Here is a 54,602-nt window from a genome sequence, read left to right as displayed (position 1 = left end):
TTATTTATTTTTTCTGTCAACCTGTCATGTTCTGTTTCTGTTGTCTTTGTTCACATGTTCTGTAATTATTATGTTTGTATGTCTGTATTATAAATGCCAATAAAAATACAAGGGAAAAAAAAAAAAAAAGCAGCGCAGCTGCTTGGCTGCAGCACGACCCTAAGCTGTGATGATGAGCCCACATTAGAGGGTGAATTTTATTTAATTTTCGTAATCGCGGTGCAGAACAGTGAGTTTGGAGCTGACGAAAGGAGAGAAAAAGAGAGTCGTGCCGCGGCGAGACCGATGAAATGGTGATTAGAGAGGGAGCGATCAGTGGTGACCGCCGCGCTGACGGACCCGGTGGAAATTGGGGTGATACAACGACTGCTGAGGAGGAACTATAAAGAACTCAGCTGTGATTTAAACTAGGACCTAAACCGAGTCGAGTAGAGCCGAGCTGTAACTGTGTAGTGGAGAAGCGGCAACACACGCGCGTCCCCTCAGATGCGCTGCATCTCTAGGTCACTGGTGTGTGAGTGTGAGAGAAATAAAAGCTCTGACTTGCTTGGGCAGACGTTGTTTGGTGTCACCCGCTGATTTGCACATGTAGGCTACAATATCTAGACCCCCAATAGGCCTATAAGACGACCCGTCCTTTACAACTTTTTTCGACGGAAAAAATAGGTTCTTATCAGTCAGTGTATAAACTATAGCCTATGTAGATATTGCGTGCATCGTTTAGGGATAAACATTTACCGTTTCATTCAGTGTGAACGTTAACACGTGTTCACGTTCACCCTCTTATTCATTTATTTTGACATTCATTCATTCATTTTTACACCATCGGTCATGAGCGGTGTCCCTAGCAACGGTCTGTGCCTATAGCCTAACAACAGTCTGACTAATACAGAAATAACAGACATGGATCCGTTAAATAAACTGTAATATACAGTCATACAAGTAGGCAACAGTTTGCTGTCATACCGTAGTTGATGGACTTGTTGATGATCGCCCACGCAGCGTTTTGTGTCCCTAGGCAGTAGCCTACGTCGGTCCGTAACACACAACACACTCCGTTGATAATCGTTAACTTAGCCTACTCAGGTATGACAACCTGTCTGTTGACAAAACATTAAAATAATCAGAGAAGGCCTCTGTATGATCCATCTTCCTCTGATTTGATCGCTCTTGATGCCGCTTTCCACTGTTGACACCAGATCAGCTGTCACGTCTGCCACCAGTGAAGCCCGCCCACAACATACGTCATCAATGTTTATAAACATAGAAATGGTCTATTGTTTTGCCTCGTGCTGACGGACCACTTGTTTACATAGAGGCTTGTTGAAGCCGTTACCTGCAGCGGCCGTCGTCCGTCTGCCGTCTAACCGATTTCACGTGAATGCAGCATGAAAAATACGACTGAGATGCTTGAGATATACAACCACAACGCTAGATGGGAGGAATTCTTACACAATGTACCACGGTGGCACAGTGGTTAGCACTGTTGCCTCACAGCAAGAAGGTCCTGGGTTCGAATCCCCGGCCCCCTTTCTGTGTGGAGTTTGCATGTTCTCCCCGTGTCTGCGTGGGTTTCCTCCGGGTGCTCCGGTTTCCCCCCACTAAAAACATGCCAGCTAGCCTGATCCTCCAGTCAGTGCCCCTGACCAAAGGCACTGGCTCATAATCTGAGTTGGTCCCGGGAGCTGCACCGTGGCTGCCCACTGCTCTCAGGGATGGGTTAAATGCAGAGAAAGAATTTCACTGTACTAGCTGTATATGTGACAAATAAGTACCTTTACCTTACCTTTACCTTTAAAGGAGACATATTTTATTATTCTTTTATTATTATTATAATATCTTATATCTTATTTATTATTATTATATTTATTATTATTTGCCCCTTTCCACAAATTAAAATAGTTCCCAGGTGTCTTAAAGACATGTCTGTTACATGCTTTGGTCAAAATCCCCCAAGGATCAAACATCACAGTCTTTTATCCTCTCTAAACAGCCCTGTTCACAACGGCTGCTTTCAGTGTCTGTCCCTTTAAATGCAAATGAACCACTGCTTGCCCGCCCTTCTCCTGGTACCAGGTAGGAAGATATTATGCAATTTTGAATCATAGTTACATCACTAGAAGACAACTACAGCTCATAAAACCACATGGATTTCAACCTAGTGAGTCTGAACATTACAGATTTATTTGTCATTCTCACATTTTGGGGCCAGAAGGCAAAACAAACACCTAAATATATGTTAAAGAGCCTTCAAATAGTGATATTTCCATAATGTGGCCCCTTTAATGTCTGCCAGAAGTATCACAGGAAGTCAGGGGAGAAACAATGAATTATAATGATAAATATACCAACTCAGATATAACCTCCCATACCTTCATCAGTCTCATGAACTCATCAATGGCCGGCCTGCTCCTCTCCTGGAAAACGGTTTCTTTAGACTTGCTGCCATCTTAGTCTTCCCTGAATGGATATGGTACTCCCTGAGAATGACAGAGAAGATAATGTAGGATCGGTACTCTCATGGTGTAAATATATATTATGTATGTAGATGGATAATAGGATAACACAGACGCCTGAGATTGATATGAGGAAGTCACACAAAGCTCAAGGCCTAAGCTTTGGTCCTTCATTTATTATGTTTTTGGTAATCACCTGGAAAGGTTAGATCAGTATGCTGGAAGATGATATGGACAGAAGAAAGAGGGCAGAAAGAATAGTAATAGAAAATAATATAAAAAATAAATAGAAATCGCAAGAGTTGAAAATCTTTAAAATACTATTACAACGAATGCATTTTCCTACATGCGCCTGGTCAGACTGACCAGGGTCAGGATGTCTAAACTGCTCCCCCTGACGTGTGAACTGCAGCTGTCCCGTCTGTGATCTGGTCTCAGAGCCACCTTCAGCAGACTGTTGTCATGGAGGCTGGCCCAGGTAGTGGATACCTTGGTCACAGCAGAGAGAGTCATCACGTTTCAGTCCACAATCCTATAAGTTTTTTCTAATGTGTTTGGACACAGAATAGAAACCAAGTTTGTGACCTATTAGAACAGGTCTGGATTTAGACTTTTCTCACTCATACCTGCTCCTGTCCTGATATTAATTTGATTGAATGATTAATCATAGATGACATTACAACTACAAATCATTGATTACTGATGCCAGGATCAGGGCATGAAAAACAAACCTGTCATAAAGTGCAAGTGGCAAAAGACCAGATTGTCGGTTAATTATTATATCCACAAGGCCCTGCTTCATAACTTTAACTATGGAGGGATAAAAACGACACATTATTCTTGTCAGATTACTGCAGAATATTTGAATATGTTTCTATTTAGTTACAGTTCTTCTGCTCTTCTAGACCAGCTCCTTAAAATAATAGTAATAATGAATTGGCTTTGTATTTCAAAAACAAATAAACTTTCACTCCCTCTCATGCTGGGTGTGCCTACCCTTCTTCAACACTCTGACCTTAAAGGGATAGTTCACCCAAAATTGAAATTTCACTCACTATCTAGTCACCCTCATGTGGACTAAGGGCTGGGAGAAGTTTCAGTGTCCTCCGTGGCTTCTCTGAGTTACAGAGTATTGAAATTGTCCCGAAAAAAATTAAATAAGTTTATATTTCAAGCTTGTTTGTAGCGGAAGCTCCTCTTCCCGGTTCGTCAAATTTGGACGAACCAGGGTCTGTCCTCTTTCCCAGTTCGTCCAAATTTGACGAACCGGGAAGAGGAGCTCCCAGAAGCTTCCGCTACAAAATAAACTTGAAATAGACTTATTTAATTTTTTTCGGGACATTTTGCATTTCTGGGCTTCAATACAAGACGTATTGGAGGTATTTGGATGTTTTTTGGTGTGTCTTTTTGTTACGAAGACAGTTGGTATACATTTGCAACCGTTATATGGACATGCACTGCTACGCCGAGACCCCCTGTAACTCAGAGAAGCCACGGAGGACTCTGAAACTTCTCCAGCCCTTAGTCCACATGAGGGTGATTAGATAATGAGTGAAATTTCAATTTTGGGTGAAACTATCCCTTTAAAACTCATAAAGTCTTCCAAAAATGTTTGAAATTATCAATTCTTCTGAAAATAATATCTCAGGAACACCAAGAGAGAGTGTCACCTGGCACACACACTATTCCCACTATGACCCACTGCACTGTATAATTGACCTATGGCTAAGCCCCGCCCCCTCCACTCACTGGGACAAACAGTCAACATTCGGTGACAGTTGCTATGGCAACAGCTGTCACAGTAGAGACATTTCACAGGAGGCAATTGATGATTTTTGGAGACAGAAAGATTAAATATCATCTGGAAGTCACCAAACTTCACTTACATAGCTTTACTGCTATGGCTGTCGGTTGCCGCGAAACGCCGATAGCGACGGGCTAATTTCTGTTAGCCTGTCTATGGAGTTTTACATTATACGTTAGCATTAAGCTAGCGGACTTTATGCTTAGTTGTGATACTGGCTAACATCTAAACATCTCTGACAATATGTTGCCTCAAATACGTTGTTGACTTAAAGCAGAAGTAAGTGGTCCGGTCGTTTTCGCCAATGCTGCGTTCCAGGCAGGCTTTTGAAATCGTAAATTACAGCTTCAAGTCACAACTTACGACTTTGTAGCGTTCCAGGCAACCCACTCGTGTTTTTCCGACCTGTTTTACCGGTGAAAGTCACTATAACGGCCACTCGTAACTTCCGACCGGTGAACTCGTACCAGATCGAACTGGTACCACTTCACGGTCGGAAAATACGAGTTTCCTTGAACGCACCATAACAGTCCTCGTCCCTACGTCACCACATTCACGGCGTTCCTTGGCTGCACACACAGCCCTGCATGCCGTTCTCTCTCCTCATTGGATAAAAACTGTAGGATACGATAAATGTTTTCTCTTCGGCGCAGAGCAGAGCAGAGTGACTGACAGACCCGTGTTTCAGTCCAAACACTCTATGTAAGTGATTGCTGTCGGAAGATAGAACTATTTAAGACTTATATTAACACAAATATATCACTTACTTCTGCTTTAACTTAGAACAGACGTAGACATCCTTGTTAAGTTTATCCACATTTAGTTGGTGTTGTGGTCTACCGCATAACTTTATCCAGAGCAGACACTTCTCTCGGTTGAGATGTGGCTTGGGAAAAGGTTAAAAAATCCACCCCGTGGCCCAGCCTCTCAGGATACCTAGTGTTGGAGTTGTATGTACCCCATGCACACCGTTTGACCATTTTAAACTTAAAATGTCAAGAAAAAACATATAAAAACGACTGAAAACTGACTAACTGCAACGCATTTCAATGGACGTGGAAGCAGAGAATGTCCGAGTGTATGGGCTAGCTATGCGCACTGTGATTGGCTCATCGTGTTTGGGGGCGTGGCTTAGCCATAGGTCAATTACGCAGACTGTTCAAACATGGTTTAGGATAAAAGTGTTAAATCTTCAAACCATTTAGATGTAAAGTGATTTTACAATGACGATAAAAGTATTGTGCAAATAAAAGCTGGCAGTAACTATATTTGGTACTGGGAACTTGAGTGGTTGCAGAGGAATGACAACCACAGACATGACAACAGTCTGAGTGTTATCTGTCTGAACACATGATGCTTTTACTGAGTGGAAGAAAAGGATGTGTGTGATGTGTGTATTGTGTGTATACTGGCATCTTACCCACATCAAACTCAAATCCCTTATTCTCAAAGGTGTGTGTGCAGCCCCCGGCCTGGTCATGTTGCTCCAGAACTAAAACTCTCTTTCCGGCTTTGGACAGAACAGCTGCTGCCGTCAGACCCCCGATCCCGCTGCCGATCACCACGGCGTCCAGAGCGGGAGGAACACGGTCCGCTGTGAAACCTGCACCAACACACACACACACACACACACACACACACATTGCGATTTCCTGATTCTGTTGTGAAGCACTTTGTGAACCCCTTCTATGAAAAGTGCTATACAAATAAAATGTACTTACTTACACACACATTTTACAGTAAAATCAACTTTGTTTTTTTAAACATTTTTTGAAGACTTGCACTTTTGTGCTAAAGTTTTAACCCTGTAAAGCATGAACCATGACATAATTGTCAGAAAATTCAAAAAAAAAAAATTAAATTGGACCCTTTATTGGACCTTCTGACAAAAAATGTAAAAAATAAAAATAAAAAAAAAGATAACAATACAAGTCCAATTTTACTTTTTAATAGAGAGTTGGTGCATAGAAAAATGACCTTAGCATCTACACCTGGCTGTATCTTATGTGATACACTCATTTCCACACGGTTCATAATATATAATTATCTATGCAAATATTAAGTAGTTTTTACTTTACATCAATGCAGTAGCTATATTCCTATTAGAAGAGTTTCTATAATTCAGAAAAAAAACAGTTTTTCTTACGTTATCGTTTTTCAAAATTGGCAGAGTATATCCATGAGTCAATCGTTTTCTACCCCCCACACACTCTGAGGGGGGTGAATTTTTTTTTAACTCTACCGTTTTACTGTTATTAGGTTAAAACTCTGGCCAATTAGGGCGCGGAAACGTTGAGTGACAGGTCCGAGCAGCTCCGTGGACAGCTGCTTCGAGGCCAGTGGGCGGGTTCTCGGCCGGCCAATCCAACATGGCGCTGTTCAGGCCGCCATATTTGAGTCACAAAAACGACTCCCCAAAACCAATGGGTGACGTCACGGACGCTACGTCCATTCTTTTTACAGTCTATGGAGAAAACACATCTGGGTCACTGACTGACAGCGGCCATATTGGATGTCCCAGTGAGGGCCTGCTGGTGCATAAATAACTGCACCCTGCTGGTTTGTCTGATCATTGCATGTATCTGATTGTATACATTAGGTTTTTCAGGAAAGAAAATCACAGTGAGGATGTAGAGGTGTGAAAAACTCATGTATTTTCATGTATCAAATTTGATACAAATGGCGACATTTAGGGTTAAAACTTTTTGCGAGAAAACCTCACCGAAGAGCACCTGTGGATAATAATCACCAAGACGACCCAACAGCACCTCCTCCACTTTTTTGCTTTAAAAAAAAACAAATAAAAACATCGACACAAAATCTCAAATCTAAAACAAAAAACAGACGTTTAATAGAATTAAAACAGCTGCAGGTCAACAGGGCCAATCACAAGCCTCCGTTAGGTTACAGTTCATTTTAAAATGGTATGATCTTCCCAGAGCAGAATAAAAAAGAAAAAAAAACACAGACAACAGAGATTTGAGACTAATTACAATCATAAAATCCCACTTACCAAGTATTAACATTTTTAAGACCTTTGAAAAATTGATTTAAGACATTTTAATGCCAATTAAGGCCTTGTTTTTAGATGAATGAATTCAATGCCTTTTAAGACTTTTTAAGGATCCGTAAGAACCCTGGTAATATTGGTTTAAGGTCAAGTGTCTGTTCATATACTATGTGTCAATAGTTCAAGTGCACTTCCTGTGAGCTCTGCTCCACTTTCATGCTCTGTGTTCTCATTCAGTCTGAGTGTGAACAACAGACTGTGTCTCTGTCTCAACACATAAATCATGTTTCATAGAAGAGTGTGAAAGACAAAAGAGATGAAAAACCTTCACAATGTAAAATATAATTCACCTTATTAGAAAATACCCATTTTCTAACAGGTTGCCATTTGTGCAGTAACACCCCCATCTAGTGGGCAGACCCAAACACACCACATGGAATAAATAGGACACCTGAGGTATTTTACATTTAAGTTACATTCTTTCTCATTAGTATTTCTTGCTGCAGATGTGAATCATGTCTTTTGAAATGATTGTAGGCATTAGGGTGATAAAGTGGTAACACACCATTTTTTAAAGTCTTACAGCACATAACAAGACTCTTATCATCTTAACATTTTCAAATGTAACACTTCAACTGTAAAATTATCTACCTAGATTGAATGCATTAGTGCAACAGTATTCTCTTCCTAGATGTTGTCGTGTTTTATTAACAAGCACTTAAAGGGATAGTAGCATTTTTTTTAAAAGTGGGGTTGTATGATCTACAAATAGCCCCTAAGTACTTTAATTGCAGTAGAAGACTGTCTGCACTCCTCCGCTGAGTCTTCTACTGCAATTAACCTGATTTTAAGTATATGCTCTTAAGGTTTTCATAATTTGTCACGCAGTCTGTTTTGTGATTTGTCTTTTTGTTTGTAATGTAATTTAATGTGTGGGAAGCCGTAGATACATTTTTACTAAGGTGGGAAATGTGAAACTAAACTAAAGTAAACTAAACTAAACTTAACTAAAACCCTAAGCAAATCGTTTAAACAGCATTTGTATGAGTGATTCTGGCTTCATTCATTCAGCCATGACGACTGTATATTAAACCCATTATAAAACCATTTGATTATTCACTTCAACTTTACTTCATTTTCACAATCCCATGAAGAAAATGTTCAGTAGCAATAACAATAGGAGCGTAGAAATAAATAGAAAGATAGAGGTTTGGTCACAGGCGAGTTGTAGTTCAACCTGTGGATAAATTGATTTTATCCACACTTTTCCAATGCCCCTCTGGTATTGAAGCCCCGACATGAGAAATTGTTCTGAAAATATATTTTAAGCTTGTTTGTAGTGGAAGCTCCCAGTGTCTCAGTTCACTGCTCTTCCTGTGTCGGTGCAAATCTCTCGTGATTTGCACTGACTGGCGGAACAATTTCTCATGTCAGGGCTTCAATACAAGAGGGACATTACAGACGAGCAGTATGGAGGTATTTGGATGTTTTTTGGTGTGTCTTTTTGGACGAAGAAGTTGGTATCCATTGACAACCATTATATGGACAAATACTGCTGCACGGACCCCCCCGTAACTCAGAGAAGGAACGGAGGACTCTGAAAATTCTCACAGCTCTTAGTCGACATGAGGGTGCACTGCAAAAAATCAAATATCTTACCAAGAATATTTGTCTTATTTCTAGTCAAAACTAATCTCATTCTACTTAAATAAGACTCATCACATTAAAAAGCAGCTTGTTTTGAGACACTTTTTACTTCTTTCAAGCAGATTTTCACTTGAAATAAATAGAAAAATCTGATAGTGGAGCAAGTTTTTCTTTCTTATTACAAGCACAAAAAACTTACTTTCACTGGCAGATTTTTCTACTTATTTCAAGTGAAAATTTGCTTGAAACAAGTGAAAACGATCTAAAAACAAGTTACGTTTTAGGTGATCAGTCTTATTTTAAGTGGAAAGAGTTTAGTTTTGACTAGAAATGAGACATTTTGACAAGAAATAAGACAAATATTCTTGGAAAGATTTTGAGTTTTTGCAGTGAGTAGATAATGAGTGAAGTTAGAATTTTGGGGTGAACTATCCCTTTAATATGCATATGGTTTTAGGTGTTAAGTAGATTGTGTAAGTTCTGATTGTTTCTAACCAAGTATTTTTGAATGAAAGAAAATCAAGATACACAAAATTGTTTTACCTTTCTTCAGCCTCTCATCCCTCTGTTTGCTGTCGGTGACCAAGGGCCCCGGGGGCCTCAGGCACTTCTCACTGAACACCTTGTAGCGCTGTCGAGTGCTCAGGAATAAGGTGAGCGCCGCCAGCAGCAGCACGCAGCACAGCACGGTCCACCACCACATCGTAGAGGAAAGGAAGGAAGAGTGTGATCTGGAGGAAGAAGAGATGAGCCCAAGGTATAGGAGTGAAGGATGAAGAGACAAGAAAGAAGAAAATAAACTATCATCCAACCAGGCTGTCCTGGTCTGCAGAGAGGGGTGGGGTGAAGGGAAAAGTGGAGAAGATGGTTCAGAAGCACGATAAAAGCACACAGAACACATGACATTTGGAGGATTCAGAGCAGATTACACATTCTCCACACCAAGGTCATGAGATTTCATCAGACTCTTAGTTCATTTTTTCCACCGCAAATGTAATGTGCTCGTTACTGAACTCCCTCGGGACGCGTGGATTTACAAAATCTTACTGTAGGGCTGAAATCACCACAGTTCCACCATGTGAGGGGGGAACAAAGATGCTGTGAACAAGACACTGTTCAGTTGGGGCTGATTAGATTTCTGGTTGACTGGGCTGATGTGCATGTGTGTGTTGGTGAATCATCTTACAACCATCTCAGTTCAGAATCCCAGGAACCCTGAGAGCGGCTGCTTCAAAGTAATAATAAAAAAAAGAGATCAGGATGTGAGTAATTCTTCACTTATTAATCGTTCAAAAGGTGTAATCTGGATAAAAATTATCCGGATTTTGAAATCCCCCTTTTTGCTATCCAGGATCACATAATCTGTTTTACTTTCATCCCAGTTGTTCAAAGCTCAGTAGGATTGGATCAGTCTCATCCAAATCCAAATTTTCAAGATTACCAAATCTCTAGATGGGATGTGCATCACACTGAAGGCTGATTGGTCTGTAAACAACAGGTAGAACAGCAGCATGGGTCACTCAAGTATGTTTATTTGAAAACTGAGTGTATGCATTGGTTTTCTGTGCTCTTTGTTGTTTCTTCAATGTCTTTCAAACAGCCAAGACTCCATCAGGTTAGGGCTCGTTAAAATAAATTGAAAAAAAGCAAATATACACAAATTTATACAAATATACATATAATTTCCCCATGTGTTTCAAATTCAAACTTCTAATTTTAAAATTAAAATTAATTTCATTAAATTCAGTTTGGGGAAAAGCTAATTGGGGAAAAGTTTTTCAGTTGTAGAATATTCAGCTATGGTCTACGATTTGAAAGAGGATGAGAAAAATTTGAAAAAAGCACCCCCCCACCCCCACACACACACCACACCCCCGCCCCTCCCCTCCTCGGGGCCTCCCTTCACAGTCTATGGGGCCTCCTCGCGACCTTTTTACAGTCTATGGTCGCGACACGCCTCCCCCCCCTCCCCTCCCCTCACAGAGCGGAGCAAACAAGCCTGCAGCCTGCAGAAACCAAACGAGGTTTTGAATGCGGAGTAAAATGTCATATATTCACAGTCACAACTTCCACAATAAAACCAAAGATTACCTGTTCAACATAAACTCAGCACCGCTGCTGCAGCCTGGGTCTCTGTGCGCCGCGGCGCCGCGGAGCTCCAGGCCCCGACTCTTCCTGCTACTCTCCCCCAGACACAGGACCCTGTCCTGGGTCACCCAGCGCGAAGAGTCTCCGTGTAGCTCGGCTGTGCTCGGTGCTAGCCCACTAATAGCGGCGGCGCCAGCCCCGATGCCGCTGTGCACCAGCTGCCGGTGATGAGGCGGTGCAGTTGCCGTCGTCGCCGTCCCCGGCAACGGGACCGCGGCGACCGCTGGTACGAGCAGCGCCGCCATTAGCAGCTATTAGCACAGCCTCATGCTACAGGGAGACTGCTCGCGCTGGGTGACCGGGCACAGGGTCCTGTGTCTGGGGAAGAGGAGCAGAAAGACCGGGGCCTGGAGCTCCGCGGCGCCGCGGTGCAGAGAGAGACCGGTCAGGCTGCGGCTGGAAGCAGCTGTGTGTCGGGGAGAGAGGAGGAAGACAGTAGCTCAGCAGGGCCGCGGTGTGCGAGGTGCAGAGCACCCCGGTCAGGCTGCAGCGGCGGCTGAGGGTCAGGGAGACTCGACGCGGCACCGGTAATAGTAATACGGCAGCAACACATTCTGTGCTTCTGGGGCTTTTTTCGGCAGACCGACCGGGGTAGGGGCAGAAGGCGCTGAATTGATGGGTTCATGTGTCTGTGGCTGAGCCAGCTCAGAGCGTTACAACTACTTGTAGTTTCTAAGCGGAAGGGGGGTGGGACGAGGCGGGTCGAGGAGGAGCAGGGGAGACGAGGGATTGGATGGAGGGTACGAGCCAGCCTAGCCTCGCATCACCAGGCTCTTCAGACTAGTCTGGGGCCGTTGACTCGCTGTTTTGGTAGGAAACGGTTCCAGGGCGAGAGAGAGAGACCTTTCCTTCAAAATAAAGCACCAAGCTAATAAAATGCGGTAAAACTCTTTAATGTAAGGAATATAATTTACAAGAAAGTCCCCGAGCCATTAAGTTAACATTTTGCTTTTATTGTATTACAAGTTCATGTTTATTTCATAAGTTTATGTTGGTGAACACTTTTATTTTGGTGAATTTGGTGGTTTCGGTATCCGCTACAGACAGGAACCAGAATGCAGACTAATTGGGAAGTAGGCTAACTGACACCAGGCTCTTCGCTTGTCTGAAGAGCCTGGTGATGCGAGGCTACTTCAGACAAGCGAAGAGCCTGGTGTCCGTTACCTCTGAATTAGTCTGCATTCTGGTTCCTGTCTGTAGCGGATACCGAAATCACCAGATTCACCAAAATAAAAGTGTTCACCAACATAAAACTTATAATAAAACATTAACTTGCAATACAATAAAAGCGAAATGTTAACTTAATGGCTCGGGGACTTTCTTGTAAATTATATTCCTTAAATTAAAGAGTTTTACCGCATTTTATTAGCTTGGTGCTTTTATTTTGAAGGAAAGGTCTGTCTCTCTCGCCCTGGATCCGTTTCCTTCCAAAACAGCGGGTCAACGGCCCCAGACTAGTGGGAGCCGGACGGGGCGCGCGGCGCCCATTGGTCAATTTCTATGCAGGCCCACGGCTGATAGACTGAATGGATTTTTTTGGTTCTTTTTGCTATTTATATTGTGTATATCGGACCACAGGACCATAATCGCTGTATAAACAATGTTAAAGCAGAAGTAAGTAGTCCGGTCGTTTTCGCTAATGCTGCGTTCCAGGCAGGCTTTTGAAATCGTAAATTACAGCTTCAAGTCACAACTTACGACTTTGTAGCGTTCCAGGCAACCCACTCGTGTTTTTCCGACCTGTTTTACCGGTGAAAGTCACTATAACGGCCACTCGTAACTTCCGACCGGTGAACTCGTACCAGATCGAACTGGTACCACTTCACGGTCGGAAAAATACGAGTTTCCTTGAACGCACCATAACAGTCCTCGTCCCTACGTCGCCACATTCACGGCGTCCCTTGGATGCACACACAGCCCTGCATGCCGTTCTCTCTCCTCATTGGATAAAAACTGTAGGATACGATAAATGTTTTCTCCTCGGCTCAGAGCATAGACTGTAAAAAGAATGGACGTAGCGTCCGTGACGTCACCCATTGGTTTGGAGGAGTCTGTTTTGTGCCGCTACTACGGGGGTTTGAGCCGCGCCATGTTGGATTCTACTTGCCATATTTGGAGCGGTGCGGCCGTTGGCCGGCCGAGAGCCCGCCCACTGGCCTCGTAGCAGCGGTCGCCGGACCAGTCACTCAACGGTTCTGCTCCCTAATTGGCCAGAACTTTAAACCTAATAATAGTAAAACTGTAGAGTTTTAAAAAAATTCACCCCCCTCAGAGTGTGTGCGGGGGTAGAAACTATCGATTGAGACCAAAAAAATAAAATGTACCAGGCTGTAAATATGTTTTTTTAAGCTGTAAAATCGGCTATTTTAACATGGGGCTCAATTGGAGTTGCTCCCTTCTGGAGCCAGCCCCCAGCGACAGCCGGGGGGATTGCAGCTTTTTGAATGCGGAAGTGAGCTTCACTTCTCAGACCGACAACTGCCCCCTTGGCTCAGAGCAGAGCAGAGGGACTGGGAGACCCGTGTTTCGGTCCAAACACTCTATGTAAGTGATTGCTGTCGGAAGATATAACTATTTAAGACTTATATTAACACAAACATATCACTTACTTCTGCTTTAATAATAATTACCAATGCTCCAAATCGTAGACCATAACTTTAACATTTACTAATCACTGTTGTGGTTTAAAATTAGGTGCAAAATATAAATCAATAAATGTATACTATATTCTGTTTATTTGACCAGTTTGAATTTAATTTAAATCACATTTTGTTCCTGAATCCACCCAACTGCTGGGATCAAAATAATCCAGATTTTTTTGGATCAAAGTTATCCCAATTCTACTGAAAAGTTTTGAACAACACAAACTGAGGGTTTTATCCAGATCAAAACCAAGATTGGATTACATGATCTAATCCGATCTCAGAATCCGTTTTTGGTTTTGAACAAGCCCATTTTCAAGATTTGATCAAATCCATTATCCAAAATCTGATCGAATTACCTTTGAACAACTGGGCCCTGCTCCTCAGTCAGTCGGAGAACACGGGCTGGAAAACTGTGGCTCCAGAAAATGTCTTACAGAGAATAAACCACACGAAACCAGATTGTGTTTCAAGCAAAAATCGGGGATCATTTATTGTATAGACAGGAAGCAGCGACAATATCTGATTCTACAATCATCAGCTCTACAACAAAATTACAAGGTTCAAGCTCGACTCTGTCCGTTTTGAGTGACGTGTCCATGTGGAGAGTTTGTCCTTCGCTCTGAGTGACCAAAAGGCTTTCTAATATGTAAACAGTTTTAATGTGCTTAATCCCAAAACCAATCAAACACTACTGGGTCTGCTTTAGACCGGTACAGCTAAGATATGGTGTTGTTTTTAGTGCAGACTAGTGATGTTAGAGGGACACTCTAGTGATTTAACACAACGAGTACTTCAGAGAGACACTCTGTAAAATGAAGTGTATATAAAATAGAGGGTGGGATGGGTTTGGAAATGATTTTCATGGCGATCAGGGAGAATCTGGGCAAATCACACAAGCTGTGACCATGGTAACAACATTACTGTGTGACGCTTAGGTTGACTCAGGCCAGCTGGACCCAACTGGACATGTCAAAACATCCCAGATAAAGTCACTGACAAACTACATAAGCGGAGTCTAAAAGACAAAGGAAGGATAGTTTGATGGAGTGTTGCATTATGGGAAATACAGCGACCAAAAGGCAGGACTATTCTTTTCTTAGTCAGCCTATTGTCTGTCCCCTAACATTATGGAAGGATACTAAATCAGTGGAGTGCCCCTTTAATGTAGCATTTTTGTAACAGGTGATATGTAGCACTTTGGAATGAATACACATAATAGTAAACCTATACTCATGCCACGTCCTACATAGATATTTGTCAGTGAACCATAGTTTTTTGGGAATTGAATAAAAACCAAGCCAGGTAACTTCAGAGTTAAAGGGATAGTTCAACATTTTGGCAAATTGGCCCATTGCCATAATCCCTATAGTCATAACAGGAGGTTCGTTACCTTTACTTGTCGGTGAAAGCTATTTTTAGAACAACGGAGCAGAGCCGTGAGCTGTTTGTGTGGTGAATGTGCTGGTCACAACTTGTCCACCAGAGCGTTGTGGAGTTGTTGGATTGTGTATTTGATGAGTTTGATGAGGGAAACCAAGAAATCCCATGAGCCTCCGTAGCGTAGCTCTGAGCAGCTCGCCGCTCTGCTCCGCCGTTCTAAAAATAGCTTGCACCGACAATTAAAGGTAACAAACCTACTGCTATGACTATAGGGCCAATTTGACAAAATGTTGAACTATCCCTTTAAGGTTCTATTGACATGTGTTGTATATCATTGAGTAAAGATACTGTGACAATTATTATTGCATTCACGAGATTTTGTAAAAAAAAAAAAAAAAAAGAGAGACACAGTGAGGTTTTGGAACATCCTCGAACGAGTGACAGACACTTCAGAAAATCCAGATATAGCTGCCGGACAATAATCTGCTTAAGCCACTTTTTAAAAACTAGAGCTAAAAACTGAGAGGCTGAAGGCGTCTCTTCTTCTACTGACATGCTGAAAACATCTGGGCTGGGTGTCAGTTATCTGTCAGTGCTTGTATTTGTTAAAACACCAATTTTTTTGCCACTTATCACATGAACAATTCATTGTACATCTAAAGTTTTCATTAGCTGCCACAATAAAAGATCTGAGTAAAAAGAGCTGCTCGACGAGCTTTCTGCAATTGGCACCATGGAATGTGTTAGATGTACGGTGGCCTGGGAGTGGTAAAACAACATCTGAAAAAGCAAAAAAAAAGCAACAAAAAAAAGAAATTGAAATTTCTAAAGTCTCTGTTGCTGTCTTGTTCACTCAAAGGCCACCGTATCTATGTCTTCACTGTAGGGATGTCACGATTACTTGTTTTCACAATAAATCGTAGTATTAAATGCCACAATTAATTGACCGTAAAGATTCCTAAATACCGTCACTTTCTGAAAAGATTATGTCGGAACTATATCAGCAGATGTGCACCAAAGTAAAGGAAAATGCACAGATACTGGTCCATTTACCTATTGTAACACTTAGTTGATAGAAATTTAAATGTTAGCGTGTCATTTGTAATTAAAAAAATGTAAATTAAAATAAACTTAAACATTTGGTATAGATGACAATGAATGACTTAAATATTTCAAACACTTCCCACTGGGGATTAATAGCTGGTCCTTTATTAAGAGATTAGTAATGTCATTATATTTTGTCTATATTTGATTTTACACATTCATAGTGTTGTGAAATTTATTAACGCATAATAATCGTGATAATCGTAATACCATGATTATTTTTCTGACAATAATCGTGCCAAGAAAATCTATAATCGTGACATCCCTACTTCACTGACAATCTTGAAGCTATCACTTAAGTGTCACATACTGTAAATACTAGGCAAAAATCGTATACCTACTATATCAGTATCTTATATATCAATGTGTATCTAGGTGCTATCTACAAACTGTGTACATCTGAGTTACTACATAAAACAATAAGGTTTCATTTGACATGATATATACTACAAAATAAAAGTGCAAATTAGGAATAACAGGTGTTGGGAGGAAAAACAGAATTCCCTCTTCTCATGAAATACAGTGTTGTAATAAAATCAACCTTCTATACAATGTTTGTATGTCGAAGGGTTTTAGACTACGGCCTGAACTACGTACTAAACCATAGTTGGGTTCCTCAGATTTTGGGTGTTGTGGTCATGACCAGTGTCTACACCTGTGTTTTTGCTGTGGAGAAAAAGTTGGCATTGAAAACCATGGAATTTCATGGGAATTGAGCTCTACTAGTACTATACTCCAGCCAAATTCCACTGGACCCCCGAAGATAGCTTCTTTATCTACTGTGATGAGAATTGAATATAATAATGTGCATATTGTAGGGCCTGTGTGTATGTGTAACTATGTTAAAGGGATAGTTCACCCAAAATTCAAATTTCACTCATTATCTACTCACCCTCATGTCAACTAAGAGCTGTGAGAATTTTCAGAGTCCTCCGTGCCTTCTCTGAGTTACGGGGGGGTCCGCGCAGCAGTATTTGTCCATATAATGGTTGTCAATGGATACCAACTTTCTTCGTCCAAAAAGACACACCAAAAAACATCCAAATACCTCCAAAGTGCTCGTCTGTAATGTCCCTCTGGTATTGAAGCCCCGACATGAGAAATTGTTCCGAAAAAAATTAAATAAGTCTCTATTTTAAGCTTGTTTGTAGCGGAAGCTCCCAGTGTCTCAGTTCTCTGCTCTTCCCGTGTCAGTGCAAATCCGGCGGAACAATTTCTCATGTCGGGGCTTCAATACAAGAGGGACATTACAGACGAGCACTATGGAGGTATTTGGATGTTTTTTGGTGTGTCTTTTTGGACGAAGAAAGTTGGTATCCATTGACAACCATTATATGGACAAATACTGCTGCGCGGACCCCCCCGTAACTCAGAGAAGGGACGGAGGACTCTGAAAATTCTCACAGCTCTTAGTCGACATGAGGGTGAGTAGATAATGAGTGAAATTTTAATTTTGGGTGAACTATCCCTTTAAACAAAAAACAAACAAAAAAACAAGACAAGAAAGGCAACCTACTCACAATACTGACAGAAGATAAGGACAATAGAATAAAGTCTAAGTCTAAGATAAGGACAATGAGGTTTGCTTGTCGTTGGCACTCGATCACACTCAATTTTAAGTATAACACTATAAATAAGTCATTTGTCATGAGTAAATCTGTGGGCTCACAGCCTCAGAAGTTGTCCATGTGCTATCATGTTGAAGATAGTGCTGCATACAACTGAAGGGGTTAGTCATAATCAATCATAAAAAAGCTCTTGACATTGATAGAAATGGCCTCCTCTCTCATTTCTAAATATTGTAAACTGAATACCTTTGGGTAAATAATCAGGTTGGCCTCTTGTTTTTTTTACACCCTGATATTCATAATGTTATAGATGAAACATTATGTTATAGTAAATTTGATTCCCCCCGCCTCATAGCTTATAGATCGGAAATGTTCACTCTCATGAAATGTAAACAGTGACTGCTGATGATCTCAGTAATGGCACAAATAATTTAAAAACATACAAAAATCTTTGCTCTAAAATCCTCGCACAAAGTGCCACACACACAGACACACACATACTGATATGTCCTAGTAAAATCTGTGAATTTCTGACATTCAGGACTTCATTCATCTGCTCAACCCTTGTTTTTTTCCTTCCTGTCTTGAATAATATAATCCTGTGAAGTAATGGATGTTGTATTTACGCTCTCTTAAAAAAAGTTTCTCAACACAATATGGTGAAGCTGTTAATTTAAAGGTCCCATATAGTAGAAAGGTAGATGTCTGTATGTTGTGTCTGTTTGGATTATAAAGCAGGTCTAGGTTCTTTAACAATACTGTGAAAGTATCAAAGCTTCAGTCCAAAGAGAAATACACACAGACTGCATTCAGAACCCGAGCCAGCTGTCAGGACTTCTGTAACTTTGTGATGTCACAACAGTGGAGTCACTGCCCTGGACCATGCCATCCAACCTTACAGGATCTGGTTCCTTTGAGTGATTACCTGAAATCTGCTTGATTTTATTCCATCACTAAGAAAACAGTGAGCCTCCTCTCCTCTGATTGGCTGACACCAACCTGTTGTTACTACAGTTCCAGAGAGAGGAGATGTAAAACTACACTAAAATGGTTTTGGTGTTTTTAAACCATTGCTATGATTATTTCTTCTTCCACTAAAAACACAAGAAAAGAGAAAAACATGGGACCTTTACTAAGAAAGTTTGGTAACACTTTACTTGAATAGGTATTCATCAGATTGACATAACACTGTCATAACCATGACATAACAGCTGTCATAAACATCAATGAATACTTATGACAGCTGTCGTTAAGTGTCATTCGGTAAGTTATGTCACTTTAAATGCAAAGTTGACATTGTTTGAGATGTTTTTGTTCTGACAACTTGACATAAAGACAATTTAAACTGTCATAGCAGACCTCATTGCCAAACTTAAAAAATTATGTCAAGTTCTCATAACAAGGACATCTCAAACAATGTCAACTTTGCATCAAAAGTGACATAACTTACCGAATGACACTTAACGACAGCTGTCATAAGTATTCATTGATGTCTATGACAGCTGTTATGTCATGGTTATGACAGTGTTATGTCAATCTGATGAATACCTATTCAAGTAAAGTGTTACCAAACTTTCTTAGTAAAGGTCCCATGTTTTTCTCTTTTCTTGTGTTTTAGTGGAAGAAGAAATAATCATAGCAATGGTTTAAAAACACCAAACCATTTTAGTGTAGTTTTAACATCTCCTCTCTCTGGAACTGTAGTAACAACAGGTTGGTGTCAGCCAATCAGAGGAGAGGAGGCTCACTGTTTTCTTAGTGATGGAATAAAATCAAGCAGATTTCAGGTAATCACTCAAAGAAACCAGATCCTGTAAGGTTGGATGGCATGGTCCAGGGCAGTGACTCCACTGTTGTGACATCACAAAGTTACAGAAGTCCTGACAGCTGGCTCGGGTTCTGAATGCAGTCTGTGTGTATTTCTCTTTGGACTGAAGCTTTGATACTTTCACAGTATTGTTAAAGAACCTAGACCTGCTTTATAATCCAAACAGACACAACATACAGACATCTACCTTTCTACTATATGGGACCTTTAAATTAACAGCTTCACCATATTGTGTTGAGAAACTTTTTTTAAGAGAGCGTAAATACAACATCCATTACTTCACAGGATTATATTATTCAAGACAGGAAGGAAAAAAACAAGGGTTGAGCAGATGAATGAAGTCCTGAATGTCAGAAATTCACAGATTTTACTAGGACATATCAGTATGTGTGTGTCTGTGTGTGTGGCACTTTGTGCGAGGATTTTAGAGCAAAGATTTTTGTATGTTTTTAAATTATTTGTGCCATTACTGAGGATCATCAGCAGTCACTGTTTACATTTCATGAGAGTGAACATTTCCGATCTATAAGCTATGAGGCGGGGGAATCAAATTTACTATAACATAATGTTTCATCTATAACATTATGAATATCAGGGTGTAAAAAAAACAAGAGGCCAACCTGATTATTTACCCAAAGGTATTCAGTTTACAATATTTAGAAATGAGAGAGGAGGCCATTTCTATCAATGTCAAGAGCTTTTTTATGATTGATTATGACTAACCCCTTCAGTTGTATGCAGCACTATCTTCAACATGATAGCACATGGACAACTTCTGAGGCTGTGAGCCCACAGATTTACTCATGACAAATTACTTATTTATAGTGTTATACTTAAAATTGAGTGTGATCGAGTGCCAACGACAAGCAAACCTCATTGTCCTTATCTTAGACTTAGACTTTATTCTATTGTCCTTATCTTCTGTCAGTATTGTGAGTAGGTTGCCTCTCTTGTCTTGTTTTTTTGTTTGTTTTTTGTTTAAAGGGATAGTTCACCCAAAATTAAAATTTCACTCATTATCTACTCACCCTCATGTCGACTAAGAGCTGTGAGAATTTTCAGAGTCCTCCGTCCCTTCTCTGAGTTACGGGGGGGGTCCGCGCAGCAGTATTTGTCCATATAATGGTTGTCAATGGATACCAACTTTCTTCGTCCAAAAAGACACACCAAAAAACATCCAAATACCTCCATAGTGCTCGTCTGTAATGTCCCTCTTGTATTGAAGCCCCGACATGAGAAATTGTTCCGCCGGATTTGCACTGACACGGGAAGAGCAGAGAACTGAGACACTGGGAGCTTCCGCTACAAACAAGCTTAAAATAGAGACTTATTTAATTTTTTTCGGAACAATTTCTCATGTCGGGGCTTCAATACCAGAGGGACATTACAGACGAGCACTTTGGAGGTATTTGGATGTTTTTTGGTGTGTCTTTTTGGACGAAGAAAGTTGGTATCCATTGACAACCATTATATGGACAAATACTGCTGCGCGGACCCCCCCGTAACTCAGAGAAGGAACGGAGGACTCTGAAAATTCTCACAGCTCTTAGTTGACATGAGGGTGAGTAGATAATGAGTGAAATTTGAATTTTGGGTGAACTATCCCTTTAACATAGTTACACATACACACAGGCCCTACAATATGCACATTATTATATTCAATTCTCATCACAGTAGATAGAGAAGCTATCTTCGGGGGTCCAGTGGAATTGGCTGAGTATAGTACTAGTAGAGCTCAATTCCCATGAAATTCCATGGTTTTCAATGCCAACTTTTTCTCCACAGCAAAAACACAGGTGTAGACACTGGTCATGACCACAACACCCAAAATCTGAGGAACCCAACTATGGTTTAGTACGTAGTTCAGGCCGTAGTCTAAAACCCTTCGACATACAAACATTGTATAGAAGGTTGATTTTATTACAACACTGTATTTCATGAGAAGAGGAATTCTGTTTTTCCTCCCAACACCTGTTATTCCTAATTTGCACTTTTATTTTGTAGTATATATCATGTCAAATGAAACCTTATTGTTTTATGTAGTAACTCAGATGTACACAGTTTGTAGATAGCACCTAGATACACATTGATATATAAGATACTGATATAGTAGGTATACGATTTTTGCCTAGTATTTACAGTATGTGACACTTAAGTGATAGCTTCAAGATTGTCAGTGAAGTAGGGATGTCACGATTATAGATTTTCTTGGCACGATTATTGTCAGAAAAATAATCATGGTATTACGATTATCACGATTATTATGCGTTAATAAATTTCACAACACTATGAATGTGTAAAATCAAATATAGACAAAATATAATGACATTACTAATCTCTTAATAAAGGACCAGCTATTAATCCCCAGTGGGAAGTGTTTGAAATATTTAAGTCATTCATTGTCATCTATACCAAATGTTTAAGTTTATTTTAATTTACATTTTTTTAATTACAAATGACACGCTAACATTTAAATTTCTATCAACTAAGTGTTACAATAGGTAAATGGACCAGTATCTGTGCATTTTCCTTTACTTTGGTGCACATCTGCTGATATAGTTCCGACATAATCTTTTCAGAAAGTGACGGTATTTAGGAATCTTTACGGTCAATTAATTGTGGCATTTAATACTACGATTTATTGTGAAAACAAGTAATCGTGACATCCCTACAGTGAAGACATAGATACGGTGGCCTTTGAGTGAACAAGACAGCAACAGAGACTTTAGAAATTTCAATTTTCTTTTTTTTTTGCTTTTTTTTGCTTTTTCAGATGTTGTTTTACCACTCCCAGGCCACCGTACATCTAACACATTCCATGGTGCCAATTGCAGAAAGCTCGTCGAGCAGCTCTTTTTACTCAGATCTTTTATTGTGGCAGCTAATGAAAACTTTAGATGTACAATGAATTGTTCATGTGATAAGTGGCAAAAAAATTGGTGTTTTAACAAATACAAGCACTGACAGATAACTGACACCCAGCCCAGATGTTTTCAGCATGTCAGTAGAAGAAGAGACGCCTTCAGCCTCTCAGTTTTTAGCTCTAGTTTTTAAAAAGTGGCTTAAGCAGATTATTGTCCGGCAGCTATATCTGGATTTTCTGAAGTGTCTGTCACTCGTTCGAGGATGTTCCAAAACCTCACTGTGTCTCTCTTTTTTTTTTTTTTACAAAATCTCGTGAATGCAATAATAATTGTCACAGTATCTTTACTCAATGATATACAACACATGTCAATAGAACCTTAAAGGGATAGTTCAACATTTTGTCAAATTGGCCCTATAGTCATAGCAGTAGGTTTGTTACCTTTAATTGTCGGTGCAAGCTATTTTTAGAACGGCGGAGCAGAGCGGCGAGCTGCTCAGAGCTACGCTACGGAGGCTCATGGGATTTCTTGGTTTCCCTCATCAAACTCATCAAATACACAATCCAACAACTCCACAACGCTCTGGTGGACAAGTTGTGACCAGCACATTCACCACACAAACAGCTCACGGCTCTGCTCCGTTGTTCTAAAAATAGCTTTCACCGACAAGTAAAGGTAACAAACCTCCTGTTATGACTATAGGGATTATGGCAATGGGCCAATTTGCCAAAATGTTGAACTATCCCTTTAACTCTGAAGTTACCTGGCTTGGTTTTTATTCAATTCCAAAAAACTATGGTTCACTGACAAATATCTATGTAGGACGTGGCATGAGTATAGGTTTACTATTATGTGTATTCATTCCAAAGTGCTACATATCACCTGTTACAAAAATGCTACATTAAAGGGGCACTCCACTGATTTAGTATCCTTCCATAATGTTAGGGGACAGACAATAGGCTGACTAAGAAAAGAATAGTCCTGCCTTTTGGTCGCTGTATTTCCCATAATGCAACACTCCATCAAACTATCCTTCCTTTGTCTTTTAGACTCCGCTTATGTAGTTTGTCAGTGACTTTATCTGGGATGTTTTGACATGTCCAGTTGGGTCCAGCTGGCCTGAGTCAACCTAAGCGTCACACAGTAATGTTGTTACCATGGTCACAGCTTGTGTGATTTGCCCAGATTCTCCCTGATCGCCATGAAAATCATTTCCAAACCCATCCCACCCTCTATTTTATATACACTTCATTTTACAGAGTGTCTCTCTGAAGTACTCGTTGTGTTAAATCACTAGAGTGTCCCTCTAACATCACTAGTCTGCACTTAAAACAAACCATAACTCAGCTGTACCGGTCTAAAGCAGACCCAGTAGTGTTTGATTGGTTTTGGGATTAAACACATTAAAACTGTTTACAATATTAGAAGCCTTTTGTTCCTCAGAGCGAAGGACAAACTCTCCACAGACACGTCACTCTAAAACTGGACAGAGTCGAGCTTGAACCTTGTAATTTTGTTGTAGAGCTGATGATTGTAGAATCAGATATTGTCGATGCTTCTGTCTATACAATAAATGATCGATTTGATTGAAACAATCTGGTTTCGGTGTGTTTTATTCTCTGTAGACAATTTCTGAGCACAGTTTCCAGCCCAGTGTTCTCGACTGTCTGAGGAGCAGGGCCCAGGGCCCAGTTGTTCAAAGGTAATCCGATCAGATTTTGGATAATGGATTTGATCAAATCTTGAAAATGGGTTGTTCAAAACCAAAAACGGATTCTGAGATCGGATTAGATCATGTAATCCAATCTTGGTTTTGATCTGGATAAAACCCTCAGTTTGTGTTGTTCAAAACTTTTCAGTAGAATTGGGATAACTTTGATCCCAGCAGTTGGGTGGATTCAGGAACAAAATGTGATTTAAATTAAATTCAAACTGGTCAAATAAACAGAATATAGTATACATTTATTGATTTATATTTTGCACCTAATTTTAAACCACAACAGTGATTAGTAAATGTTAAAGTTATGGTCTACGATTTGGAGCATTGGTAATTATTATTAAAGCAGAAGTAAGTGATAGGTTTGTGTTAATATAAGTCTTAAATAGTTATATCTTCCGACAGCAGTCACTTACATAGAGTGTTTGGACCGAAACACGGGTCTCCCAGTCCCTCTGCTCTGCTCTGAGCCGAGGAGAAAACATTTATCGTATCCTACAGTTTTTATCCAATGAGGAGAGAGAACGGCATGCAGGGCTGTGTGTGCATCCAAGGGACGCCGGTGAATGTGGCGACGTAGGGACGAGGACTGTTATGGTGCGTTCAAGGAAACTCGTATTTTCCGACCGTGGAGTCGTACCAGTTCGATCTGGTACGAGTTCACCGGTCGGAAGTTACGAGTGGCCGTTATAGTGACTTTCACCGGTAAAACAGGTCGGAAAAACACGAGTGGGTTGCCTGGAACGCTACAAAGTCGTAAGTTGTGACTTGAAGCTGTAATTTACGATTTCAAAAGCCTGCCTGGAACGCAGCATTAGCGAAAACGACCGGACTACTTACTTCTGCTTTAACATTGTTTATACAGCGATTATGGTCCTGTGGTCCGATATACACAATATAAATAGCAAAAAGAACCAAAAAAATCCATTCAGTCTATCAGCCGTGGGCCTGCATAGAAATTGACCAATGGGCGCCGCGCGCCCCGTCCGGCTCCCACTAGTCTGGGGCCGTTGACCCGCTGTTTTGGGAAGGAAACGGATCCAGGGCGAGAGAGACAGACCTTTCCTTCAAAATAAAAGCACCAAGCTAATAAAATGCGGTAAAACTCTTTAATTTAAGGAATATAATTTACAAGAAAGTCCCCGAGCCATTAAGTTAACATTTCGCTTTTATTGTATTGCAAGTTAATGTTTATTTTATAAGTTTTATGTTGGTGAACACTTTTATTTTGGTGAATCTGGTGATTTCGGTATCCGCTACAGACAGGAACCAGAATGCAGACTAATTCAGAGGTAACGGACACCAGGCTCTTCGCTTGTCTGAAGTAGCCTCGCATCACCAGGCTCTTCAGACAAGCGAAGAGCCTGGTGTCAGTTAGCCTACTTCCCAATTAGTCTGCATTCTGGTTCCTGTCTGTAGCGGATACCGAAACCACCAAATTCACCAAAATAAAAGTGTTCACCAACATAAAACTTATGAAATAAACATGAACTTGTAATACAATAAAAGCAAAATGTTAACTTAATGGCTCGGGGACTTTCTTGTAAATTATATTCCTTACATTAAAGAGTTTTACCGCATTTTATTAGCTTGGTGCTTTTATTTTGAAGGAAAGGTCTCTCTCTCTCGCCCTGGAACCGTTTCCTACCAAAACAGCGAGTCAACGGCCCCAGACTAGTCTGAAGAGCCTGGTGATGCGAGGCTAGGCTGGCTCGTACCCTCCATCCAATCCCCTCGTCTCCCTGCTCCTCCTCGACCCGCCTCGTCCCCACCCCCTTCCGCTTAGAAACTACAAGTAGTTGTAACCGCTCTGAGCTGGCTCAGCCACAGACACATGAACCCATCAATTCAGCGCCTTCTGCCCCCTACCCCCGGTCGGTCTGCCGAAAAAAAGCCCCAGAAGCACAGAATGTGTTGCTGCCCGTATTACTAATACCGGTGCCGCGTCGAGTCTCCCTGACCCTCAGCCGCCGCTGCAGCCTGACCGGGGTGCTCTGCACCTGCACACCGCGGCCCTGCTGAGCTACTGTCTTCCTCCTCTCTCCCCGACACACAGCTGCTTCCAGCCGCAGCCTGACCGGTCTCTCTGCACCGCGGCGCCGCGGAGCTCCAGGCCCCGGTCTTTCTGCTCCTCTTCCCCAGACACAGGACCCTGTGCCCGGTCACCCAGCGCGAGCAGTCTCCCTGTAGCATGAGGCTGTGCTAATAGCTGCTAATGGCGGCGCTGCTCGTACCAGCGGTCGCCGCGGTCCCGTTGCCGGGGACGGCGACGACGGCAACTGGCACCGCCTCATCACCGGCAGCTGGTGCACAGCGGCATCGGGGCTGGCGCCGCCGCTATTAGTGGGCTAGCACCGAGCACAGCCGAGCTACACGGAGACTCTTCGCGCTGGGTGACCCAGGACAGGGTCCTGTGTCTGGGGGAGAGTAGCAGGAAGACCGGGGCCTGGAGCTCCGCGGCGCCGCGGTGCAGAGAGACCCAGGCTGCAGCAGCGGTGCTGAGTTTATGTTGAACAGGTAATCTTTGGTTTTATTGTGGAAGTTGTGACTGTGAATATATGACATTTTACTCCGCATTCAAAACCTCGTTTGGTTTCTGCAGGCTGCAGGCTTGTTGCTTGCTCCGCTCTGTGAGGGGAGGGGAGGGGGGGGAGGCGTGTCGCGACCATAGACTGTAAAAAGGTCGCGACTCGCGAGGAGGCCCCATAGACTGTAAAGGGAGGCCCCGAGGGAGGGGAGGGGCGGGGGTGTGTGTGTGTGTGTGGGGGGGGGGGGGGGGGGGGTGCTTTTTTCAAATTTTTCTCATCCTCTTTCAAATCGTAGACCATAGCTGAATATTCTACAACTGAAAAACTTTTCCCCAATTACTTTTCCCCAAACTGAATTTAATGAAATTAATTTAATTTTAAAATTAGAAGTTTGAATTTGAAACACATGGGGAAATATATGTATATTTGTATAAATTTGTGTATATTTGCTTTTTTCAATTTATTTTAACAGCCCAACCAGATGGAGTCTGGCTGTTTGAAAGACATTGAAGAAACAACAAAGAGCACAGAAAACAATGCATACACTCAGTTTTCAAATAAACATACTTGAGTGACCCATGCTGCTGTTCTACCTGTTGTTTACAGACCAATCAGCCTTCAGTGTGATGCACATCCCATCTAGAGATTTGGTAATCTTGAAAATTTGGATTTGGATGAGACTGATCCAATCCTACTGAGCTTTGAACAACTGGGATGAAAGTAAAACAGATTATGTGATCCTGGATAGCAAAAAGGGGGATTTCAAAATCCGGATAATTTTTATCCAGATTACACCTTTTGAACGATTAATAAGTGAAGAATTACTCACATCCTGATCTCTTTTTTTTATTATTACTTTGAAGCAGCCGCTCTCAGGGTTCCTGGGATTCTGAACTGAGATGGTTGTAAGATGATTCACCAACACACACATGCACATCAGCCCAGTCAACCAGAAATCTAATCAGCCCCAACTGAACAGTGTCTTGTTCACAGCATCTTTGTTCCCCCCTCACATGGTGGAACTGTGGTGATTTCAGCCCTACAGTAAGATTTTTGTAAATCCACGCGTCCCGAGGGAGTTCAGTAACGAGCACATTACATTTGCGGTGGAAAAAATGAACTAAGAGTCTGATGAAATCTCATGACCTTGGTGTGGAGAATGTGTAATCTGCTCTGAATCCTCCAAATGTCATGTGTTCTGTGTGCTTTTATCGTGCTTCTGAACCATCTTCTCCACTTTTCCCTTCACCCCACCCCTCTCTGCAGACCAGGACAGCCTGGTTGGATGATAGTTTATTTTCTTCTTTCTTGTCTCTTCATCCTTCACTCCTATACCTTGGGCTCATCTCTTCTTCCTCCAGATCACACTCTTCCTTCCTCTCCTCTACGATGTGGTGGTGGACCGTGCTGTGCTGCGTGCTGCTGCTGGCGGCGCTCACCTTATTCCTGAGCACTCGACAGCGCTACAAGGTGTTCAGTGAGAAGTGCCTGAGGCCCCCGGGGCCCTTGGTCACCGACAGCAAACAGAGGGATGAGAGGCTGAAGAAAGGTAAAACAATTTTTGTGTATCTTGATTTTCTTTCATTCAAAATACTTGGTTAGAAACAATCAGAACTTACACAATCTACTTAACACCTAAAACATATGCATATTAAAGGGATAGTTCACCCCAAATTCTCACTCATTGTCTACTCACTGCAAAAACTCAAAATCTTTCCAAGAATATTTGTCTTATTTCTTGTCAAAATGTCTCATTTCTAGTCAAAACTAAACTCTTTCCACTTAAAATAAGACTGATCACCTAAAACGTAACTTGTTTTTAGATCGTTTTCACTTGTTTCAAGCAAATTTTCACTTGAAATAAGTAGAAAAATCTGCCAGTGAAAGTAAGTTTTTTGTGCTTGTAATAAGAAAGAAAAACTTGCTCCACTGTCAGATTTTTCTATTTATTTCAAGTGAAAATCTGCTTGAAAGAAGTAAAAAGTGTCTCAAAACAAGCTGCTTTTTAATGTGATGAGTCTTATTTTAAGTAGAATGAGATTAGTTTTGACTAGAAATAAGACAAATATTCTTGGTAAGATATTTGATTTTTTGCAGTGCACCCTCATGTCGACTAAGAGCTGTGAGAATTTTCAGAGTCCTCCGTTCCTTCTCTGAGTTACGGGGGGGTCCGTGCAGCAGTATTTGTCCATATAATGGTTGTCAATGGATACCAACTTTCTTCGTCCAAAAAGACACACCAAAAAACATCCAAATACCTCCATACTGCTCGTCTGTAATGTCCCTCTTGTATTGAAGCCCTGACATGAGAAATTGTTCCGCCAGTCAGTGCAAATCACGAGAGATTTGCACCGACACAGGAAGAGCAGTGAACTGAGACACTGGGAGCTTCCACTACAAACAAGCTTAAAATATATATTTTCAGAACAATTTCTCATGTCGGGGCTTCAATACCAGAGGGGCATTGGAAAAGTGTGGATAAAATCAATTTATCCACAGGTTGAACTACAACTCGCCTGTGACCAAACCTCTATCTTTCTATTTATTTCTACGCTCCTATTGTTATTGCTACTGAACATTTTCTTCATGGGATTGTGAAAATGAAGTAAAGTTTGAAGTGAATAATCAAATGGTTTTATAATGGGTTTAATATACAGTCGTCATGGCTGAATGAATGAAGCCAGAATCACTCATACAAATGCTGTTTAAACGATTTGCTTAGGGTTATTAGTTAAGTTTAGTTTAGTTTACTTTAGTTTAGTTTCACATTTCCCACCTTAGTAAAAATGTATCTACGGCTTCCCACACATTAAATTACATTACAAACAAAAAGACAAATCACAAGACTGCGTGACAAATTATGAAAACCTTAAGAGCATATACTTAAAATCAGGTTAATTGCAGTAGAAGACTCAGTGGAGGAGTGCAGAGAGTCTTCTTCTGCAATTAAAGTACTTAGGGGCTATTTGTAGATCATACAACCCCACTTTTTTTAAAAAATGCTACTATCCCTTTAAGTGCTTGTTAATAAAACACAACAACATCTAGGAAGAGAATACTGTTGCACTGGCTCCCATCTAATGCATTCAATCTAGGTAGATAATTTTACAGTTGAAGTGTTACATTTGAAAATGTTAAGATGATAAGAGTCTTGTTATGTGCTGTAAGACTTTAAAAAATGGTGTGTTACCACTTTATCACCCTATGCCTACAATCATTTCAAAAGACATGATTCACATCTGCAGCAAGAAATACTAATGAGAAAGAATGTAACTTAAATGTAAAATACCTCAGGTGTCCTATTTATTCCATGTGGTGTGTTTGGGTCTGCCCACTAGATGGGGGTGTTACTGCACAAATGGCAACCTGTTAGAAAATGGGTATTTTCTAATAAGGTGAATTATATTTTACATTGTGAAGGTTTTTCATCTCTTTTGTCTTTCACACTCTTCTATGAAACATGATTTATGTGTTGAGACAGAGACACAGTCTGTTGTTCACACTCGGACTGAATGAGAACACAGAGCATGAAAGTGGAGCAGAGCTCACAGGAAGTGCACTTGAACTATTGACACATAGTATATGAACAGACACTTGACCTTAAACCAATATTACCAGGGTTTTTACGGATCCTTAAAAAGTCTTAAAAGGCATTGAATTCATTCATCTAAAAACAAGGCCTTAATTGGCATTAAAATGTCTTAAATCAATTTTTCAAAGGTCTTAAAAATGTTAATACTTGGTAAGTGTGATTTTATGATTGTAATTAGTCTCAAATCTCTGTTGTCTGTGTTTTTCTTTTTTATTATTCTGCTCTGGGAAGATAATACCATTTAAAATGAACTGTAACCTAACGGAGGCTTGTGATTGGCCCTGTTGACCTGCAGCTGTTTTAATTCTATTAAACGTCTGGATTTTTGTTTTAGATTTGAGATTTTGTGTCAATGTTTTTATTTGTTTTTTTTTAAAGCAAAAAAGTGGAGGAGGTGCTGTTGGGTCGTCTTGGTGATTATTATCCACAGGTGCTCTTCAGGTGTGGTTTTCTCGCAAAAGTTTAACCCTAATGTCGCCATTTGTATCAAATTTGATACATGAAAATACATGAGTTTTTCAGACCTCTACATCCTCACTGTGATTTTTTTTCCTGAAAAACCTAATGTATACAATCAGATACATGCAATGATCAGACAAACCAGCAGGGTGCAGTTATTTATGCACCAGCAGGCCCTCACTGGGACATCCAATATGGCCGCTGTCAGTCAGTGACCCAGATGTGTTTTCTCCATAGACTGTAAAAAGAATGGACGTAGCGTCCGTGACGTCACCCATTGGTTTTGGGGAGTCGTTTTTGTGACTCAAATATGGCGGCCTGAACAGCGCCATGTTGGATTGGCCGGCCGAGAACCCGCCCACTGGCCTCGAAGCAGCTGTCCACGGAGCTGCTCGGACCTGTCACTCAACGTTTCCGCGCCCTAATTGGCCAGAGTTTTAACCTAATAACAGTAAAACGGTAGAGTTAAAAAAAAATTCACCCCCCTCAGAGTGTGTGGGGGGTAGAAACTATCGATTGAGAAAAAAAAACGTGCTGACACCAGGCTTTTAACATGTTTATTGAGGATGTAAAGTCGGCGATTTTAACATGGGGGTCTATGGGGAATGCTGCTTTCTGACACCAGCCCCCAGAGGAAGCCGGGGGGATTGCAGTTTTTTGAACTTCACTTCTCAGACCCACAACTGCCCCCTTGGTTTTCTCATGGATATCTCTGCCAATTTTGAAAAAGATAACGTAAGAAAAACTTTTTTAAATTACTGAAACTTCAATAGGAATATAGTTACTGCATTGATGTAAAGTAAAACTACTTAATATTTCATAATTTATTTTATAGTAGAACCGTGTTGGAAATGTGTGTATCAAATTAGATACAGCAGGTACAGTATGTAAGGTCATTTTCTATGCAAATCTCCTATTAAAAAGAAAATTGGACTTGTATTTTTTTTATTTTATTTTTTTTTACATTTTTTGTCAGAAGGTCCAATAAAGGGTCCAATTTAATTTATTTTTTGAATTTCCTGACAATTATGTCATGGTTCATGCTTTACAGGGTTAAAACTTTAGCACAAAAGTGCAAGTCTTCAAAAAATGTTTAAAAAAACTAAACCAAAAAAAAAAAGTTGATTTTACTGTAAAATGTGTGTAAGTAAGTACATTTTATTTGTATAGCACTTTTCATAGAAGGGCTTCACAAAGTGCTTCACAACAGAATCAGGAAATCGCAAGGTACAATGTGTGTGTGTGTGTGTGTTGGTGCAGGTTTCACAGCGGACCGTGTTCCTCCCGCTCTGGACGCCGTGGTGATCGGCAGCGGGATCGGGGGTCTGACGGCAGCAGCTGTTCTGTCCAAAGCCGGAAAGAGAGTTTTAGTTCTGGAGCAACATGACCAGGCCGGGGGCTGCACACACACCTTTGAGAATAAGGGATTTGAGTTTGATGTGGGTAAGTGTATGCCAGTATACACACAATACACACATCCTTTTCTTCCACTCAGTAAAAGCATCATGTGTTCAGACAGATAACACTCAGACTGTTGTCATGTCTGTGGTTGTCATTCCTCTGCAACCACTCAAGTTCCCAGTACCAAATATAGTTACTGCCAGCTTTTATTTGCACAATACTTTATCGTCATTGTAAAATCACTTTACATCTAAATGGTTTGAAGATTTAACACTTTTATCCTAAACCATGTTTGAACAGTCTGCGTAATTGACCTATGGCTAAGCCACGCCCCCAAACACGATGAGCCAATCACAGTGCGCATAGCTAGCCCATACACTCGGACATTCTCTGCTTCCACGTCCATTGAAATGCGTTGCAGTTAGTCAGTTTTCAGTCGTTTTTATATGTTTTTTCTTGACATTTTAAGTTTAAAATGGTCAAACGGTGTGCATGGGGTACATACAACTCCAACACTAGGTATCCTGAGAGGCTGGGCCACGGGGTGGATTTTTTAACCTTTTCCCAAGCCACATCTCAACCGAGAGAAGTGTCTGCTCTGGATAAAGTTATGCGGTAGACCACAACACCAACTAAATGTGGATAAACTTAACAAGGATGTCTACGTCTGTTCTAAGTTAAAGCAGAAGTAAGTGATATATTTGTGTTAATATAAGTCTTAAATAGTTCTATCTTCCGACAGCAATCACTTACATAGAGTGTTTGGACTGAAACACGGGTCTGTCAGTCACTCTGCTCTGCTCTGCGCCGAAGAGAAAACATTTATCGTATCCTACAGTTTTTATCCAATGAGGAGAGAGAACGGCATGCAGGGCTGTGTGTGCAGCCAAGGAACGCCGTGAATGTGGTGACGTAGGGACGAGGACTGTTATGGTGCGTTCAAGGAAACTCGTATTTTTCCGACCGTGAAGTGGTACCAGTTCGATCTGGTACGAGTTCACCGGTCGGAAGTTACGAGTGGCCGTTATAGTGACTTTCACCGGTAAAACAGGTCGGAAAAACACGAGTGGGTTGCCTGGAACGCTACAAAGTCGTAAGTTGTGACTTGAAGCTGTAATTTACGATTTCAAAAGCCTGCCTGGAACGCAGCATTGGCGAAAACGACCGGACCACTTACTTCTGCTTTAAGTCAACAACGTATTTGAGGCAACATATTGTCAGAGATGTTTAGATGTTAGCCAGTATCACAACTAAGCATAAAGTCCGCTAGCTTAATGCTAACGTATAATGTAAAACTCCATAGACAGGCTAACAGAAATTAGCCCGTCGCTATCGGCGTTTCGCGGCAACCGACAGCCATAGCAGTAAAGCTATGTAAGTGAAGTTTTGGTGACTTCCAGATGATATTTAATCTTTCTGTCTCCAAAAATCATCAATTGCCTCCTGTGAAATGTCTCTACTGTGACAGCTGTTGCCATAGCAACTGTCACCGAATGTTGACTGTTTGTCCCAGTGAGTGGAGGGGGCGGGGCTTAGCCATAGGTCAATTATACAGTGCAGTGGGTCATAGTGGGAATAGTGTGTGTGCCAGGTGACACTCTCTCTTGGTGTTCCTGAGATATTATTTTCAGAAGAATTGATAATTTCAAACATTTTTGGAAGACTTTATGAGTTTTAAAGGGATAGTTCACCCAAAATTGAAATTTCACTCATTATCTAATCACCCTCATGTGGACTAAGGGCTGGGAGAAGTTTCAGAGTCCTCCGTGGCTTCTCTGAGTTACAGGGGGTCTCGGCGTAGCAGTGCATGTCCATATAACGGTTGCAAATGTATACCAACTGTCTTCGTAACAAAAAGACACACCAAAAAACATCCAAATACCTCCAATACGTCTTGTATTGAAGCCCAGAAATGCAAAATTGTCCCGAAAAAAATTAAATAAGTCTATATTTCAAGTTTATTTTGTAGCGGAAGCTTCTGGGAGCTCCTCTTCCCGGTTCGTCAAATTTGGACGAACTGGGAAAGAGGACAGACCCTGGTTCGTCCAAATTTGACGAACCGGGAAGAGGAGCTTCCGCTACAAACAAGCTTGAAATATAAACTTATTTAATTTTTTTCGGGACAATTTCAATACTCTGTAACTCAGAGAAGCCACGGAGGACTCTGAAACTTCTCCCAGCCCTTAGTCCACATGAGGGTGACTAGATAGTGAGTGAAATTTCAATTTTGGGTGAACTATCCCTTTAAGGTCAGAGTGTTGAAGAAGGGAGGCCACACCCAGCATGAGAGGGAGTGAAAGTTTATTTGTTTTTGAAACACAAAGCCAATTCATTATTATTATTATTTTAAGGAGCTGGTCTAGAAGAGCAGAAGAACTGTAACTAAATAGAAACATATTCAAATATTCTGCAGTAATCTGACAAGAATAATGTGTCGTTTTTATCCCTCCATAGTTAAAGTTATGAAGCAGGGCCTTGTGGATATAATAATTAACCGACAATCTGGTCTTTTGCCACTTGCACTTTATGACAGGTTTGTTTTCATGCCCTGATCCTGGCATCAGTAATCAATGATTTGTAGTTGTAATGTCATCTATGATTAATCATTCAATCAAATTAATATCAGGACAGGAGCAGGTATGAGTGAGAAAGTCTAAATCCAGACCTGTTCTAATGTCAGATGGGTACAACTTGGTTTCTATTCTGTGTCCAAAACATTAGAAAAACTTATAGGATTGTGACTGAAACGTTGATGACTCTCTCTGCTGTGACCAAGGTATCCACTACCTGGGCCAGCTCCATGACAACAGTCTGCTGAAGGTGGCTCTGGACCAGATCACAGACGGACAGCTGCAGTTCACACGTCTGGGGGAGCAGTTTGACACTCTGATCCTGGGTCAGTCTGACCAGCGCAGGTTAGGAAAATGCATTCGTTGTAATAGTATTTTAAAGTTTCACTCTTGATTTCTATTTATTTTTTATATTATTTCTATTCTATTCTTTTGCCCTCTTTCTTCTTCATTCATTCTTCCAGCATTCTGATCTAACTTTCCAGGAATTACCAACCATAATAAATGAAGACCAAAGCTTAGGCCTTGAGCTTTGTGTGTCTTCCTCATTCAATCTCAGGCGTCTGTGTTATCCTATTATCCATCTACATACATAATATATATTTACACCATGAGAGTACCGATCCTACATTATCTCTCTGTCATTCTCAGGGAGTACCATATCCATTCAGGGAAGACTAAGATGGCAGCAAGTCTAAAGAAACAGTTTCCAGGAGAGGAGCAGGCCATTGATGAGTTCATGAGACTGATGAAGGTATGGGAGGTTATATCTGGTTGGTATATTATCATTATAATTCAGTTGTTTCTCCCCTGACTTCCTGTGATACTTCTGGGCAGACATTAAAGGGGCCACATTATGGAAATATCACTATTTGAAGGCTCTTTAACATATATTTAGGTGTTTGTTTTGCCTTCTGGCCCCAAAATGTGAGAATTGACAAATAAATCTGTAATGTTCAGACTCACTAGGTTGAAATCCATGTGGTTTTATGAGCTGTAGTTGTCTTCTAGTGATGTAACTATGATTCAAAATTGCATAATATCTTCCTACCTGGTACCAGGAGAAGGGGCGGGGCAAGCAGTGGTTCATTTGCATTTAAAGGGACAGACACTGAAAGCAGCCGTTGTGAACAGGGCTGTTTAGAGAGGATGAAAAGAGCTGTGATGTTTGATCCTTGGGGGATTTTGACCAAAGCATGTAACAGACATGTCTTTAAGACACCTGGGAACTATTTTAATTTGTGGAAAGGGGGCAGAATAATAATAAATATAATAATAATAATAAGATATAAGATATTATAATAATAATAAAAGAATAATAAATATGTCTCCTTTAAAGGTAAAGGTAAGGTAAAGGTACTTTATTTGTCACATATACAGCTAGTACAGTGAAATTCTTTCTCTGCATTTAACCCATCCCTGAGGAGCAGTGGGCAGCCACGGTGCAGCTCCCGGGGACCAACTCCAGATTATGAGCCAGTGCCTTTGGTCAGGGGCACTGACTGGAGGATCAGGCTAGCTGGCATGTTTTTAGTGGTGGGGGAAACCGGAGCACCCGGAGGAAACCCACGCAGACACGGGGAGAACATGCAAACTCCACACAGAAAGGGCGGCCGGGGATTCGAACCCAGGACCTTCTTGCTGTGAGGCAACAGTGCTAACCACTGTGCCACCGTGGTACATTGTGTAAGAATTCCTCCCATCTAGCGTTGTGGTTGTATATCTCAAGCAACTCAGTCGTATTTTTCATGCTGCATTCACGTGAAATCGGTTAGACGGCAGACGGACGACGGCCGCTGCAGGTAACGGCTTCAACAAGCCTCTATGTAAACAAGTGGTCCGTCAGCACGAGGCAAAACAATAGACCATTTCTATGTTTATAAACATTGATGACGTATGTTGTGGGCGGGGCTTCACTGGTGGCAGAACGTGACAGCTGATCTGGTGTCAACAGTGGAAAGCCGGCATCAAGAGCGATCAAATCAGAGGAAGATGGATCATACAGAGGCCTTCTCTGATTATTTTAATGTTTTGTCAACAGAAAACAGGTTGTCATACCTGAGTAGGCTAAGTTAACGATTATCAACGGAGTGTGTTGTGTGTTACGGACCGACGTAGGCTACTGCCTAGGGACACAAAACGCTGCGTGGGCGATCATCAACAAGTCCATCAACTACGGTATGACAGCAAACTGTTGCCTACTTGTATGACTGTATATTACAGTTTATTTAACGGATCCATGTCTGTTATTTCTGTATTAGTCAGACTGTTGTTAGGCTATAGGCACAGACCGTTGCTAGGGACACCGCTCATGACCCGATGTGTGTAAAAATGAATGAATGAATGTCAAAATAAATGAATAAGAGGGTGAACGTGAACACGTGTTAACGTTCACACTGAATGAAACGGTAAATGTTTATCCCTAAACGATGCACGCAATATCTACATAGGCTATAGTTTATACACTGACTGATAAGAACCTATTTTTTCCGTCGAAAAAAGTTGTAAAGGACGGGTCGTCTTATAGGCCTATTGGGGGTCTAGATATTGTAGCCTACATGTGCAAATCAGCGGGTGACACCAAACAACGTCTGCCCAAGCAAGTCAGAGCTTTTATTTCTCTCACACTCACACACCAGTGACCTAGAGATGCAGCCGCATCTGAGGGGACGCGCGTGTGTTGCCGCTTCTCCACTACACAGTTACAGCTCGGCTCTACTCGACTCGGTTTAGGTCCTAGTTTAAATCACAGCTGAGTTCTTTATAGTTCCTCCTCAGCAGTCGTTGTATCACCCCAATTTCCACCGGGTCCGTCAGCGCGGCGGTCACCACTGATCGCTCCCTCTCTAATCACCATTTCATCGGTCTCGCCGCGGCACGACTCTCTTTTTTCTCTCCTTTCGTCAGCTCCAAACTCACTGTTCTGCACCGCGATTACGAAAATTAAATAAAATTCACCCTCTAATGTGGGCTCATCATCACAGCTTAGGGTCGTGCTGCAGCCAAGCAGCTGCGCTGCTTTTTTTTTTTTTTTTCCCTTGTATTTTTATTGGGCATTTATAATACAGACATACAAACATAATAATTACAGAACATGTGAACAAAGACAACAGAAACAGAACATGACAGGTTGACAGAAAAAATAAATAAAACCCACCCCCCCACCCACTGGAGAAGACCCGCATGGAAAATATCACGAGAACCCTGCTAGCATAGAAGACCGAATATTAAGATGGGTTCGTATTAGCAAGGTACTGTATAAGAGGTTGCCAAGTTGCGTCAAAATGCTGGAGTCTGTCTTTCAGGACATATCTTATTCTTTCCAGATGGAGTGTACTAGTTAATTCCTCCAACCACATCTTAGATGTCGGTGCTTTTTCACTCTTCCATAATAGAAGAATATTTTTCTTCGCTATTATAAGACCATATGAAATAAAGCATTGTTGTGCTTTGCTTAATTTTTTAAAGGTTTCAGACACCCCGAGAATAATAAGTAAGGGTTCTGGCTTTATCACAAACCTCATAACCTTGGACATTATATCAAAAACACCAGCCCAGAAAGAGTAAATTTTGGGGCATAGTACATAACTATGTAGATGGGTTGCAATGGAAGCTTTGCATTTATCACACATAGGTGATACTTCTGGATATATGTTATGTAATTTTTCCTTTGAGAAGTGGAGCATGTGTATAATTTTAAATTGGATAAGACAGTGTCTTGTACTGTGTGAACAGGTGCTGATCTTCTCAAGGGCTCTGTCCCATAGATCATCTGTTATCGGTTCGCCAAATTCTTTCTCCCATTTGCTTTTATGCATATGGGCAGGGGGGGGACTTAATGACAGGAGATTATTATAGATACGAGTTATCAATTTAGGTTCATTTATTGGCAATTTCAGACAGTCATCTATTAATGTTTTTGGTTCGGTCTGAAAATCCTCCAAGTGTTTACGTATATAATCTCTGATTTGCAGATATTGAAAGAAATTATTATTTTCCAATCCAAATTTCCGCTGTAATTGAGAAAACGAGGCAAATACACCTTGTATATACAGATCTCTAACACATTTAATACCTTTCTGATTCCACTTAGAGAAGGCTCCACCCAGACCAGACGGGACAAAAGTGGGGTTTCTATCTATGGGTAATGCAGAAGATATGTTTTTTAAATTATGACTGGATTTGATTTGTTTCCAGATACAAATCATGTTATGAATAATAGGATTGTTGTTATATAATAACCTACTGATCTTAGTTGGCGATAGTAGAATTGTAGCCAGTGAATATGGATAACATTCCTCCTGTTCCATCAGTAGCCAATTAGGTGGGGACTTTGTGGTGTTTAGCCAAAAAATAAAAGTCTTAATCGCTGAGGCCCAGTAATAAAACAAAAAATTTGGGAGTGCTAATCCTCCTGCAGATTTAGGCCTACAGAGATATTTTTTACCTATTCTGGGAGCTTTGTGTCCCCACAAAAATGGAGTAATTAAAGAGTCTAATTGTTTAAAAAATGTCTTTTTAAGGAATATTGGGATATTTTGAAATAGATATAATAACTGTGGGAGAAAGACCATCTTAACCGCATTTATTCTTCCGATCATCGAGATTGGAAGTGCATCCCAAAACAATAACCTAGAGCGCAGTTTTTCTATTAAAGGAGGAAAGTTTTGTTGAAAGAGAGAAGTATACTGTCTTGTCACTTCTATTCCTAAATAGGTAAATTTTTCTGAGGAGATTTTAAATGGGAGATTGGACAGGAATGTAAGATCATCCATATGGACTGGCATTAAGACACTTTTTGTCCAATTAATCCGATATCCTGCAAAAGTACCGAATAAATTGATTTTATCTAAAAGTGCCGGAATAGTCATTTGTGGACGTGTTAAATAAAGAAGAATATCATCTGCATACAATGATATTTTACTAATTGTATCTTTAGTGGTGTATCCATGTATCTGAGGGTCAAGTCTAATACTTTGAGCCAACGGCTCGATAGCAAGAGCAAAAATCAAAGGGGAGAGGGGGCATCCCTGCCTCGTCCCTCTATATAACTTAAACAGGGAGGATAGTGTTCGGTTGGTTAGGATTTGGGCTGTAGGGTTTTTGTAGATAAGTTTAATTAGTGACAAAAAAACATCTCCGAGATTGAACCTACTAAGAACTTCAAATAAGTATCGCCACTCAATCTGATCAAACGCCTTTTCGGCATCAAGCGCAAGTATAACGAGATCAGAGTGTGGTTCTTTTCTTGTATACATGATATTAAAGAGGCGTCTCAGATTGAAAGTAGAGTTTCTATTGGGTACAAAACCTGTCTGGTCTGGGTGTACCAACCTCTCCAATAGGGGGTTCAATCTATTAGCAAGTATTTTGGCAAATAGCTTCCCATCAACATTCAAAAGTGAAACACCTACTTCCTGTGGGTCTTTCCCTTTCTTATGAATAACCGTGATCACAGCTTCCGTTAATGTTGGTGGTAAAGCACCGTTTTCCTGAGCGTGTTTGAATACCTTTAATAAATAAGGAGATAACTTTCCACTATACGTTTTATATAGTTCTCCAGGGAGTCCATCAGGACCTGGTGATTTATTACCTTTTGATGAGGCAATAGCAGACTGAACCTCAATGATTGTGAGCTCCACATTTAGCGATTTAGAATCTTCAACACCTAACTTGGGAAGGTTACATTTATCTAAGAACGTATTAATAATCTCAGACTCTGAGGTGGATTTAGAAGTATATAATTCTGTGTAAAATTCGAGGAACCTGTTATTAATATCTTTGGGTTTTGTGAGTATTGTGTTATCACGGGCTTTTACTTTATGTATTGTCCTATCGTTCTCCATTTTTCGGAGCTGACGAGCTAATAATTTATGTGGTTTATCCCCAAATTCGAAGAACCTTTGTCTGGTATACAGGAATGCTTTACTTATTTTCACAGACATAATTTGATTGTATTCATACTTCAATGTTGTTATTTTTCTGTGTAGAGTTGTAGATGGGGATCGAGCATTTTCCTGATCTAGTGCTTTGATCTGTTCTTCCAGGTCTTTTAATTTGGACATGTTTTCTTTTCTCCTTGATGCTTCAAATGAGATTATACTACCTCTAATATAGGCTTTAAACGCCTCCCAGAGAGTGGAGGGAGATGTCTCTGGAATATCATTCATATCAAAATACAATGAAATTTGATCTTTTAGGTAATCACGAAATTTTTTATCTGTAAGCAGGTGAGGATTTAGTCTCCAAGAGGTATGCGGTTTGTCTAAGTGGTCTAAACATACTGAAAAGAAAAGTGGGCTGTGATCTGAAATCACAATACTATGGTATTGAACATCCACTACAGAAGGTGCAAGTTTGGCATCAACTAGGAAGTAGTCTATCCTACTGTAAGAATTATGCACAGGTGAATAAAATGAGTAGTCCCGCCCTGAGGGATTCATCATCCTCCATATGTCTAGGATATTTGTGTTATTTATATATGTATTAAGGAATTCACTTGAGGCATTTCTGGGAGGTTTCTTTGTGGAGGATCTATCTAGATATGCATCCAAAACGGTGTTAAAATCTCCTCCGATTATCAAATTAGTCTGTGATATATCTGGTATTAATGCAAAAACTTTCTGAAAAAATACAGGGTTATCTGTATTAGGTGCGTATATATTTACTAGGGTGAGGGAGATATTCTGAATCTCTCCAATCACTATAACATAACGACCCTCCTTGTCGGGTATAGTTTTTTTCTGCAAAAAAGGTACACCTTTTCTAATTAAGATTGCTGCGCCTCTTGCTTTAGAAGAGAAAGCCGAGTGATGAATCTCTCCTATCCACTTTGTCCTGAGCCTGCCATGTGATTTATTATTCAGATGGGTCTCTTGTAAAAACATAATATCCGAGGTCAGTGTTTTAAGATGGGACAAAACCTTCCCTCTTTTGACTGGATTATTTACTCCACGCACATTCCAACTGGAAAATGTGAGGTTTCTTTTCCCCTTGGTGCTATCACTCATGGTATCCCGCGTATTGGCAATCAGTTTTTATAAGGTCTTCTTTCCCCAACCCAAATCTCCCTCCCCAGGTCAACCTGAACCACATATTAATAAAGAAACAAAATAAACTACTCTAGCCAATTCAAAGTGAATGGCGCGAGCCTTCTTAGGGAAGCTGAAAAAAAAAGATGATAACTAAGGTTACTTCCACACCTATTGGTGGCCTGTTGTTAACTCCAAAGTTGGTCCATTAGCTCTGAAACTTAATAATAAAGAAATTTAAATATGATAAAGGGAACGAGCAACCATACAGGGGTATACATGCGCACACGCACCCCCATTAATACAAGCGCATTAATCATCATGTATTACACAAATGCACTCCCCTGGCCTGAACCTGGACCTCAATTCTACATTTCAAAGTTGTTGTTTTTTGTTTTTGTTTTTTAAACCAACATATCTTATGCAGCATATACACTGAATTTTTTTTTTTTTTTTTGGAAATGATTTAAGTCAAATGAACAAATTTCTCTCTTTTTTTTTCCCTCTCTTCTCCTGTCATCTAAAATTGAAATCACCTTGATTATAACTTAATCTGACAGGGTAAGCATCCAAAAATTAGTCTTAAATCCTAGATATAAACAGCTGCTTAAACATAGCTGTAGTTTTAGAAACAAGAGATAGGAGTAGGTCACACTGGGCAACACTTAAACATGAGCTGAATCGAATAATAGAACTAAATGAAATGGATAAATGAATAACGCTTGGATAATATCAATACAGTCTCTAAAGGAAATAGTACAGTGACCCAGAATGTTCACACCTTGCATGTTTGATCTTACCGTCATGCAGTGAAACACCAGTTATGTGTGTATGCTTGTGTATCTCGGCAGTTTTTTTTTTTTTTTTTTGGCAGGTGACAGTTGTTGTGCTAATGTTAGCCGCCGAGGCTAATTAGCCACTTACGGACAGAAAACACATATTCCTGAGGTCCGTGATTTATCAGTCCGCTGCAGCTGAAGATGACCCTGGGCCAGAGAGTCGCTCCGCGTATTCTTCGGCTTTTTTGGGGTCTGTGAAGGATGTCTGTGTGCCATTGTGTGTGACCAGGAGTCTTGCGGGGTAAAGTAGGCCATACCTGACGCCGGGCTTGTTGCATAATAGCTCCCTGGCACGGTTGAATAGAGCCCTTCGCTTAGCCACGGCCGGAGGATAATCAGGGAATATTTGAATCCTCTTGCCTCTGAAGTTAAGTTGCTTCGCCGCGCTGGCTTTTCGTAGAATGTCCTCAAGCACATGAAAATAGTGCAGCCTCAGGATGAAGGGCCTGGGGGGCTCTCGAGGGTCGGGGCTTCTCCGGAGGGTCCGATGCGCTCGGTCAATGAGTGGCTTCTCGTCCAGAGATAGCACATCTTTTAGCAGGTCAGCTACGAAGTCGCGCGGCCTGGATCCTTCTGCCCCTTCGGGAACTCCGATGATCCTAATGTTGTGCCTCCTAGACCTGCCTTCTAAATCCTCACATTTTTCAGTCAGTTTCCCCACTTCGGAGTTCAGTCGTGTTACCTGACGTTGGAGAGCAGTAACATCGTCGGCGTGGAATGAGGCTGACTTCTCCAGCTCTTTAATAGTTTTCTCGTGCGAGGCCGTGGCTCCTTCAAGTGTTGTAATGGATGTCTGGATTTCCTTTTTAGTCGTAGCCAGCTCCTCTCTTAGCTCAGTGCAAACACTTTGTATGCGTGCATCTATGGAGGCACATATATCGTTCTTGATCTGAGTGACTTCATTTCGAAGATTAGCGATAGCAGCTAGTATTGCACGGTTGGGTGGGTCCGCCTCGTCACTCATCTCCTCAGGTAGAGGTGTGTCACTCGGGTCCGAGGGCTGGTCGAGGCCTGCTTCTTGTTGGTCGTTTTTCCTATTTTTTCCTTTTTTTGACATCGTTTCTTTACATTGGTCTTTACAATGCGCTTTTGTGTATCTTCTTGCGTCGTTCCGAGGATCTTAAGAGCGGATTTACAAAAGTTTAGTGTTTTAATAAAGATACAGTTATCAGAGCTCGTGCGAACACGTCTTACTCCTCCATCGCTCAACAGCGCCCCCCTGCGCTGCTTTTTAAAGTTGAGCTGTATGTCAGGACCTATGGTCAGGACGTGTATTTGTTGCTTACTTCCGGTATTTTTCTGCCACCAGTACGTCACTGTGACGTCGACGCCGAAGTGGTCTATACACGTGACAATATGTTGTCATGGCGACGTGGTATTGTTTACCTGACCCATGTTTTACCGGCTTTCTCTCCACTTCTGTGACTAAAATGACATCTGGTTTGTTACCGACGGCCGTTTTTCCGACTGCACCTGAATGCAGCATGGCGACACGACATGGCAGCCAGCACCGAGCTTACCCACTCCATGGAGATATGAATGATATGAACGGCTAATTCAGAGCTGAAAGGAACACTTCACTTTGTTGATGGGGGGGATTACTGCTTAATGAAAAACAGACTTTTGAACGAAATAATCGATTTTCGTGAATAGATAACAGGAGAAGTTACACAATGTACCTTTAAAGACTGTGTGCTGTGGTGAAGACATATGATGCAAAACTCTCAGTTAGTAAAATTCACCCTTGTGGAGTCATGATGGATGAAGGTGAAAACGTTAAACAGTGGTAGTAGAGACATGCAGGTGCAGCTTTACCTCTGCTTGTTGGTGGTAACTGTTCACATCATTAGTATAAAATACTTCAATTGTATTTCTCATATACATGTAGGTGGTCCTTTAAAGTTTCTCATTAAGCCGGATAAATAATGGTATGCCTGTGTGTCTTTCCTTGCAGCTAGCCGCGAGGCGGACGCCACTCATCGCCATCTTGAAGATGATTCCGTTTTGGTTGGTGAACTTCCTGGTCCGGACCGGCCTGGTGGATCGCATCTCTTCAGTCTTCTCCCTGGCAACAACCAACCATTCAGAAATAATGTCCCGCCTCACACAGAACAAGGACCTGCAGGCGCTGTCAGCCTATCTGTTTTATGGTGTGTGTGACACCTACACATGGATCACATTGACAGTGTAACCTTCTGTGATGCTGATGTTTTTTTATTTTTATGTGATTTTGTTTTAGGCGTCCCTCCCAAAGAGTCCAGCTTTCTCATTAACGCACTGCTTATTCACCACTACAAACGTGGTGCGTATTACCCACGAGGGGGCGCCAGTGAGTTTGCCTTCAACATCATCCCTGTCATTCAGCAGTCTGGTGGCACCGTGCTGGTCAGGGCTCCGGTGCAGCGCGTCCTGCTCAACCAGCAGGGGAAGACCTACGGTGAGGAAGGAAGGGACACAGCTTCTGTAATGTGGTGGCCCAGCTCACTGTGATTAACTCATTGAGTGCCAGCCCTTTTATAAAATGGTCAGTGCCAGCGTTTTGAGGCATTTTGAGTAATATTTCAAGACCCACAATATATTTTGTACTATGACTCTGAAAACACCAAACAGCTCAAAGGAAAGAGGAGACTCTCTATTTAACTGGGAAAAAACCATTTGTTTGTACCTTGTTCCATTCTTGATTTGTCTTAAGTTGAATAGAGCCTGGTTGCACCAAAAATACCACTTTTTTTCTAGAAAGCTGAGAAAAATGCATTTTTGTGAAAGAGTCTCTCAAGAAAAACAGTGATTTATCCGTTTTAATTTTGGCTTCAAAAACATGTAAGACATCTGAAAATTTCATTTAACATGTTTTTTCATTGTACAATAAAAAAAAAAAAAACTAAAATACAACAAGTAGGAGTCCTACTCTGCAGAGTGATGCCTGCTCTCCTCCTGCAGTTGCTGACTCCACAAATATATCTTCTGCATCAACACTTCAAATAAGACATGGCGAACGTGTTGAAGTGTAAAGTATAGGACCCTGGGAAAGTAATTAATGAAATTATGCATCTTTCTAACCTGTTTTAATTTGTGTTAAAGCACTTCTGGTACTGTTAAAGGGACAACAAGGAGTTTGTATTTGGTTATAAAAAAGTCTCACATTAATGTGGATGAATCTACGTTACCACTTGTTAATGGGCCCATTTTCTATAAATATATCGTTTTGTCTCTATCGTTATTTTGTTATTATTAGTGGTGGTGGAAACGCTGGTCGAGCCAACCAGCTTTCTTTACTTTCGGTTTCGCGGACGCTGCCCGGCGAGTCATGAGAATAACGCCGCCGAATCGCCGTTTATGGTCGGAACTACGACGGTATCTGATCCGTCTGATCTGTATCTTCGAACTTCTGACTTTTAATTCTTGATCAATGTAAACATTCTGGGCAAGACGTCCGTCTTGCGCCGGTCCAAGAATTTCCCCGTGCACGCGGAGGCTCATGGTAAATGTAGTATGAGAACACTTCGCTTTCCAAAACTCCTTGTTGTCCCTTTAAGTTGATATTAAATCCCTAAAACCTACAGTATCTGTGCTAACAAAGGTTAACTTTCTACCAAACAATGCTATACTATGCTTCCTGGTGATGAACACTATTTGTGTGTCAGGTGTGACGGTGCGTAAAGGACAACAAGAGATCGAGGTTCATGCCCCCGTTGTTATTTCCAACGCCGGCATCTTCAACACTTTCCAGAAGTTTCTGCCCAAACAAGTGCAGGACAAACCAGGTAATGTACTGGTACTTATAATTTTTTCACAATTTCTGTCTTTGACTGTACATTTCCTGTGACTTTTCCTGTGTGTTTGTGATTCCAGAGATCCAGTCTCTGTTGGGTATGGTACGTCATGGTATGGGCTCCTTCCTGGTCTTTGTTGGTCTGGATGGAACCAAAGAGGAGCTTGGGATTGTTTCTACAAACTTCTGGATGTATAAAGACAATGACTTGGATTCACTGTAGGTTTTTCATAACATTTATTTATTTTTATTCCTTCCATTTTTAATCTGAATTCCCACTGTGTTGTTCTAATGTATCTGCATCTGTGTTTGTTCTACATGACATTATATTTGAAGAATGGAGAAATACTCTTCCCTGAGCAGAGATGAGGTATTAGGAAACATTCCTATGATGTTCATCACTTTCCCATCTGCTAAAGATCCAACATCCAGCATCAGACACCCAGGTAACACACATTTATATTTACTACTCAGCCATCTAATCTCATCTTGTGTATCATGTTACATTTCCCCAACTTGAATCCCTGTTGGTCTTTTGCTAACTGCTAACTGAGAATGATAACCTTGGTTGATTCAATGTCTTAAACACAGGTAGGGTTGAATGGCCTTGGACTGTACCTATAGAAGAGTGTACAGTCATTAGTGCTTTTACAAGTGTTTCCATAGAATAGGGTTTCCCTGCCGATCTAAGGTGATTTTTGGCCGCCACCTGCAGCGTGCATGTGGGGTCGTTCAGATGTAGCGTCTTGCACAATCCCCCCGTTTGATGAGGGAAGCCCGTAAAGACGTCACCTCCGAGATGTAGATTGTGCATTATAGAAGAGAAACACACATCTAAGGACCTCTGATTTCATCATTAGAACAGGTCATGTCCTGTAATGTTCACCTTCCTTCCATATTTAATAGAGGGGGAACAATATCATAAAGACTGACACTGAGTTTGCTAACTGAAAAAAAAAAAAAAAGTAACCGCTGTGTAGTTGCAGCAGGGCCGGATCAATACCCCCAGGGGTCCCTGGGCACTGAAGCCCAGCGGCCCCTGTCCCCCTCCAACCCCGTCCCTAACATCCACACCCTTAACCATCTGAGGTGGCCATTTTCAAATTTTTTCCATTAAATTCACCTTTTTAAAGTACTTGCAGATGTAACAATCAACGATCTTTTTTTTTTTTATACTGCAACATAGGGTTCACCTCATGATATCGTTTGTATTTTGAGCATTAAAACTTCCATAGTTTCTTTGTTTGATATGTCAAGAGACTTTTGGTTAAGTAACCATGGACAGCTCCTTCATAATTACCATCATTACAGGCCATTTTTGTTCTAGAGAACTGTAAAAAATAAATAATTTAGGCCAAATGCTGGAAATTTGAAGTCCGCTTTTTGAAAATTTTCAAATCCCTTGTGAAAACACACCTTCAGTCATGAGGACGAACTGGGGGGGGGCACCCGGGGCAGTCATAGGATCATGGTATGGTCAGGGGGGCGTTGGTTCAAAAAAGGTTGAGAACCACTGCCATAGAATAATGTAAATAAGCTAATAAAATGGCCATGACCTTTAAAAAACTGCAGTTTAACTGAGCATACTAACATTTATTTACCCCTCTCTACTTTGTCCAATCAGTCTGTGATACTAATGTTATGCTTGATGATTAAGGCAACACAAGGTGCTCAGTGGCTGCAGTGGCTGTGCTGGTGTGTGTGTGCCTCTGGATGCTGTCAGTTTGAAGGCTTATTATTAGGCATATAAGCAATACAGAGCAGCAGGGCTAACCCTCCTTTGAGGCAGGATTTCACACTGTCACAAGTGTAAAAAGCAGCAAAGTTGTTTTCCTTTTCTCTTAAAGGGATAGTTCACCCAAAATTCAAATTTCACTCATTATCTACTCACCCTCATGTCGACTAAGAGCTGTGAGAATTTTCCTCTGTGCCTTCTCTGAGTTACGGGGGGGTCCGCACAGAAGTATTTGTCCATATAATGGTTGTCAATGGATACCAACTTTCTTCGTCCAAAAAGACACACCAAAAAACATCCAAATACCTCCATACTGCTCGTCTGCAATGTCCCTCTATTGAAGCCCCGACATTAGAAATTGTCAGTGCAAATCTCGCGTGATTTGCACTGACACAGGAAGAGCAGTGAACCGAGACACTGGGAGCTTCTGCTACAAACAAACTTAAAATATAGACTTATTTAATTTTTTTCGGAACAATTTCTCATGTTGGGGCTTCAATACAAGAGGGACATTACAGACGAGCAGTATGGAGGTATTTGGATGTTTTTTGGTGTGTCTTTTTGGACGAAGAAAGTTGGTATCCATTGACAACCATTATATGGACAAATACTGCTGCGCGGACCCCCCCGTAACTCAGAGAAAATTCTCACAGCTCTAAGTCGACATGAGGGTGAGTAGATAATGAGTGAAATTTGAAGGGAAATTAGTGCTACCTAATTCCTACCTTTACCAGTACATCCACTTCCATTCAAGAAGATTCAGCTGAAAACAAGCGTCTTTCTATCTCCCTGCAGGTAAGTCCTGTATGACCATGCTGACCATGGCTCGCTATGAGTGGTTTGAGGAATGGGAGGACACAAAGCTGGGCAAGAGAGGACAGGACTACCTGGACCTGAAGAACAGCATGGCCCAAGAGCTACTGGACTGGGCTCTGACCATCTTCCCACAACTCAGAGACAAGGTATATGTCCAAGTTTGTACAGAAGTTATTCACTGGTTGAAATTCAACAGTAGCTAAAGAATTGAACCACAGACGTTCTTCAACCAATGTGGTGAGAGCTCAGGTGATCTAACATAGCTGCCTCCTGCAGCCACACTTGGTGCATGAATTACCTAAATGGTCAAACGTATTAATCAATTAATCAAACAATAATAGATTATTAAATGAATCGTCAACTATTTTGATAATCGAATAATCGGTTTGAGTCGTTTTTTTAAGAAAAAAAGTCAAAATTCTCTGATTCCAGCTTCTAAAATGTGAATATTTCTGGTTTCTTTGTTCCTTTATGACAATAAACTGAGTCTCTCTTTGGTTTGTGGACAAAACAAGACTTTTGAGGACGTCATGTTGTGGTTTGGCAAACACATTTTTCAAACATTTTATTGACCTAACAACTAATCGACTGATCATTTACATAATCGACAGATTAATCTATGATGAAAATAATCATTAGTTGCAGCCCTAGTAGCATTTTTTTAAAGTGGGGTTGTATGATCTACAAATAGCCCTTAAGTACTTTAATTGCAGTAGAAGACTCTCTGCACTCCTCCCGTTAGCAACGCCAGCCCATAGTCCTGCCCAGAGATTTACAACATACAGTGTTGTGAACAGACCCAAAGAAACAACCTATTTTCACGGCCTAAAAGAGGTTTTACCTGAAAAAAAAAATACACAGTCCCATTGTTCACCATAATATCATTTTTTCCAGCCCTTCAAAGTGTTTTTATTTGGACCTAACCAACTCACGTTGATCCAAATAAAAACTGTGTTTTTCCTGCACTTTGAGGGGCTGGAAAAAATTATATTCTAGCAAACAATGAAACTGTGTTTTTTTTTTCAGGTCAAACCTCTTTTAGGCCGTGAAAATAGGCCGTTTCTTTGGGTCTGTTCACATGTTGTAAATCTCTGGGCAGGGCTATGGGCTGGCGTTGCTAACGAGAGGAGTGCAGAGAGTCTGCTACTGCAATTAAAGTACTTAGGGGCTATTTGTAGATCATACAACCCCACTTTAAAAAAATACTACTATCCCTTTAGGCAGTGTACTTAAAATTTAAAAGAAATTTGGTTGCTTTGTGTAACTTGGCGCTACCCGGCCTTTTAGCTTGTTTTAGCTCATTGTCTTAACTCAACATTCTCATTCCCAGCAAAATTTCTATTATCAACTGTACTTTGAAAATACCTACAAATATATGTGTGTGTGTGTGTTCAGGTGGTGATGGTGGATGCTGCCACCCCTCTAACAAACGTGCACTATCTGGGCGCTCCTCGAGGTGAGATGTACGGTGCCGAACACAACCTGGAGCGCTTCAACCCAGAGGTGGTTGCTAGGACACGACCACAGACGCCCGTCGATGGACTTTACCTAACAGGTGACTTGAGGAACGGGAGTTAAGTTTTCAAGGGGCGATAGAGACGGATACGTGCGCTCAGTGTTTGTGTTGTGTGTGTGTTTGTGTGTCTGCAGGTCAGGACGTATTCTGCAACGGCATGGCTGGAGCTCTGCACGGCGGACTGCTCTGTGCCTCTGCTGTCCTGAACCAGATCCTCTACATCGACCTCCTGGGCCTGAAGACCAAGCTCAAACGCAAACAGAACAATCACAAGAGGACCTAGTGGTGACAAGGTTGTGCTAGAGACACACTGTTTATCCATCTGTCAAATTACAAAATGAAATTTACACACACCTAACCACCTATCATCTCCCCAATGTCCATAGGAATCCAGGTGAAAATCTGTGACCTTTATATTCATCACCCTTGAACTGAAATTGAAAACAGAAACACTGCCATCGTAACATTTGAATAAACTACACTCCAAGTCCAAAGTATCAATAAAGATTTTCTCTTTTACAATCTTATCTGATTTTATTGTCTATACTTTTTTTTTTTTTTTTGTTATTTTCTGTGGTAATCTTCTTCTTACTGATCCACCATCTGCTCCTTAACTGCGCCAACAACATACCCACACTGCTAAGGGTCATGGGCCATTTAAAACAAGTAGTGGACAAAGCACAACTGAAGTTCATTGTCAGGACAAGTAGAGTTATGGACCTAAAATTGACACTTTATTATTGTTCCCACCTTTACTAAACTAAACAGTCTTCCTCTCACTAACAGACCAGATGTTATCAGAGAGAAGAAAAAAACAGACCAGACCACGGGTCAGATAGTCAAGGAGAAAACAAACAAGTCTCCATTTTGTAACAAGACTCTTTCTATTTATATTTGACTGTTACATATACGTATATATAATATGGAAAGTAACATCATTGTTGCATCCCTGCTGTACAGAACTGTCAGGTGACTTGGGGGATGGTTTTTCTTGGTTGCTATGGTAGCATGTGAAGATGTCCAGGGGAGGTACTAGATTCAGCCCAAATGAGCTGTGGTTTGGACATAAGAATGTAAGGCTGAAGGCTCACTTGCAGCGTTAAGAGTGATACTTGCCGGAGGATCCACCTCATAACAGGAGTGTTTCTAGACACTCTGGAGGCCCAAGGCAAGAGACACCTTAGAGCCCCCCCACCCCCCACCCCCCACCCCAGCTGTAGCCACAAACATTAACTGTTAAATGATCCAAAACCATTGATGATTCAATTTTGCAGAAGCATGGCTGCCAATGTGCGCCTCCAGCCACCACCAAACATTCCCATACATTAATACGCATTCACACGAGGACACAACCACCCAACTACCCAATGGAGAGGAATGCGAACCACCAATCCTTACTGCCTGACTCTGGCGCTACTGTCGCCCCTAATTTAAAAAAAACAAACATGTTTATTTTGGATACAAAGTGTGATCTCACTTGTGTCTTAGGATAGATTAATTTGTATGACCCTAAGGTACTTCCATGCCAAAGGGGACCTGCTTTGCATCATGACTTGAAGTCAAAGGCCTATTTTTTGGGCTTAACCTCCCTACTAGAGATGGAATATGGAGTCAGAAATATATTTGTCAAACATTAGCTATTAGTTCCACCATTTAAATCATTTCTTTTTATATGTGAATCTAAAATGTGAAATCTGAAAATACATTTGTTAAATTTTTAATAATTTATGGTATTGTTATTGGGGGGGACAATTCATGGTTTTCGGAAATTAGGGGGGACATGTCCCCCCCGTCCCTCCCGGGATCTGAACCCATGCTATGAGGCTACCTGTGTCTCACCATATTCTAACAACTGTAACGACGATTAACTTGACTTTTTACGTGTGTGATTAATGAATAGACCTAAACAAAAGGGGGGAATCATAATGCTAATTTCAATCTCCCCAAGTGTGAAACACACCCTCGGTGGTCGGTGCCGATACCTGCAGCAGACAAAGGGAAACATTGGGACGTTCCTCCCTATACATTTAGGTCTCCCCCAAGTCCGTGGTCTTCTTTTACTATCACCGCTGGGGTGAGGAGTGGACCAACATTTTCTTATTTGTTTTTGATGGCAGCTGACTGCCTAGTCTCTGTTCCTGAAACAGTAGAACATATATATTAGGCTATATATATATATATATATATATATATATATATATATATATATATATATATATATATATATAGCCTATATATATATATATTTTTTTTTTTTTTTTTTTTGAATGCGAGTAGGCTATGTTGTACAATTTTGGACTTTATTTCAAAACTGGCTGTTGTCTAAACACATTATTTTGCCCCCATTAAATTGGATGTCGATCAAGGTTGGAATACAGTTAAAGGAAAAGAACTTGGACTTTTTGGTGAACATTTTAATTTCCCTTGGAAAACATTTCATCAACAGATGCAAGTACCTCAAAGTGAAACCCCACTTCAATGGATGGATAAACAAACTCAGAATGTAGGCTATAAAAAAAATCTTTGCATTACATGAAAAGCAAAAATGCCCTAAGGTTATTTTCTTTGCTGGACTTATTTACTATTGTGGACTGAGACCCTCACGTTCTCTTTTCTTTCTGTTTCTATTTTGAAGATAGCCTACTGCAATAAAAAAAAAATAAAAAAAAGTCTCTGCTCCTAACCTCCTGGCCAGTAGGCGGCGGTAAGAAGAGGAAGAAGGGGAGGAAGAGGAAGAAGCAGTAGCAGCGGCGGCAGCAGCAAAACAAATCAAAGATGGCCAAACTGGCTTCCAGAAAGTGTGTTCTCGGTTGTAGAAAATATTTATCTTTGCATCTTCTTCCCAAAGAACCTAAAATACGACAAAGATGGAAAGACTTTTTGTTTCCGGGGACGCAGGAAACATCTCCGTCAACGCTCGTCTGCTCTCGTCATTTCCCGGACAACTACTTCGTCAACAAAGCTCAGTTCGACGCTGGATTTGCCAAAAAGCTCATCCTGAAGGAGAACGCTGTCCCGTGTTTACATGGTCCTAACGGACACAGCGACGTGGGACCCATAGAGGATATCGAACCTGAGGACGTAAGTAACATTCTGTTATACCGGGTGGACAAGAGGAGAAACGACGTCCCAGATAAACACAAAGTCCAGTTGTCTACGATTCAGAAAAGAACGATGACCTGGATGAATGAGAAAACCCATAGACATCTTATCTGTCTGTTTCTAGCTCTGAACTGCGGTGAAACAATTACTACAACACAGACACAGAGTAGCGGGACGTTTTATTATTATTTATTTATCTCCATAACCGTGTTTAGCTTTCTATAAGACATTGAATCACCCCTGAAGTTAGTGTTGGAATATGCCGTTCACTTTACAACAACATAACCCAACAGTAACTTGGGTCAGGCCTATCTATCTGTCCTACTGTATTTGACAAAAACAGTGAGTTCAGAATCGAATGAATGAATGAATGAAGGAAAGCCTTTATTGTCTATACCAGTGGTACAAACGAAATAAAAATGGCTAGCCCCATGTGCTTATATGAGACAGAGAAAACACACAACAACAACAACAAAAAGGAAAAGGAATAGGCCTATACAGCTCTGGAAAAAATGAAGAGACCACTCCCAAAATGATCAGTTTCTCTGGTTTTACTATTTATAGGTAGCCTATGTGTTTGAGTAAAATTCAATTATTAATGTTTGTTTAAAGCATCTCTACATGTACGACACTCATTCTTTTCTTTTCTTTTTAAAATACCAACATTAACACAACTCATTCTCACCTGAACCACATCTGGTTTTATATAAAAACCACTGCTGGGATTAAACAGTGACATTATCCCACAAAAACTGATTGATAAACTCTTCCTGAGTTAAAATATTCTTGCTGTGTTCTTTAGAAATAAATATGAACATGTTTTCTTTGCATTTTTATTATTATTCAAGGTCTGAAAAGACTTATAAAGCTCTAAATGACAATATTTTTTTTTTTTCAATTTTGGGAGAAATGTTGTCGGTAGTTGATAGAATAAAACGAGAACAAAAAATAATTGAATTTTACTCAAACACATACCTATAAATAGTAAAACCAGAGAAACTGATCATTTTGGAAGTGGTCTCTTCATTTTTTCCAGAGCTGTATATTGCACAGTCCTTTAAAGTTAAATC

General features: G+C 40.9%; 3 protein-coding genes across 3 annotated transcripts in view; all 3 read left to right on the top strand.

The window, feature by feature from the left end:
• The window catches only part of mpp2a (MAGUK p55 scaffold protein 2a), a gene marked incomplete at its 3' end in the record, with an annotated part of 9,712 nt that extends 8,486 nt beyond the window's left edge, over positions 1 to 1,226 (top strand). The window contains exon 5 of the mRNA XM_083976900.1: positions 1,200 to 1,226. Within this exon, the coding sequence (XP_083833026.1) occupies positions 1,200 to 1,226 (27 nt within the window). The remainder of the gene's footprint in view (positions 1 to 1,199) is intronic.
• A 26,862-nt stretch (positions 1,227 to 28,088) lies between these two features.
• LOC310989752 (all-trans-retinol 13,14-reductase-like) lies at positions 28,089 to 50,713 on the top strand (the record flags this gene model as incomplete). Its single annotated transcript, XM_083976899.1, has 12 exons — positions 28,089 to 28,248; positions 32,011 to 32,193; positions 34,928 to 35,066; positions 35,373 to 35,475; positions 44,546 to 44,741; positions 44,831 to 45,028; positions 46,236 to 46,355; positions 46,444 to 46,582; positions 46,700 to 46,809; positions 48,894 to 49,060; positions 50,310 to 50,469; positions 50,565 to 50,713. 12 exons carry the CDS (start codon positions 28,089 to 28,091, stop codon positions 50,711 to 50,713), a joined length of 1,824 nt encoding a protein of 607 aa, XP_083833025.1.
• A 2,492-nt stretch (positions 50,714 to 53,205) lies between these two features.
• LOC310989751 (uncharacterized protein) overlaps positions 53,206 to 54,602 on the top strand; it is a gene marked incomplete at its 5' end in the record, with an annotated part of 6,212 nt that continues 4,815 nt past the window's right edge. The window contains one exon of the mRNA XM_083976898.1: positions 53,206 to 53,511. Within this exon, the coding sequence (XP_083833024.1) occupies positions 53,206 to 53,511 (306 nt within the window). The remainder of the gene's footprint in view (positions 53,512 to 54,602) is intronic.

Source organism: Trachurus trachurus (assembly GCF_905171665.1).
Source record: "Trachurus trachurus genome assembly, chromosome: 8".
NCBI lineage: Eukaryota > Metazoa > Chordata > Actinopteri > Carangiformes > Carangidae > Trachurus > Trachurus trachurus.
The sequence above is the reverse complement of the archived record's forward strand: the minus strand, read 5'-3'. Positions and strand labels throughout refer to the sequence as shown.